Source organism: Triturus cristatus, chromosome 12 (assembly GCF_964204655.1).
Source record: "Triturus cristatus chromosome 12, aTriCri1.1, whole genome shotgun sequence".
Classification (NCBI taxonomy): Eukaryota; Metazoa; Chordata; class Amphibia; order Caudata; family Salamandridae; genus Triturus; species Triturus cristatus.
In genome coordinates, this window is record NC_140595.1 from 459,029,908 (window position 1) to 459,101,996 (window position 72,089).

A 72,089-nucleotide genomic window follows, 5' to 3' on the forward strand; every position below is an offset into this window, starting at 1 on the left:
ATAAGGGACCATTTCTGTGCATGAGCATTAAGTTTGTCCAATAATTCACTGATATTTGCTGTAAGAGTGTTTCGAAGTGCATTACAATACCAAATACCTAATACTTAAGTCTTGGAAAAGTTCAACACCAGTCCAGTGTAATCAAATGTACCCTTTACACAATATTTCTTGCGGAGTAGTATCTCTGATTTATTAATCTTAGGTTTATACTCAGAGACTTGAGAGTAGATTGCAGGTCCTCAAAAACAGCCAGGAGTGAAAATTCTGGGGAAAGAACAATATATTGTCTGCATAAGCAGTACATTTAAAAGGTTGATCATTGATGTGGAATCTAGAGAAGGATGGAGAGAACTTAAGTTGACATGAAAAAGGATCTAAGGATAAAATGCAAAGAGGAGGTGATAACAGGCGCTGTTGTCTAGTATCTCATTTTAGAAGGAAATAAGAGTATTGAGCACCATTAGCATTTATGGAGGGTTTAGGGGCAGAATACAATAAAAACACTATATCTATAAATTTGGAACCAAATCTATGCAATTGAAAGACTTTTTTCAGACATGGCCTATTAACTCTATTAAATGCTTTGTCAGAGTCCAAAGAAAAGGCAGCCAAGGAGTGTGGCAGTTTAGTGGATTTATTAATAATGTTAAGAAAAGTGCAAGAATTATCTGTGATATTGCGTCCTTTAATAAAACCCGTTTGTTCTGACCCAATAATGTTTGGTAGGACTGTTTCTATTTGGAGAGCAAGAGCTTTAGCAAAAGTGTTGCAATCTAAGTTTATGAGAGAAAGTGGGCTATAAGTCTGACACAACATAGGATTGTTTCCTTTGTTTTAAATAATATAAATCATGGCCTCCATAAAGGATCCTTGAGAGGAATTAGAAGAGGAAAAAGATGTTATAAGTCTTTATAGAAGGTGAAGCAACACATTAGAGAACTGTAGCTAAGTATGACTTGGACAAAAAATGTAAAATCTCTGCATTTTTGTAAACTGTAGATCCCTGTGAATTAAGAATAGATTTGACATTTGTCTTCTCTTTTTTAAATTTTAGGTTGCTCGCCAGAGGAATACCAGATCTGTTCCTGCCTCTCTAGTACAGAACATCAACTTTCAATAGATAACCTGAAGCCCTGTTTCTGGAATATTTGGTAAGTTGTATCTTAGCCTTAATAAGTTTTATTTATCATGCTTTTTCAAGTGGAATTTGTGTTCAAGTGTTTTTATTTTGTGCAAAAGTCCCAAAGATTCCATCTCTGATTCTTTTTTTTTTTTTTACAGAAATATAGTTAATATTAAATCCCCTATTTACTGTTTTATGAGCATTCCAAACTGTTTGCATAACAATATTATTGTTCATATTAAAGGTGATAAATGTATTAATAAACTGTTGATATTGTGATAAAAAAAGGTGGGTCACCTAATAAAGTGTTGTTAAATCTCCATCGTGAGGATTTTGATTTATTATGCAGCAAGTCAAAATCTGACCAAACCAGGGCATGGTACAACATTACTATAGACCCAATCTCTGAATTAAGTAAAGCCTGGAGACCGCAACTGAGGAGGCAGAACTTTGTACGTGTCCCTGGGCATTTCCAAGCACAACACTTTACCCCCGGCCCCTGGAGGGGCTTGAAAGCATCGGCGGCGGTCCTGCGACGTGGGAGACCGCAACTGAGGAGGCAGAACTTTGTATGTGTCCCTGGGCATTTCCAAGCACAGCACTTTACCCTTAGCCCCTTGAGAGGCTTAACAGCATTGGCGGCGTTCCCACAACGAGGGAGACCGCAACTGAGGAGGCAGAACTTTGTACGTGTCCCTGGGCATTTCCAAGCACAGCACTTTACCCTCGGCCCCGGGCGAAGACCGGGCCAAGAAGGACCTGTCTTAGCCCGTCATAGCTTGACAGAGACCGGGCTGGGCCACAACTCTTTCATCTATCAAATTTAAGGTGCTGTGTTTTGAAGTAAAGATTTATAATTCGGTCCGTGAAGATGTATGATCAATGACATTGTAGACACTTGAGCTTACACGTCCCCCTTGCAGGAAATACTGTGTGGAGTGCAAAGAGCAAAGTGTACTGAACTATTCACATATTTAACATCTTAATCTCTGGATATTGGATATCGGATAAAATCACTGGTGCTGTAATTTACTCACTCAAGCACATTTTATCTACCTTCCAAAATTTCTAATATGGGGAAGAGAAAAATGGTGAGAACCCAGAACAAAAAGCTAGTTAAATCCGGGGAGCACCCTCGCCAGTCCTTACTAAATTACTTAACTGGTGCTATGGGTGCCATTGAGCGGCATATCATAACTGTCGAAGAGGCCTTAAACCCAGGTACGGATGGGGGCGCTTTAGTGGGAACAAGCTCTACCAATCCGGTAGAAGCACATAGAAGTATTTTGGGCGTCAATGGTTGTTTGGTAAATATCTCTGATCATATTTCTGGTAGCGAACATGAGCATGAACTTGATACACAACCACCGACTAAGCGCGTCAGGAACCCTGATACCTGCTCCCCTATCTTTGAGGTCCCAGGCTCAATGACTAGGAAGACCCCACTCAATGTTTGCAAAAAGGTCCCAAAAAGGCCAAGCCCTTATTGACACATAAATCTGAAAATTGGGAAAAATCAATAGTTAGCACTAATATGCGGACACAAAACGAGGTGGGAAAATTAAAAGTGAAGATGGAAGCCTTGGATATGTATATTCGAGAAAGTCTAAACAGCTTAACATCTAGAATTGGTGCAATGGAGACAAATTTGGCTAAATGTTTGGATAAACTTCAGCCGCCAGTGCAGGAGTGTGTGTGAATGAAAATTAGAAGGAATAGCATATAACACATCTGGACTTACCGCCAGCTGCCACTCCGCACATAGTGGTGTTGGCTAACGTTCCTAAATTAGAAAATGGGACGGATGAAGCATGGGAGATTTTAAGGAACACGTCTCTACATTGGATTGGCTTCAGGACGGGCCTTACTGGTGAGCTATTTGATGAGTTTAAGATGGTAAGGAGAGTGGGATCGATAGGAAGAGGAAGATGAATTAAAAATCTCCCAGGGGACTGTGTAGTGCTGACATTTTAAACCCCTTGTTTAGTAAAATTGATTTTTAATAGAGCAGGAAACCTTACTATGTTAGGACAAGGCCTCAACGTAGTTCCATTAGGTTATTTTTATCAACCTACACATAGCAATAATGCTAGGACAAATTGGGAACCTTATTCTTCTAATGAGGGGATACTGACAATACGAGCAAGTAATGAAATAGTTAACACCCATGTTGAAGTAATAGAGGAAAATGTAAAGGCAACTAACAACATAGCCCCAGACATCGCGGCTACCCAATCCCAACTTCAATGCCACAAATTGGACTTACAACTTCACAAGTGGTAGAAGGTAGGGGAAGGAATAGTTGCACAGATAGGAAAGACAAATGGCAGTTTCTGTTTTGGAACGTGGCTGGTCTAAAATCAAAGGTGACTAATAATCTGTGGGTTGACTTTGTGAGTAACTACGAGATCTTTAGCCTGCAAGAAACATGGGCAGAGGACCCAATCCACATTAATGGGTACAAAACGTTACACACCTCAGCAGTAGGATCGTCTCATGGCAGAGCTAAAGGAGGTCTTTGTACCTACATTACTAATCACCTAAATTTGAGAAAAGTTGAATTAACTGTTAACAATCGGTATTACCAAATTATAAGCCTACATGTAGACCAGGGATCTTGCATGGTTCTACTACATTATTACAATAATGCTCCATTGGAAATGTTAGAGGGGTTGTTGAGAAATTTAAAGTGTGACCTAAATAATTTACAGTCTCACCCAACCAAAGAAGTCTTTGTTATATGGGGCAGAGATTTTAATTCTCCTACATGCCAAAGGGGAACAAGGGGCTCTGTGGATTAACATACGAAAAAGGTACCAGTCTCCCCCACTTCCCACATACATTGTATGGTGATCTTTTGAACGACATCATGTTTTCATATGATATGAGTTTTGCAAACAATTTATGTACTCCTGTGGTCTCTTTTCGCCCAACGTTTAATGGACGAGGCATTTTTTCAATTATTGACTTTATATTGATAACGTGTAGACATTCCTCACGCGTTGAGGATTTTACCACCCATGATATTGCTTTAAGTGATCATTTTCCCATAAGCATTGATGTAATGATGTACAAACAAGATTTTAACACAAGAGGTAATTCCACCCAGCTTCTGAAGAATATCACTTTGAGCAGGCAAAATGGGTACGCATTAAGATGGGCAAAATTGGACCCAGAGGAATTTGTCACAAAAATAGTATAAAAGTGTAAGGATATGTTTTACTCTTGTCTAGACAAGACGTCATCTCACCAAGTAATTATAGAGAGCTTTTTAGCTATCTCTAACCAAATCAAAGAAACGTTGTGTGTAAAGGCAAATAGGAATAATGTCCAAAGCGAAGGGTCGTTTGACTCTCAATGCACTAAGGCCCACACTAAGCTTAAACACGCATTAAACGCTAGAGTGAAAGATCAGGTCTATATTAGGGAAGCCAGAAGAAATTATAAGAGGGCATTAAAAGAAAGGAAGATGATGTTGAAAGAAGAAGCCTGGAGAGCCTTACATGAGGCCTCAATTAACTGAGAATCCATTGATTTTTGGAAGGCGGTTAATGCGCCGTTTCTGGTTGGGAGCGATAAAGCAACTATAGAAATCGCCATAACTGAGTTGGAGTGGATATCACACTACTCAAAGCTGTATAGCAATCCACTAGCAGACGAACAGGGAATCTTGACGAACAGGGCTGATTCTGAGTTTTCTCACACTTTCCAAAACCTATCATTGGACTTCTCCTTGACTGAGGTCAACGCGGCCATATATGCAAGTTTGGGTGGTAAGGCCCCGGGGCCGGACGGCATTCCAGTTGACCTATTTAAATCCAACCTGGCACTGTGGGGCCCACTTTTAACTGAGGTTTTTAATGCATGTTGCACAACTGGATTTTTAGTGACTTGGTATGATTCTATAATTGTCCCCATTTTTAAAAAGGGAGACAGAGCGAACCCAGCTTGCTATCGTCCAATTTCAGATTATAGGGCGAGTGATCCTAGCAATATTGCTGGCCTGGGCGGGGGAACAAGCATTATAAGTGACTTACAATATGGCTTCTGTAAGGGCCTGGGCACAACTGACCAGGGACTAAACCTGCACATTTTACTTGATAAATATACGAAATCGAAAAGGGGAAGGCTGTTTTTAACTTTCATCGATTTAACGGCAGCTTTTGACAGTGTCATTCATGAGAAACTATGGCTGGTCCTAGAGGGGCTGGGGGTAGATATTTTATTAATCTCCTTTTTAAGGCAGCTCTATTCAGGGGCAAGGGCGAGGGAGCGCTTTGGGCTGGGTGGGGACTGCACTAAGAATTTTAGAGTGATGAGAGGCATAAGGCAAGGCTGTGTCCTAGCCCCATTCTTATTTACACTGTATATAAATGACCTAGAAAATACTCTGGTTAAGGAGTGCAGGGATCTACCATTAGCAGCGACGCGCCCTATCCCTGCACTCCAGTATGTAGACGATGCGGTCCTTATGGCTCGCACGTCGCTTGCTCTTCAGAAGGTGGTTAATTCTTTTACAAATTTTATGTCTAACTTGGGTCTTACAATTAACTGTTCGAAAACGTTTGTAATGAACTGTGGGAATGGATCCAACAAAAAGAGTAACACCATTTCTTTTAACCCCAAGGCAATAGAGTGCACTAAAACGTTTTCCTATCTAGGGATCTTATTTGATCATTCAGGAACTTGGACTCAGACAGTTAAAACCAGAAGGCTTTTGTTCAGCAAATCATTGATGGCATTATCTAATTTTAGTAGAAAACTAGGAAAACGCTCACCGGGGATATTGTTACAAATTTACAGGGCGAAATGTGTTGCGATTGCTACCTACGGAGCTGGAATCTGGGGATTTGCCAATGTAAACTCACTTCAGATGGCAGAAAACATGTTTATCAGGTTCCTTTTGGCAGTACCGGACAGCACGTCAGACTTTATCTGCCATGCTGAACTTGGTATGCCATATCTGGAGGACGTGATCAAGATTCAGCCCGTACTCCTCTGGCACAGGGTATGGACTACAGATGAGACTGCTTTTAATCGACACATATTGAAGGATGCTATGGGGATGGATGGGGCCAAACACATAAGATGGTTAGAATATGTTAAAACATTTGTAACTCAATTAGGCCACCAAGAATACTATAACGACCCCTACACTATGTGTAATGTGTCCAGAAAGGATCTTAAAAGCAGCCGTATGCACTTTTTGAGCGAGATCAGATCCATGACGGAAATGAAAAAAACAACGGTCCAAGTTCACAACCTCACCTTGGCCTATGTAACCACACAACCATATACTTTATGACATAAAATTGCTACTCCAGCCTTGTTACCTGAAGCTGGAGAATAAAACACATCTCCAACCCACTGTGTCCGAAGTTTACATGTGTCATTATCCAATGGTTGGGTTTCTTGCATTAAGACCAATTGACATTTCAGCCTTTACAGATAAGTCAATACTTTTTGTCTCTTAATGGGATTCTTTAGGCCTTTAACGTTCTAAGTAATAAATCTAAGGGTCATTTTATACATTTATAAATATAGCAGTAACAATCACTGTCTAGTGTATATAATATGAACACAAAAAAGGAGAAGGAAAAGAAATGATAGGTTAAGAAAAGAGAGATGAGAAAGTAAAGTAGAAGGCGAAGAACTCATAAAGAGACATGAGAAATTATACTGATCTTAAAGAATAAACATGGAAGATGACGTTTAAAAATATCACATATTGAATCATTTCAAACATTGAGGAATACACCATAAAAGGTGTAGGGGAGTTGGGACACCTAAAAGAAGACATGCAGATCCCAGCTCCATATTCGCACGAAACAAGAACAACAAAATCACAAACAGTAAGAGGAAATTCGAAGGAAACTAATGAAACAGGCAATAAGAAGGATATTTTGTACAAAAGAGATTAACTGACACTTACCTACACAAAGAACAAGTGTTCCGGATGGGAAAAAGACAACACACTACAACTTGAACCCACCGAACAAGGGTACATATCACAAAAACAATCACAGAGATTCAGTGATGAGTCTTTAAGAGTAGAAATATGTGGGATTACTATGAACAATCAAATAGGAATGCTGAGGAGACAAAAAACAATATGTTCAAACGTTCAACAACAACAGAGAAGAATTAACCAATAGCATAGCCCCAATATCCATATCTTCCATACAATATTGTTGTAGGAAATACTTTAAAACAGCAGGGTTAGTGTAAGTGGTGGTCTTATCTCTGTAGGTAACTTTAAAGAAACAAGGGTGTACCAGCCCATATCTGGCATTCATAGCCCAAAGTTGAGGTTTTCAATCGAGGATTTGTTTCTGCCTGCTAGCAGTTGCATTGGAGACATTCTGAAACAAAATGCGGTATTTCCTGACCATTAAAGAGATTTTTGTAATTTTGATGCTCTTTAGCAATCTTCATCAGGTCGGTATATTGAAAGAATAACATAACAATAGCTCTATGTTTTGCTCTAGAGGTTGATGTGATTGTTGGCCCCAAATGATGAGCTCTCTGTATACTTAAAGGAGTTTTGAGATTGCAACAAACAATCTTTGTAATATTAACTGTAGAAAAGCAATCATGTCTGTACTCTCTGCTCCCTCCGAAATACCATAAAATCTAATATTGTTCTCCAGTTTCTGTTCTCCACGTCTTCAGTGACTTTTTTAGGCATATAGATATCTTTGGTAATTTGTGAGGCATTAGGCAATGAGCCCTTCACATCGCTGAGATGTTGCTCTATGGTAGAGATCCTTTCATGCAGCGTAAACCCCCATTATTCCAGTCGCTGCCGAGTAACAATAGTTTCAATAACAAATGGCTGCCAGGTCTTTAGCTCATCTATCAAGTCATCTAATGTCAATGGCAAAGGAGATTTAGGAGGAGAGTCTACATCTTTTTTTGGCCTCTTAACTGAAGCAACAGTCATTTTAGCAAAGGTCCCAGAACCCTGAGAAGGAGTCTCAATCTCCTGACTGTTTATAGAAGGACATTCCTTGTCTTTCATCAGCTTTAGACTTGGGAAGAGATTAAAAATGTATGAATTTGGACATGGAGGACTCAGATCAAGTGTGGACTTTTTTTAATGTTTGCCAATAAAACAGTATAATATATCATAATTGAATGAGAACTCCTAAAATGGAAACATGCGGGAACTATGACAGTATGTGAAATACCTCAATGTTCAACAGGCTATCAGCCAGGTAACTTGTATAAATCTAATTACTACTTAAGCGGAAAAGCAAAAACATTGCATGAAAACATCTTCTCAGTTGAAAGAGCAAGACATAAGAGTATGCAATCTTTGGGACCTGAGGCATAAACAGGCAGATCACTTCCTTCAAATCTATACAAAATGGTGGCCAGAGCATGTCAAGTCCACAAACTGTTAATTTATTCCACCTAAAACTGCAGAAAAAATCTCCAAGACCAACATTTAATGTGCTATGGCAAAGTGGCAAATGCAGCTTGGGCACTCCACGTCTAGCGAAGAAAACAAATGTAAGACAAGATTCCCTTCATGTCAGAAATCAAAAAAATGGAAAGTCGTGAAATAACTGTTTCCTCAAAAGAAAAAGAAAAAAGATGCCAAAGCCAGTCGCTAGCATGACTACACAGAGAGTCACTTGCGGGATTCCATTTGAACATTTTTTGCTGTGTATTCCTTCCTGCGAGACTGAGAAGCTGCAGAGCTTCACTGGGATGCGGCCACTTTTGTCAGCGTCCACACCACACCCCGCGAATGCAAATATTGAGCAACTAATCCTCCAACTTCAAGTCCAATGTGCACATGTCTTACTTTAATACTATGCACTAGTCCAGTAAACATGTCACAAGTCACCCTTACCATGTTGTTCCTGCAAGCTGCTGGACACTAAATTCCGCATACCATATTCTTGCAAGAAAAAAGAAAAGGATTTCTAAATGCGGTTCAATTTTATTCAGTTCTATTTGGCTGCGGGTACCGGGAGTCTCAAACCTTTTGGTGTTTTGGTGTGTGCCTGTCTCTGAAGGTGTAACATAAAATTAAATATTGTTTGACATAGAGGTTTCAATAAACTAAAAAGGAGTCATAAATTCAAAGGAGCTCCAAACAGAGGGCCCCAAAATATATCTTGCCCAGCGTCCCACCAATCCTTAAGATGTCACTGAGCTGAACACACTGAGTGGCATAGTTGATCAGTGTGGCTTCTTATTATACAAGCTTTTTTTATTTAGGTCTCACCTCGAGGGATACAGCCGAGAACGGTTGATTCAGCCATACTTCCAAAGCATGTGATGTATCTTTAGCTATTTTTATGACATTAACTTTGGCGGATAAGAATGATATGTCTAGTACAAATTGGCTGTCAGAATTCTTCATGAGGTGTATGTGCATTGAATTAAAAAGTAGTTTAGGAGAGAAAATGCTATTCAGGAATAGATGTGTTTATAGTTTCCATGAATTGCTTAAGGTTTATTATATTTTGCACTGCGCCGAATTAAAAAGTACAGGGTCTGTAACCTTATTCTTAATATAATATGGATTTTTATTCATAAAGGAGAAGTTAAAGGAACCTTATCTTCCATTTCCTAAATTCTACCACAATCTTTACACAAGTATTTTTTAATGTTACAAATGCATATATTTGTCTTTTAGTTTTTAATGAGCTTTCTTATTTCACATGGATACATTTTGCTTCCCTGTGAATCTCTTTGCATGGAAAAAACCAGGGGGCATATTCTCAAGTACGTGTGTTAATTATCGCAAAATTAGCTTAACGCAACTTCTCACACGCAGTCTATCACGGGAAAATAACACCGTGTTAATGGTGTATTCTCAACCCGGCGGCACCGTGTGATAGTCTCACGATAACGCGCCAAATGAACGCATTAAAATTAACACGATGCTGAAAAAATGCGAAAAAAGAGGCAATGTCCCAAATCGCGATAGAAAAATCAGCAATAACCAGCGACAGGCCTGCAATTCCCACGCGTCATGTGGGAAAATGCACTATAAAAGCAGTTTAAAAAAAAAAAAAAAAAAAAACTGCGTAGCACCATGAATGCATCCGGACCGAGTGCAGAGGACAACGCGAACCCCACATGCCCACTGACGACCAGCAAGGAACCTCGGGGTCGGGGAAGGCCAAGGAGAAGAGGAAGAGGAAGACACGGGTCAGTCTGCAGGAAAACAGGATCATCGTCATGGAGGTGATAGAACACTACCAACAACTGTTCGTCACCTCCAAGGTGTCATTGGCAACAAAGACGCAAATATGGCAGACCATCTTGGACTATGTGAATGCAGTTGCAGCGTTGAGGAGGACTATGAAGAGGTCAAGAGGCGGTGGAATGATGTGAAGGGCAAACCCAAGAAGAAACTCGATATCAACATGAAAGCAGCAATACAGATTTGAGGTGGGGGTCCAGCGGCACACCAGGAGCTGAATGACATGGAGAAAATGGTGGCCACAGTCATCAGTCGGGACATGGTGCCAGAAGTTGGGGATCCCGACACTGCTCAACATGACCTGACACAACATCAACAGGGTGAGTACCGACCAGGGACTGGGGAGACGGGGGGAGATGGGCCCAATGGCACACATGCACAATTAAGCAGAGCACACTGCACACCCACAATGACTCTGGATCATGTCCCTGATCCCTGTGCCACACTGCAGCACACATACAAACACCAAGTAGGGCCCCATCCACCATGTGCTCAAAGGGGTCCCACCCCACACGTCACCAATATCACAACCAACGCATGCACACGTGCTAAACCCAGCAAAGATGCATATATGGGACCCGCACTGACAATGCAAGTGACAGTACATGACGATTAGCATGGCTGCAGTACAATCACCATGACATTGTGCAGGCCACGACACTGAGGTGGCAGAGTGTGGACCACATCCGAAAAGGAGCAGGTCACACTCTGACACATCTACGTACACAAACAACCCCTGACTTCAACAACACATCTGCGGACAAACAATGCCCAAGAGGCACAACTCGACCAAGAGCCCAAATTACCCAAGTCTGCAACATCTCAGCACTGTAGAAGCACAGAAGTCAAAGGCACACCGCCTGAAAGTGATAAGGGGCAGCCAAATTCAGAGCTGCACGGGCGACTCAGCCACAATGCAGCACACACACATAAGATTCTGAGCACCTCAACATTGACAACAATGTGGTACAAACTGCAACACTTCCACAACAGAACACAGGACACAACTGGTGCCGCATGTGTGTACAAAATAAACAATCACATCTGGCATAGCTGTAAACTGTGAGATTACGATGTACGAGTACAACCTCACATCCGTGATGTAGCACTAATGTCCACTGTCCCGCATCAAATAGGCATCTACTCACAAACAGTCAAAAAGTACATTGTCATGCAGTCTGTATGTAAACTTCGCCAATGCATCAACATACATGGGACACACTGTGAAACTTCATCTCCCCTTTACATTGCAGAGGGACAATCAACACCTCCTGCAGAGCAGACCCTACATCACGTCAGTGATTATGGAGACGAGCACCAGGACATCGACTTCGACTAACTCCAACGGTTCATGGAGAACCTCCGCACCCCACCTCCAGTAGCAGGGCAGAAAAGCACCATCGAGCAGGAATCACCCACCACCACATCTGGCTCCCAGCACCTCCCTGAAGAACACATGGCGTTCCAACGCTGTGTGTTAGACTGCCAGAAAGAGCTGGTTGAACAGGTGTGGCTGGGGTTCGCCCTCATGGTAGCCAAACTGGATGCCATACGTGGGTGTCTAAGTCCCATCAGGGACCACTTACACTCCCTAACGGACACCCACAGTCCGCCCCATGCCCTCCAATAATCCATGTCTGGCGTTGCTGGAGACATGACTCGGAGACAACAACAACTGTCTAGTCAGAGTGCCTACAGCAATGTCATCCGTGATTTGGGAAACATGAGGAGGGTCATGGAGAACATGGAGCGGATGCAGGCGTAAAGAATGGCTACCACGGCTGTACACGAGCAAGCTGCAGATGGGATCTTCCATGCCCTGCAGATCCTCATCATGGGAGTGATGCCACAAGACATTGAGCAGATGAATGCTGCTGCAACTTCTACATCCACATCTCCGGCCCCTGATGTGTTAGTGTCACACAGTGCTGCAGACCAAACACCACCACTCACATGTGAGGCACATGAAACGTCAGAGGACAAAGATGAGGATGAATCTGCCTCAGTGAGAAGAAGGAAGCAGTCATATGGCTTGTTACTTCTTGGTTCTGCCCTCTGCATCATGCCCTGGAATTACACCTTCCACTGTCCCCCGATACACTCTGCGACAATAACCTTGGACCTCGACATGCAGTGCCATATTTTGTGTGCTCAACAATGACACAGCAATCTGACTGCGGAATGGACACTTCCTCTTACGAGTAACTTGACAATCCCTAAAGGACTCTGGCTGGCCCTCCACGGGGCCACATTGTAAAGTGTTGTTTGCATGGCCCAGTACTAAGACAGCTTCAACACTCCACTGAACGTGAACAATACATTCTGAAACACACAGATGTGTCATGTCTATGATTAATCACGTATGAAAGCATGGACGAATGTAGGGCCAAAGATTCCCCCCTACGTCCATGTTGTGGGACTTGAGTCATAGGGTGCATCCCTGCATCATGGTGGCACATATCTGACCCTAAAAGAAGCCCTGTTGTCAATTGTAGGCCACAAATGACAGCCTCTATGTAATGATTTGGGACACATGTGATACGCTGATGAGTGGGATTCCATACTATCTGTGACACACAGAAATGGCATTTCGAATACGTGACACGCTAAACAGCCTCTCTGTAAAGAGGTGACACAGCCACCATCCATTTTCCATTTCAGAGATTGTTAGCACTACATGTTGCACTCACACTTGTCAGAGTGATGTGCTTGTACAGAGGAGTGACATGCACTCAAGGGATGTGTGTTGTAATGAATTTATTTTCACGTGCTCTGCCTGTGGTCATTTTGTACTGTCCCATGATTGCTAAGGACTGTCACAATGTGATGTCCTCATGTGAAGAAATTGTCAATGATGTTGTTCCTACGGGCTATTCCTGCTGCAGCTGCAGTGGGGTGTGGTCCACCTGCCTCATCTTCCTTCATCATCGTCTGGTGCATCTGGCACTTGTATCCATGGGCCATTGGTGGATACAGATATGTTGTGCAACACACAACATGCAACGATCATCTTGTTGCACACGATGTCTGGGCTGTACAGGAGCCTTCCACCTGTGATGTCCATGCACCTGAAACGTAACTTTAACACGCCAAATGTGTGTTCCATGATACCCCTGGTGCGTTTGTGGGCCCAATTGTACTGCGCATATCCACAAGCCTGTCAACGACACTGTGATGTTGTACGTTGTAGGTGGGTGGCCATGTGTGTAAAGGCCCATGGTAAGGATAGGGCAGACACAGATGTGGAGTTCATGGCTGGATGAACTCGCGATGCAGTTTAGGCTATGCCTTTGGTTTATGCTGCGGTAATAGCGATACACACACAACAGTTGGCAGGTATGATCCCGGACCCCGAGCTGGCTTGCACTCCTTCATTTATCCCTTCGGCCGAGCCCGCACTCAGGGGGCATGCTACATTGTAACATTGTCCATTGCGGGACGGGTGGTGCCAACACTGCAACAGAGACAGACGCATAAGTTACTTCCTTGGCAATCCCAAAACCTAACCACACCCAGAGCCACGGGGTGATTATCCACACCCCTACGCTGGACTGTCGTATGACAGCCCACTCCGCCTACGCTTACAGAGGGGTTTGACACACCTACATGTCCCAGGTCTTCACCACTGCCTGAGGTGACATGGTTGCGTTCACTGTCCAGTACACTCCAAACACCAGCAGTTTATGTCGACATGTAAATGTCTGTGGTCTGCATACTCAAGTCTGTCCAGCACATCCACACCACACTTGGCATTGTGTACATTCACATTCATGGGTCACTTGCCCCCTTCACACATGCCTGGTTCCCACTTCTCCCCACATTCTGCTATTGTGTGGCTGAGGTGCCATGCCGTTGATGGCTTGTGTACATGGCTAACCCAGGTTGCCACAGTAAGTTGTGGTGTGTGGGCATGTTGGTTGTCATGTTGTATGTGATTTTGTAACGTGTGCATTCCCAGAGTTGTGAGTTGTATGTTGGTGGGGTTGAGGTGTGTTGTGTGTTCAGTTGTTACTTACCGAAGAGCAGTGCACATCCATAGGTGCCAGCCTCAAAGCGCTGGTTGATGATGGACTGTCGGAAGATGAAGGAATCATGCACACTGCCTGGGTAGTTGGCACCGACATTGGTGAAGAGTCCCTGGTGGTCCACTATTGCGTGCACATTGATGGAATGCGTGTGCTTCCTGTTACTGTAATTGCAGAACGATGCACCAGTTACAGCTTGTGGTGAGCGAGTACCACCTCTCTGAGCCCATTGTATCTATATGTATAGTTTTGTATTAATAATTAGTAATTAAAAACTCGGCATGCAGAACAGCTAAAAGTGTCTAGTGCCAAACCTAACAAGCATTTGCAATGCAATCGGTCTCGCCTTTGGGACCTTATATGGATTTAGCTATGCAGCACATTAGCCTGGGTGCTGAAACATCTACTGTTCTATAACATGGAGGGAAAGTAAGCACCAAACTGCGTGACACGCCAGGTATGGGAACACTTGGAGAGAAATATTGCCTTTCAGCGGGAAATGGTATAGTCCAAACCTCTGTTTTTAATATAAAATCATGGCCTTCGGTGGTCATATCACTAAAAATACAAGAGTTGAAAAAAATATTATTGTCTACGGGTGCTCATAGAAGAGAATTTCTATGGACTGGAATCTAGAGAATGCTAAAGTGATTCTGGTATTTGACTGACCTCTGCTGGTCATTTTCTATCAAGAAAGTTAAATAGAGGTAGTTGCCAGAAGAAAAAAAAGAAAGTCCCTCAGCAGAAAGCAATTCTGGTATTTTACTGACCTCTACTGGTTGTTTTCTATCAAGAAATTTAAATGGAGGCAGTTGAACAAGCAGAAAGCAATCCTGATATGTTACTGACCTCTACTGGTCGTTTTCTATCAAGACAGTTAAATAGAGGCAGTTGAACAGGAAAAAAGTCGCTAAGCAGAAGCAGACAAGTCCTAGGGCTGATCTCCAGAGTCCACAATGTACATACACATATAAGTATATACTAAAGTATATGCAAGAGATCTCGAAAGCTCGACCTAAAAATGAATTAGGTGGGTCTCACTCCCAAAGCAGTGTGCACATGTAAGGAAAAGCAAATTCTTTCGTGTAAAATCGCTTCTGTAATTCGCAAGAGTAACTTGCTCATTTGTGAAATGATGAACTCACACAAAAGTTTCATTGTGGTTAAATTGCTTCCTGGAGGTCTACAGGGCCGGATTGCCTTGGAAGTTTGAGAACACTCACAAACATACACATTTGTGGTGGTACAGAAAACTTTTCCCGTAACCACACACCAAGGAAAAGATCAGAGATTTACTCCAATGAATCCCTTTTCAGGGTGAGAATCAGAAGCAAACATGTCCCCAAGTGGGTGGAGGTGAGGGGAAGGAGTTTTTCCAAACAGAAAGACATTTTCCCAATGGATAAAAAAACTACGAAATTCTTTTGCATGTTCTAACATGCAGAGGCAATTTCACAAACAAAAATATACACAATTGTTTGTGAAAAAGAAATTCACAAAACCTGTTCAGGATTAGCCTGGAAAGCTGTGACTGGCTCAGATTTTCAGGCCTTACCTGTGCGAAGCCAAATGGAAATTAGTCTGGAAACCAGAGAAAGTACGAACACAGTTTAATAGCAAAGGCACCACACCAGCAACATGATTCACATAGACGTACCAGGGCGCTGCCGGAAAAGCAATTGTTGGAGCACATGCGCTAATAAGTCTAACTTTCACACTGCTTTTTTAGGTTTTCGCTACATTGGAGTGAATGGATGCAAAGGCGATACAATTATGTGATTCTCTGGTACAAAGTAGCTCTTTCTCCTGCTGTGTGTCCTTGAGATATTTTAATACATGCAAGCGCTGGTTTCAGCTAGATAATAAGGTACCGCTGAAGCCAGTCAAGTTTGAGAACAGGGCCGTGCTTCTGAACAGTGAGGCCCATTGAGCAGCACAAAAACATGGAAGATGAACCAGCGTGCGCCATTTTGGATGTGTGTGAACTGCACACTAGAATGCACGTTTATGGCACATTAGTGGACTTTTACACTTGGAAAGGTTTTGTAAATTCCAAATAGTTCGAAATCTGCAAACGTACGAGGTCAGAAACCTGAGGATGCAGATTTCTGACTATTTTTAAGAGTCACGAACAGCACAATACCTTCTAATTAATTGCTAATGATGCATGAAGAATCCCCAAAAGAGTTTTGATTACCCTGGAGGTATAGAAAATACTCTGAAATGCATTAACTAACATACTCATCGTTCTTTAGTATTCTCTCACAGACAGCATTGTATGTGAGCATCACAGCGCTGCAGTGTTTGTTGAATGATGGTTACTTCCGGGCAGATGTTGGCAGTGTAGTTTTGCAGTTGAGTTTCTTTGTCACATGCAAATAGGACAAAACGTTCGTTAGTTGAGAAAGTCACCGCCTGGCATTACATCTAAAAGTGACAGATTGTTATGCCCACTTTTACTATAAGCCTTATCTCCTGGACCTGGCCCTCGTGGCCGAAACCCTGCCGCGCTGACCACATCCTTTGAAGATCATGTTTATTCTCTGACTGCGCCATTTTCAGGGAATGAAACCTAACCTGAAGATGCAATTTGTCTATTCCTCACACCGTGAGCAGTGGTGGCTCCTCTGCAATGGCGGAGGAGCAACGCCTCACTGCCTGGCCCAGGGCCAGCAAAGGAAAAATAAAACGATGCTCTAGCATTGTTTTATTTTTCGTTTGCCAGCTTGTGCTTGGAGGGGCAGGGCATGGGAGGGGGAGGAGGAGTGCTTGTGCACTCTCTAGTCCCTAAGTGCTCATGTGTGTTCGGCCGGCCGTCTCAGGCCGACGAAAACACACATGCGCACTTAGGTTTCTCCAGCCCGCCTGCATTTAGCAGCCAAGCTAAAGAAATCTCCACACACTCCATGGTCTGAGCAGGGCGTCTTTTCAACCCTGCTCTGCAGCACAGGGATTGGCTGGGAGTCTGTCCCAGGGGCTGCTGGGACCCAGGAAATGGCCAGCAGGAGCAACGCGACACGGGAGGCAGCCAGCGGCATCAGGTACGTTTTTAAAAACGATTATTAATCCTCCTTTCCCCCCCAACCTGCACTGGCTCCCCCCCACCCCCCGGGCTTCCCACACCCGCCCACCACCCTTTGTTACTGGTGGCAGCCACTCACCATGAGATGCCAATTCAGAAGTTCACACCACACACATAAAAAAATGTTGCTTGGGTGTGAACATCCTTACAAACAAATATGCCTATATATCAGAGCTGTGCAATCGTTTTAAGTGGGGGCTGGCAGGTTACAAAGTTTTTGCTAGCTTATGTTCCACACAAGCAAGCAAGGAATGGAGGAAGGAAAGTCAGATCTTCCTGTTCCTTGGAATGAGGAGATTATCTCTCTAGGAAAAAATTAAAATAATGAGATCAAATAGTTAATTTTCCGGTCTAAGTAGCCAATAATTTACCACAAAGACACAGGTTTTAGTTACTCTCATTTCTGAAGGAGCACTCTGGAACTGAGAGCAGAAGTGCTTTACGAGACCCCATTCTTATCTCATTATTGGGATACCAGTGCATTATAGAATTCAGACATGAAGGGACATTGTTACATGTTAGAGCCTCTCAGTCTTGGTTAATAATTGAAAATGTCAGTTAAAACATGCCGTTTTAAAATAAAAAAGCACTTATTTTTACGTCAAGTAATTATAACTCATGCCGTAAAGTAACTATATCTCGTGCCCCGCAATGCACAGTGTTTTCATGACTGATGTAATTTCAGATGTTACAGTGATGTTATCAATGATGTCATAGACCATGTCACATGTAATATGAGAGGTAATTAGCAGTGCATGGCAAGGGTGTGAGTTATAGTTACTTTAGGGCACGAGTTATAGTTCTGTGAGATAAATATAACTGTTGAGTTTCAGTACTTTTTTTGTTTAAAATGGTATGTTTTATTTGACATTTTCATGTAACTATAATGTCACCTTAACCTTTTGTCTTTTTTCTGTGATTTTCCATGATTTTTTTAATGTATAGTAACATATTATTCGAATTCCTAACTATAACGTCACTTTAACCTTCGTTTTTCAGTGAATTTTAATTTTTTTAACTGAAAGTAAGATGTCCATCGTCGCGCATGGTGTGTTAGTGTCCTGCCTACCATTTTGCACAGTCTTCGGCTGCAGGCCAGGCCCTGCGTCCAACCCCCTGCGAGTACCCTACCTACCGCAGCATGTGGTTGGACGCAGGGTTTGGCCTGTGGCCAGGCCCTGCGCCAAACCCCCACAGGCTAACTAAGAATGTTACAATATAAAATGTGTTTCTTTAAACTTACTGACTTTGTCAAAGGGTCAGAACACCAAAAACTAAAAAGTGGGCCTATTGGCCTTATTAAGGGGTGAGCATGTCAACATATATAAAGCAGATCTATCATCTTTTTGCAAAAATCACAAACAACTGTAATCAAATATATATTTCACTAATCCGCACAATGCATTGTTTAGTAAAAGTTATTGTTGTAAAACAAATCAACATGTCTCTGAGACTTTTTTTGAAAAAATGTCACCCAACAAAATGCAATCATAAAACCAGCCACAATAGGGCCTTGCGCCCAAGGTGAAGAGCATGGAGCTCCATCTACGATTGCTTTAGAAAAATATGGTAAGCTCAGCTGGGGTCATGGATTCAATGACGAGGAGACTTACTGTTTTTTTTTTAAATGTTGCTAGAGGAAATGCTGCACTTCTTAAAGCCTCCCCAAACATAATAAAAATGTTTGGTGTTGCCCTGTATCTTCTAGGTGCACAACCAGCAAGACAATATTTAGTAAGCATAAATTCTAGGGCATTATGGGGAGTTCCTTGCTAGAGCCCTGAGTAATAAATGAGTGGCTCTGGCCCCTCATATATTTCTTCACTTTTTCTTTTTTTTAAACATTTTTGTGGGTGTCCCGGTCTCCACCCAGAACACACATACATCTTTAGCTTTGGTTGGGGGCCCAAAAGGGGAGCCCAAGGGACCCCCACTGCCCCAGCCAGCTCCCCAGCCAGCACCCATTGTGTATGCCTGCGGGAGCTGGCATTTTTACTCAATTGGGCCCCTTGGTGCCCACCTGTGGGAACAGCTCCATTTTTGAAGGTGTTGTGGGGAGCCCTAGGGCACCCGAAGACCTAATTGGCTGATCAAAACAAAGATTCATGACCTTTTCTGAAACAGCGTCTTCTGAATCATCAGTGGAACAAAACACAGGTGAGGGAACCTCAACATCATTTTGTAGGAAAAAGCCGGTCCAAAACAAGATAACAATGATGGACATGAGAACACGTTGATGGTTTTAAAAGAAGTGACAAGTCCAATTCACAACATATCTCATACCCAATTATCTGATTAAGAAATAACAGGCCAATCCAAGAGGGCTTTCGTTTGTTCCATCTGTCCTAACCAAGTTTGTTAAACTTAAGATTGAGGCCAGTTGGAGAAAAAAATCAAAACATTTTAAACCTAATATCTCTTCTGCTGCCTTCAAGGCTTGGATGAAGCTCAAAGACAACGAAAATTTGGTGATTAAACCAGCCGGTAAAGGCGGGGTATAGTGGTTCACAGCAAAAATGACAGCATTTCCAAAGGCATAAAGCAGGTCCTCAATAAGAATTATTACCGCAAGTTAGAAAAAGATCTTACTCAGGAGCATAAGCATATTATTGGCCATATATATATATATATATATATATATATATATATATATATATATATATATATATATATATATATATATATATATATATATATATATATATATATATATATATATATATATATATATATATATATATATATATATATATATATATATATATATAAAGGAATGACTCCCCACATGGCCCCGGGAAGCAAAAGGCGGCACACTCCAACTGGGAACAATCATCTTTAATGTGCAATGGCAACACGGACAAGTCTGCCTCCCCAACGCGTTTCAGCGTACTGCCTTGTTCACGGGTTCCAGCGGCAAATATGGCTACTTGGACAGTCACAGGTGAGTATGCTTTATAGCCATCCAATGATGTTCGCAATGGAAACACAATGCATCCTGGGCCAAGTAGTTGTCCAAATCAATCAAAGCCTAAATAGGCATAATATAAGAAGTCCGTGTATCAACAATCATGCCCAATGAAAGTAAGGTCCAGTTGGTCCCGCCATGGACCTACAATCCAATGGTCCAGACAGGCCCTCAGAACGCGGAAATCCGTGATGACACGAACCGCCAGTTTAGATTCTGCTGGTGATCCGACGTCGTTTTTCGAGGTGACGCCGCCAATCTACCGGCACTGGGCTGTGCCGCGAATAAATCAAGGAATGACTCCCCACATGGCCCCGGGAAGCAAAAGGCGGCACACTCCAACTGGGAACAATCATCTTTAATGTGCAATGGCAACACGGACAAGTCTGCCTCCCCAACGCGTTTCAGTGTACTGCCTTGTTCACGGGTTCCAGCGGCAAATATGGCTACTTGGACAGTCACAGGTGAGTATGCTTTATAGTCATCCAATGATGTTCGCAATGGAAACACAATGCATCCTGGGCCAAGTAGTTGTCCAAATCAATCAAAGCCTAAATAGGCATAATATAAGAAGTCCGTGTATCAACAATCATGCCCAATGAAAGTAAGGTCCAGTTGGTCCCGCCATAGACCTACAATCCAATGGTCCAGACAGGCCCTCAGAACGCTGAAACGCGTTGGGGAGGCAGACTTGTCCGTGTTGCCATTGCACATTAAAGATGATTGTTCCCAGTTGGAGTGTGCCGCCTTTTGCTTCCCGGGGCCTTGTGGGGAGTCATTCCTTGATTTATTCGCGGCACAGCCCAGTGCCGGTAGATTGGCAGCGTCACCTCGAGAAACGACGTCGGATCGCCAGCAGAATCTAAACTGGCGGTTCGTGTCATCGCGGATTTCCGCGTTCTGAGGGCCTGTCTGGACCATTGGATTGTAGGTCCATGGCGGGACCAACTGGACCTTACTTTCATTGGGCATGATTGTTGATACACGGACTTCTTATATTATGCCTATTTAGGCTTTGATTGATTTGGACAACTACTTGGCCCAGGATGCATTGTGTTTCCATTGCGAACATCATTGGATGACTATAAAACATACTCACCTGTGACTGTCCAAGTAGCCATATTTGCCGCTGGAACCCGTGAACAAGGCAGTAACTATAACTTATCCTACAGCTTTGGTTTTTTCATTGATTTTCTTTTTTTTAAATGTGTTTCAAATTCTAGAGAGGAATGTGGTTGAGTGGCACGTGCTCAAGAAGAGTGTCGTAGAGTGCCATACATTGAAGTAGAGTGTTGTAGAGTGGAGTGTTATCAAGTAGAGTGGAGAAGAGAAGAGTGTCGTAGAGAGTAGTGTCGTGGAGTGTAACGTCATAGAGTGGAGTATTGTAGAGTGGAGTGTCATAGAGTATCGTAGAGTGGCTTGGCCTAGAGTGGAGTAGGGTTTTGTAGAGTGGAGTGTCCATAGAGTGGACTAGAGTGTCGTAGAGTGCAGAAAAGTGGAGTTGCATAGGGTGTAGTGGAGTGGAGTGGCACAGGGTCGTGTAGAGTGCTGTGAGGTAGAGTGAAGTAGTGTGTCAGAGTAGAGTGGAGTAAAGTGGTGTGGAGTGGCATAGAGGAAGTTGTGAAGAGTGGAGTAGAGTGGCGTAGAGTAAAGGATCATAGAGTGTCATAGTGTGGAGTAGAGTGTTGTAGAATATAATGGCTTAGAGTGCTGTAGAGTGGAGAGGAGTAGAGTATCAAAGAGTGGAGTAGAGTATCGTACAGTGGAGTAGAGTGTAGAGGCATAGAGTGGCGTGGAGTGTCGTGGAGTAGAGTGTTGTGGCATAGAGTGAAGTGGCGTAGAGTGGAGTGGCATATCGTAGAGTAGAATGGAGAGGCATAGAGTGGAAAGGTGTGTTATAGAATAGAGTGGAGTGGAAGGGCATAGAGTGGAGTGTTGTAGAGTGGAGTTGTGTGTCGTAGAGTGGAGTGGTGTGGTGTGTTGTAGAATGGAGAGTCATGAAGTGGATTAGTACATTGTAGAGTGGATTGGTGTGTCGCTGAGTAGAGTTAGTGGCATATCATACAGTGGCATGTCAAAGAGTGTCTTAGAGTGGAGGTGTGTAGAGTGGAGTGGCATAGAATGGTGTGATGTAGAGTGAGTGGCTTGTAGTAGAGTGGAGTGGGATAGAGTAAAGTGCCATGTCATAAAGTGGAGTGGGATAGAGTGTTGTAGAGTGGAGTGTCATAGAGTGGAGTGCTGTTGAGTGGAGTGTCGTTGAGTAGAGTGTCATAAAATGGCATAGAGTACAGTAGAGTGGAGTGTCGTCCAATGGGTTATCAAAGAGTAGAGTGGAAGAGAGTGCAGGGGGGAGTTTCATAGAGTGTGGTAAGTGGAGTGGCAGACAGTGTTGTAGAGAGAGCGTGATAGAGTGGAGTGGCAGACAGTGTCGTAGAGAGGAGTGGCGTAGAGTGGAGTAAGGAAGTAGAGTCGAGCAGTGTGTCATAAATCAAAGTGGAGTAAAGTGGCATGGAGATGGCATAGAGTGAGGTAGAGTGGCCTATAGTGGAGAAGAGTGTTGTAGAAGGGAGTGACATAGAGTGGAGTAAAGTATCATAGAGTTGAGGGGGGTAGAGTGAGGTACAGTGGAGTACAGTGCGATGAAGTGGAGTAGAGTGGAGTGGAATAGAGTGGAGTGGTGTAGAGTGAAGTGGTGTAGAGTGTCGTGGCATAGAGAGGAGTGGCATATAGTGGAGTAGCTTGTCATAAAGTATCGTCTGTCAAATGTATATATGTATATTTATATTTTTTTTATTAGTTCAATAGGTATCGCAGTACTTTCTTGATAGTTTTGTGAAAGTAACGCAGTACTCCATAATCTTAAAAAACTATATATAAGTCAATAAAAAGACTTTTCCCTACCTCTACACTGTTTCCTAAGCTGCCTCGTTTCTTCTTGTCATAAAAACAACAGTAGTAACATATATTTCATATTAAAACACAGAACAAAGGCAAAGTATGGTCTAAACAGCATGGCTGCCTTTTCATTTTGCAAGAATTTTGATAAACCAATTATATTGTGTATCATCATCACCAGGTACCGCTGTATGCCATGAAGGCACGGTTATACTACGGCCCAATATATTACTAAGTTCTTGTCCTTTATTTCTTCATTATCCTTTATTACTACTGAACCAATTTGAATTAAATAACAAAAAGGACCCTATAATCAATATTCCTGCCAAATTTCATGAAAATAGGTTCAGCCATTTTGCTGCTTTATCTGTTTAATAAGTCTATGGAAAATGCATTGATGGAAAAATTAGTGTGGGACCCCCTTTTTTTGATTGCAGCCCATTCACTAATAACCACAAAACTTTATATAATTGGCCAAGGTAGAAAAAGAATAGGTCTGCAAACAGTGGTAAAGTTATTAGCAATCAAAAATCTGATGAATTCCTATCTCGGAATCCTAACTATAACCACAGCTTGGCTACCGCCACTCTGTAATTAATATATATATTAATTACAGAGTGGCGGTAATATATATATTACCTACTGGTGATTGCCAGAATTCTGTTAAGGTTAGGACCAAGTTTCCATATGTGAGAAATGGGGGTGCGCTTACACCCCCCAGGTCCCGGAGACCACCACCTCCCCAAGGCCATACTCTAAAAATAAATCAGGGGGCCTCGAGGAGCCTCCGTGCCTGGGGACCACCACCTCCCAGGGCTTGATTAATTAGAAATGGGGGCCCTCTCAGACCCCTTGGCCCAAAGAACCACCACCTCCCCGGGGCCACAAACATGTTTTAGTGCGGGGGTTCAGGGGCCCCCTGGGCCCCAGGGGCCACCACCTACCTGGGCGCATCTACTTTTAAATCAATTGGGAGAGGGGCCATACAGACCCCCTCTGGGCCATTCTCAGCCCCACGGACTGCCACCTCCCCAGGGCAGGTCCTACAATAAGAGAGGAGTGGGGCCGCGCAACTCCCCTCCAGGATCCAAAGATGGCCCTGGCGACTGTCATCCCCCAGGACTGGCTCCTGGTATGTCCCGGAGTGACATACCCTGCCAATGCTCCCACCAAGCCATGGCAAACTTAATCGCCCAACTAGTAGTGCACCAGGAGGTGCGTTTGTAGAGTGGTGGAGAAAGGAAGTGGTGCCTCCGACCATCTGACTGCAATCCCAATGTGTAGGATTTACTGCAGGTAACAGAAGTGATACCGAAGGGCCCTCAGCATCCAAGAGGACTGCATCCCCCACCCAGCAGTGTGCCAGAAGGTGCATTTGCACAGTGGCGGAGAAAGGGGGCATGGCCTTCGAAGTCCTCTCAGCAATCCCACAGTTTGAGACTTACTGGAGGTAACAGAGGGGCTTCTTGGCCCCCAAGGACCCTCCGCAGCCAAGAGGAGTTCATCCCCCAACCAGTTGTGCTTCAAGAGGGTGTTAGCAGAGTGGTGGTGAAAGGGGGCAGGGCCTTCGGTGACTTGCCAGTTGTTTTTTCCATACTTCTTTTTTATTTACATGGGCAGGGCGGCTTTGTGCCCCCCTTCCCTTGGCATTTTTCGGCCCTGGGGACCCCATCCCCCAAGGCCAGGCATTTCTTTTTTCTTAAATTAAAGGAAGGAGGGACGAGTTGTCCTCTTCCGGGCTGATTTCGGTCACAGGGACCCTATCCCCCGGGGTCTAGCTTTTTTGTTTTTTTACCTTAAATTAAAGAGAGGGGCAGTTGCAGAGTTGTGGTGAAAGGGGGCAGGGCCTTCGGTGACTTGCCAGTCGTTTTCTTCCATACTTCTTTTTTATTTATATGGGCAGGGGGGCTTTGTGCCCCCCCCTTCCCTTGGCCTTTTACAGCCCTGGGGACCCCATCCCGCCAAGGCCAGGCATTTCTTTTTTCTTTAATTAAAGGAAGAGGGACCCGGGCTGATTTTGGTCCCAGGGACCCTATCGCCCAGGGTATAGTCTTTTTGTTTTCTTACCTTAAATTAAAGAGTGGGGGCCCCCCTTCCAGGCATATTTCAGCCCCGGGGACCCCATCCACCGGGGCTTGGCATTTATTGTGGGTCTACTTAGAAGTGTTGGGCACTGTGGGGGGCCCCAAGGCTCCTGCGGTCCCTACCGGCACCCCACCTCCTGCGGGTGCCCGCAGTGCTTTGACAGAGAGGCAGCTGCTAACATGCAGCTCTCTCTTTGTCAAAGCAATTGTGATAGCTTTCAGCAAGCAAGAGCATTTTCAATACTCTCGCTTGCTGAAAGCGAACACAGTTTGCTATGGCTGGTGGGAGCGTTAAAGCTACCGCCAGCCATGGCAGGAGCCAGCCCTCGGAGTTCAGTCGCGGTCTTTGGAAATGCAATCCACCCAACTCGTAATACAGCGGTCGAACCGCTGATGTTCACCACTGTTGGACCGCCACCGACAGTACGGCGGTCCATGGACTGCCAAACTTCTAATAAGGCCTTTCGTATGTAGTGTTAGACAACTCAGTTGCTGTTGCTTATTGCTACATTTCTCTGTCTCCAGTGACAAAGCTTGTGTCCCATTCTTGAAAAGACATTTCTTACCTGTGAACTTAGGGGAATAACAAGTAGGAGGGGAGCCAAAGAGCCTTATGCCTGAAGCCTTTGCTATCTTTCACTTCAGCGGGCATCCAAACCAAAGAAGCCCTGTTTGGAAATTGGTCTTCTGAGAAAACCCAGGAAACAGTAAGGTGAGCTTAAAATGCACCAAGGCATCCTGCAACATTTAGGGCCACACCTGTGTTTCCACTGAAGGCACAGGGATCTACACCAGTCTGGTCAGGTCCTCGCCAGGGAGGTGGAGGCCATAGCTTCTGGTGGCCCGGTGGGCTGGGGACTTTCTGCACAGCTCTAAATGAGCGAATTGGTCTATGTAAGCCACCAAATTTGACTACTGCCCTTTGTTAATAAGAACGTGTGTTTTTTCTACATCATTTCTCATCCAAATGTTTCCTTTTGCTACAAAATAAATGAACAAATGTGTGACGTAAAATGTTGACGAAAGTAAAACGTTTGTCAATTGTCCGATTTGTATTATTTAGCACAGCAAGTTCTTCACTAATGTTTGTATTGAATGAAGGTGCAATGAATATTACAGTTATGCATGAAATTCACACAAGTAAACTCCTCACCTTCTAAAAAAGGACTCTGTTAGCCCGCCTCGTGGCAAGGATGGAAACTCCTCCTGGATGTAACAAAATTTGAAAGAAATATAGAGAACTCCGAGTTTTTAGGTTCCTATAGGGTACACACATTGACGAAACACCTCGATACCCTACAAAAAAAATATGCATGTAAATTCAAAACACAGTCAGACCTAAATTAACTTTAGTCAATTTCTGTCACCTGCCACTTCGGAGATAAACATTTGAAAACACACGCCACGTTTCCTGCTACAGGGAGTGCAAGTGAAAGTATTGCCGGCGGGTAATACATGCGTCTTCTCATTTGCATAACTATTTTACATCACACAGAAAATATGTGCATACTTCTTAAGGAGAGTGACCGCTGTGCTGCTCTTGTTTGTTATGTGATGGTATATGAATTCAAGTTTTGATATTAAACTGAAGAGTGACAAGTGGTCACCACCGCCTATGGCTTAAATCATTGCTTCTGATGCCCCCCAGACTACGCCCTGCCCATAGCTGACCACATCCCTATAAACTGCACCAAACTCACTCACCAGGCACTTTACACACCTTATCACTCTATTACCCTGCCATTTTACAGAAGTTCACACTTCACCTAAAGATGCCATTTGGGAGGAGTTCTCATCACGGCCATTGGTGAAACGAAAGGAAAATGATATTTAGGGAGCCAGGAAATAAATCCTCTTTTTTTTCTGGAACGTTTAGTCAAATTAATTGCTCCATATATATAGCCTTGATTATGTGGGTTTGTACGCAAGTACCTATAGGATGTTCAGCATTATTTTCCAGGTCTCTTGATTCTGTGGCTTCTATAGAGGAGATACTTCAAGAGGAGAAAGTCTAAGGAAGTAATGATTACTCAAGTGAGGAGTCCATGGCCTCTATACTGACATGATGGAATGAAAGGTCAGGTAGTGAACCTTTCCGAAGTCACTCTCCACAAGTCAACCTGTTCTGAAAATCCCCTCAGTGCTGAACCTTGTTCAGACAAGTTCAGTGCAAGATTTCTGCCTTATGACACTATTAGGTTTAACTTCCCCTTAGCTGTCAAAGAGACTGGTGAGCTTTTTCATGTATAGTGTCAAGAAGACCTGCTTGGTAGAGCAACCATATGAATTCAACAAGCCGCCTAACCCCCTACCTTTTATGACTTTTTATTTTAACACGCAATTTCCAATAACCAAACACAGCAGCTATGGCCATGTTCCCTGCACAGCATTATTAACTACTTCAGTGCAAAATAGCGATACAATTCATGCAAAATTTGTGACCCAGCTGTTTGAAGATCTCTATGCCTGACCATCCACCAATGGACCACAAATGAATTGTTCCAATTGAATGCTAATCATCTACAGATTGTGTTGCACATGTAACAGAAACTTTATGGAAACTCTTCGTAAAGGTAAATCTACATGTGTAGATTTACTACAAGTGAATTTATTCTTACACTTTTGAGTAACTTTGCTACTTTTGGCTATTCGCACAGACACCATGCATCCGATGCTGCTGCTCCCCTGGAGGACGCTCCTTCTCCTACCCCGCTGCCAAAGCCTAGAAAACCCTCCCCCCTCCGCCTCTGCTCCACACTCTCGCTGACCCACTTCAGAAAGGAACTCAAGACCTGGCTCTTTGACTGATACCCACAGTGCCTGGATACCCTCTCGGGTGATAAGTTGCGTTATACAAATACAAATTGATTGATTGATGGATATTCACCAATAACACGTGTTAAGTTAATCAAAAGTGTAAACGTACTTGCCCCACCCTCTGAAATACTACTAGTAGTCACTTTAAAACTGATGTTTTGCACACTTGGCAGAGACTTCACAATCGGGGTGAAGATCTTCCTACTGGTAAAAGTGTATAAAACTTTAAAAAAAATAGAATTGTTTTTTATTTTAAATGTTAATGTTAAATAATTGTATATATTTATTTAAATGGAAAACAATATACAAAATGTTTCAGCTTAATGATTTAATTTTAAATAATTTGTTTAAAATATTTAGATGATATGAAATTGAAACAAAAAAAATCTGAAGGTTAACTTAAAATAAATGCACCTAAATTAAAAAAAATACATATTTTTATTATGTATTCAAAATTATTAAAAGTGATGTGTAAAATTAATGGCTAGTAATGTCATTATTTTTTTATTAAATGTAATGGTACATTATTTTAAAAAATATATATGAACTGTTATTAAAATATTGGAAAATAAAATAATAAATACGTTTTATTTATAGATCATACTTATTAACACTAAATTAAATTCATTTATGTTTTGAAATATTTAAGATAATGTAATTTAATTTTACATTAGTTTCTATGGAGCTTTATTTTATGTCCCAAACGTTATTATTTTCTGTAGGAGGGTGTTGCAGTACCAGTGCTTGACCATGTGTGGTTCTAGACTTACTCCAGCTTTCAGCTGGAGTACATTTACTACTGTTGTGGTCTTCTAGGCAGTAGTAACTATAGAAGTGCAGTTTGCGAATAGGAATGGGGTTACCATTTTTTGGGCAAAGCCCCCAATCCTGCCTAAACCACTTCCTTTTCCTCCTTTAACACTTCCCCTTTAGTCATAAATATTCCCTATTTCCAGTCACTCCCCTTTGTCCCTCCCACGTTTACTACTACAACATATAATTATATGTGTGAACATCTCCGCAGTCAGGTTGGAGATCTATGCACATAAAGGATACATGTAGGTATATGAATACCAATTTGTAGTACATTCGTAGTGTGAGTGTAGTACTGCTAAATGTACTACAAAATGTAGTCTGTGAACAGGCTCCTATATTTTCTAGTTTCTTCTTCAAGTTTATGTAGCAATACAGGTATTACCTGAATCAAATTCCAAAACAATTTGTGTCGACGGATTCTTATTTAATGAATTTAGACAAGAGTCAGCTAACTTATTTCATTCCTACAACAATAGAACTTCTGGTTATATAAGATAATTGTACAGAGGAACCTTGGTTAGTGTGATGTGTTTGGCAGCTGCACATTATTCTTAGTAGTGACATGGGCTTGGATTCCTGGGACGATATTTGTGGCAAAGAATGGGTTTACAATGGGTAAACAATTGCTTATATCAACCCACAAGTGGGTTGAGGAAGTCAAATGGTTAGCGTTCAGTGATCAAAAAAGTTTGCCCTTTACATTTCAAGGTATGTAAATCCCCATGGACATTGATTAGTCTCAATTACCATTATTCGCAATGAAATTCAATATGGATTCCACTTCTAAGGTAAGCAAAAAGAAACTGGTCAGCGGATAAGTTGAATGCACAATAACTACATTCCAGACATTCGACTAATGCTCTAACAAATAACCAATCTCCAGAACCCCAGGAAGCTATGTTCTATGGGAAACTTTGGTGGTTTACAAAACATCATTTCTGAAACAATCTCCGAACAGATACATTTGGCACGACTCAGAGATGCCCCTAGAGACCCTAGTTTGTCTAGCAGTATACAAACACCCTTTACTACAGTCCACACCTTCTGTGGTTAACCTCCAAACCAGTGCCTGAGCTACTGCTGTGTCTTACACGTTTTTTAGTAACCAAAACATGCCAGTTAACCAAACATAGAAGATCCCCAGGAAACCTGGAGAACGTTTCAAGCCTCTTAAGATCTAGACCTTACCAGTCCTGGATCATAGCTCAGTACATTGGTGCTGTCAAGGGATGCTGGACCTAACAAGCCCACAAATATGTGCACTTTGATGGAGATGTTACAATGTCAGTGACTGCAGGCATATGTAAGCTACAAGAAAACCTGATAGTCATAGCCATATCCCTCTACAAACCAGAATAGGGATAGAGAAGTTGGGTGTTGAAGCTCCAAGCCTTCTTTGTAAGATGTTCCCATGCAAAGGCACAAGATAATTACAGTTGCTAACATAGCTCTCAACACTTATGACTCAGATCATTAAACATAACCAAAAAAGAGGGCTACGTCATTCAAACATTTACTTAGAACACATTAGTAGTGTTTGTAAAAGGCATTGGCTCAGATTTATCATAGGATTGAGTGACATAAGGGCAATGTGAGGTCAACGCAATCCTTGAGTCAGATTTACCAAGCCACGCAAGGCAGCCTTCCTTGGCCCTGCGTTGTTTGGTAAATATGGAGTCACTCAAAGCAGCGCAAGTCGCTGCCTTGCGGTACTCTGCACAGCGAGGGCTTGATATGGGTTGAGAGTGGGTGTTCCCACGCATCCACCCATGTATTTTGGTGCCTTCCCAGATTTGCCAAGACACCTAAACCTAAGAATGCGTCAAAATCATGTGCCTTCATGGTAGAGCCATAACAAGGAGAAATATCTTTATTTCTCCTTGTTTTTTCCTCTTTCTGAATGTGCTGCATTCTGAGTATCTCATAAAGATACAATATGAAGGCCACCCTTACATGTTGTTTTTTTATGGTTCCAAAATGGCCATTATGATGTAGGAATGCAAAGTCACAGTCATCTTGAAAATATTAAAGTATAAAACTCCAAGATGCCTGGATGACATTATTGGCTTTTACAATTCATCTGACATAATTCAACAAGCACTGGCAAAGCCAAAATCATTAGTACTTAGAGTTATGGGCAGGCAGCAGAGGATAGTGGTGGGGCCACAATCTGCATTGAGGGAAAAGAGACAGCTCAGAATAATCTGGGGAACAGGAGAACCACAGGGGACTACATAAATCCCCCATCACAAAAGTCAGTGGGAAGAATAATGGCAAAAGCCATATATCCGTCCTCGAAATGCCACAGCTTTGAGGAGAGCCCACCTAATCAATTGCAAGTGTTAAAAAATGCGAACAGGCAATAGCTGAAGAGAACTGATCAAAAGCCAACTCTCTGTGTACTATATTTTGTAAGTTGATTGCAGGAGATAGGTGCAGTGTAATCTCTAAAAGTGATGCACATGACTAGGTATTTTTGAATACATGATCCTTCTTCTGGGTCATCAGGGTAAAGTCGCTGTCCAGTCTTGTCTCTATAAGTGATTTTTTGCTTGGAAAACGGCAAGGTTGTCCTCAATGGTACTTTGTTCAATAGAGGTTAAAGCATGGGTCAGCGGCACCTGCCCGCCCATTGCGCCCTCACACCATCCTACACACACCTACCTAGGAGGGCCATGAATAAAGTTTCACTTCCAAAATGTGAGTCACAATGCTATGAATCAATGGTTTACAACCGCAATTGCGACACCTCAAAGGACACCTTCCCCTATGTGAATCCTGCTGGGTGACTTCAGGTAGCTGACCAGTGGACTACTACCTGCACCTCTCAGTGTGTTCCCAAATGTGGAACGTGGGCTGTTTTTAAAAAGTTTCAAGTTTGGAAATACAAACATAGGGATGGTGATCTTCTATTCTTTGCAGGCCACTATCCTTATGTTTATAGGTAACGAAGGGGGCCGCAAATAACCAGATGCCAAATTAATAATCAATAGGTAGGTCCTTCTGCAATCCCCCGTTACAGAAGATTTTGTGACAAGACTTATTGGAACATAGATTACATTGAAAATTCAGCAACAAAAAGTCAGTGAGCAATTTGTGACCACTGTTTGCAAACTCTCTCATTGTACATTAGGCACTTAGGGCCAGATGTATCAAAAATAGATTGCATTTCTTAATGGACCGAATCGCAATTTCAGTCCAGTAAGAAATGCAATACTCCCTTTCAATATGTACAAAGGCCTAAACGTTGTCACAAAATGTGATTTCTACCTAATAGAAATCACATTTTGCTATTCCCTAAATGGAAAACGCCAATAGGGATTTCCTATTTGCAATTTCCTAATCACATGTACAAAGCATTTCCTAAATGTGAAATGGGCATTTAGGAAATGCTATTGACTCCAAGTCAGTGGTAACCATGTGCAAGTTTAAAAACTGAACCTAAAATGCCTTTATTTAAGTGCCAAGTAATGCGTATTTGTGCACTTTACATGTGCACCACTTTTTTGGGGGTGCATCAAGGGGGGCTTCAAGCCCATAGGCACCCTTGGTTTTGCATTTCCTAATTTGCGATTACCTATTGGGAAATCACAAATTTGGAATGTAAAACCTTTCGTACCTATGGGCCTTTAAGCCCATTGGAACAAATTGTTCAGCATTTCCTAAATAGCAATTTCCTAACAGCGATTCCTACTCTATAGGATTCGCTATTAGGAGATCTCTATTTTTGTACATTCCATTTTGCATTTCCGAAAAAGCGATTTCTTAGGATTCGCTATTTAGGAAATGCAATCTAGAAGCTTCGTACATATGGCCCTTTGTTTTTTATTTTGAAGCCTAGTAGTTGTCGTTCTGCATAGCTAATGGTTAAAAGCAAAACTAATATCAGAGTGAAAGGGGAAAGCACTTCCACCAGATATGGAATATCTAGTTAATTGTTGCTTTTGCAGGACACTCAGGAGGCTGCTTTGGAGCACTAATAAAAACACAACAAGCACACACCTCTGGGATCCCTGCAAATGAAATGGCATTCATGACTCATGGAAGATATTCTATAATGTAATAATTATACTAACTTGATGAGGTACAAGTACAAAGGAGAACTACATTTGTATTCCTTACTTTACGTGGCATTCCCCGGCAGGTATGATCAAATCTTTATAGCACTGTCAAATGTAAGCACGTTTTGCCTGAAATAATCAATGCTTTGCAGTGTAAGGTAGGCGCAGCTGCACATTACTATGCAGCTTATAAATATATATAAAAAAAACGTAACTTTGAAATCATTTATTTACATTGGGGTTGAGGACCAGCAATATTTTACCAACATGGTAGGTATTTTTAGTTGAAGGCCGGTAATAAAATAGGGAAGGTTGGTATCTACACCCCTGTGAGAAAGAAAATGAAAACAGCAAATGCTAGAAGAAAGGTCTTCACAGTATCCAGAGCTTTAAAAAATGTTTCGAAACGATTTTTCTGGAGAGGCAGAAGTACCATGCTGAATAAAATAAAGGGCTGTACATTAATTACAAGTATTCCCATGCCCTTGAGGTGAGCGGGCCACTGAAGCCTCGATCCATACATTGACTCCTACCTCGCAGCCAAAGCCTGGAATACCCTTCCCCTCCACCTCTGGCAATCTTCCACATTTCCCCAGTCCAGGAAGGACCTCAAGACCTGGCTTTTCGGATGACCCTAGCACTCAATAAAGCCGCTTCCCCTCTCCTCAGCGCCTTCAGACCCTCACGTGTGAGTAGGTGCGCTTTACTAACCCTGATTGATTGATTGGCTCTGGCACAGCCTCGGGTATTTGTGGATTCTCGAGCCAGAAGCAAGCCAAGCTTTCATGAGCAGCCTGTCTGTCTCCGCCACTCTCACCCCTTTATCAAAGCCCGACCTGCCTGCTCAACACGAAGCAGCAGAGAATTGCACCACTGTATCTTTACATTTTTTAATCACCCCTGGATGGGAGAGGGGATGTTCAGATGGGCTGAGAGTGAAGATGTCATGAAGTGCTTTCAAAGTGCTCAGAGAGGGATGTTCTGCTATTGACTTTCCAACAGCAGGTGATCAGACAATTTGATAAACCATCATCATTACGTCCCTCACAGAATACTTTCACAGCGATCCACAGCAGCTTCCTAATCAGTCCATCTGAATCATAGCCCCCCTTCTGAAAAGGCTAACCAAAAAAGCAAATAAAAGCCCCCCATCACATGAGTGACTCACTGCAGACCTGTAAACTCTCTGGGATCTCTGAAATGCCTTTGTTGTACTAATAAATCCAATTGACTTAACTAAGGTATTGAGCCTTTCCTGAATTCAGCTTCTTTGTAAGTCATGGTAAGTTATTGATATCAGTAGTGAAATTAAATGCCCTCCCCACCCTTAATTTTGCACTTTTTTCTTTAAAGATTTCTTGTCTCAGCTTGGTTTGACTTGTGACACCTCATATATTTATTACTTTAGCTCCTCAAATAATTAAACACAAAGCATTGTCCCTTGGTGTCAAATGGGGAAAGAAGGAGATACTGTTCCTGTGGATGAATTGCCCAATTTATAATCAAGAAACCAGGTTTAAGCGGCATATCAAGCATCCAGATCAATTGGAAGAAATCCACATTGTTCCCACTGACTGACAACACCAGACCATTTGAACTCGACTATCCGCTCCAATCGGTGGAAGGCCCGGTTAAATATTTGGGGATCTGTTTGAGCAGGGACACCCAAGAACTATGGAACATGAACATTGGTTGCGCCATAACCTGGCTTGAGGAGAAAATCAAAGTCTGGTCCAAACTGCCACTGATCTTAGCGGGCAGAATAGCGATTGCTAAAATTATAGTCCTTCCCAAGTGCCTTCACATCTTTGTAAACATTCCACTTACACTCACTCAAGCATTCTTCAACATTATGCGCTCACTCATGATTTCATTAGTGTGGGCAGGAGGACAGGACAGAGTTGCTTGGGAAACACTGACGCTTTCACAAAATCATATAGGACTGGGTGCGCCTGGTTTCCCTCTCTACGCCTACTGCGCACAAGCTCAATTTCTACACTTTTGGGTACACCCGATCCCATTCCAGCCCCATGTGGCGGGCAAGCTTGACATAGCTGCACCCACGCCCTTAGTAGTGGCACTGTACCGGCCATGCAAACGTGCCGCAACGTCATCGATACCAGAGAAACGTTGAGATGGGCTTGGGACAGGTTACGTGGCAGAGCCAAAACAGAGGTACTATTTGCCCTCTCAATACCCCTGGCTAAAAATCTGCAAATGCCCCTGCTAGAAGACCAGGGTGCTATAACATGAGCACGGAATCTAGGTATCACCAGTTATGCAGATCTGTACCCAGTGGAAGTGTTTATTGAACCACCATCTCCGACCGATACGCCGCCTCCCAATTTTTCTGACATACTGCTGTACCACCATATACGCGCCACCTACCACCAGATGCACAGCACATTTCCTACCCCCCCCCCAGTCTTACAGGCCTTTGAACACATACTTACCACTCCTTCAACGCACAAGCTAATTGCATGACTCTATTCGTCCATGCAAAAACATTGCCCAGTAACAGCACCAAAACACAGAGAACAGCGGAACACTGAGATACATCCACAGATTACAGAAGAGCAATGGCAATTTTGCAGTGCGCAACGCAAGCAAGTATCCCCTAATTACAAACTTAGACTAATCCATTTAAAATTTATATACCAATACTAAAGAACACCTGTACACTTGCACCGCATGGGCAGTCGGCCCAACGCGGAGTGCTGGAGATGTCACACAGATCAGGCAACCTTTTTGCATTTGGCCTGGGACTGCCCCCAGATTGCTGCATACTGGAAAGAGATTTTTTTAAAAATAAGCAAAATACTCATGACATGAATAGGGCATGGTGTGGCTACGGGGGTACGTCAAGGATGCCCCGGTGGAAGTCCGCAGGCTCCTGGCTATGGTGCTTCTATTAGCAAAACGCAGAGTCGCTATGAAGTGGGGCAGATCAAACCCCCCTCTACTTAAGGATTAGATCCTTGATGTTACATTTTGTCAAGGACAACTCACAGCCTTCTGAGAGTTAATGCCCATCGCGTCTAGACCTAAAGACATATGGGGTCCCTTCCTCACATGGTTGAGGTCGTATGAACGGAATGAACCAGACCCAGTCATATCGCCCAAAGCTCATTCGTCAAATAACCACCGGATTGATTAAAAACAATATCTCATAAAATACCTCACCTTCATATCTCGCATGTCAGTCCTCCACACCCAAGAACTTGTAATGCCTACTGTGATTGTAATTCAAGGTTAACTTTGATGCACCCACTACATAGAATACGAAATTGCTATGTCTTTGGTCTGCTATCAGTACATGCATCAATCTACCACATGTTGAATACGTGCCTTTGAATCAAACTAATGTAAACATGTATGATTATAAAAATGGGAATAAAAAAAATTAAAATACTAAAATAAAAAAAATCTGGTTTCAATCCTAGCTTCTGATCTTGACCAAAATGTGTGATCCTGGGCAAATAATTTACTTTGCTGTGACTCCTTAACCTTGATCATCACATTTGAGAGCACCTTGAAATAATCTGTACCTCTATAAAAACTGTTCTTGTATATGTTATACTAGATTTTGCAAACCACCTCTTCGCTGGAAGACTTCAGGAAAAAGCTCAAGGCATGACTGTTCGATCAAGGCTCACAGAACCCCAGTGCCTGGAGACCCCCTGGACTGACAAGTTGCGCTATACAAGAACTGATTGAGTGATTGATTGATTCCAAGTGTAGAAGGAATATACACTTTTTGAACATTGAAGAGTCTGTGTCATATTTTTAAATACTTTTTGTTGCAACGCATATGCCAAATTTTTCAATGGAGTGGCTCCTGCACTGGCTCTGAGGGTCAAGCCAGACAGGTCAACTTTAGCTGAGCTCTTCCTATTCATTTGCTGGCTTGCCCATCTCTAAAGTGCTAGTCCAGAATCTAAGCAAAACATGAAGAAATAGCCCATGCATTACACTGGCAGCGGCAACCAATAACATTCGGCAGCATCCCAAAGTATATACTTTATACATTGAAAAACCTTCTGTTATGACACATGTACAATGATTAATTAATAACCTCATATTTTAGGAATGAGAGGAGGTGGCCACAGAGAATGCCTGGAACCGCCAATCCAGGCATTTATCATGGCTGATCTATTGGTGCTGGGAGTGGAGGCGAAAATCACCTTGTTAGTGGTAGGCAAGATGCAGGGCATGCACAAAGTGAGTTCTGGGAAGCCGCTTTCCAGAATTCCATTGCCATGTGCCGGCCTCTGTTCATCCATACCCAGCATTTAACTGCTGAGCGGCAACATGTTTTAAATTGCAGGGAGTCACTGGCGTGTTTAACAGCATAGGTTACAGCAGTCAGTAGACTGTAACCCATGCTGTGAAATATGGGCCACTCCAGCAGTTTGCTGTCCTCCTCCTTGACTTGTCCTCCATTAGCAAAATGGTGGCGAAATGGTGCGGACCGTGGCGCAAATCCTTGCCACACCCTACTAAAGGCTTTATTTACATCAAACACACAAAAGCTGATGGGAGGATGCATGCAATATGTCTAACCATTGGCAATCACTTGCAATAGCTTTCCAACCCATTGTTCTTTTGTCCACCATACCACCTCAGATTAGACCCAGCCAGATGAAAATCAATCTGGACCCTGCTCCAATAGGAACAGTCTAGCTCAAATTGCCAAGCCTGGTTCTCTCTGAACTGGAACACAAGCACCCAGGACCGGCTTCACCCTGACCAGGGCTCTTCAGTCAGGTGTACCTTGGTTCCAGTGGCACAGTGAACAAGGGACCCACGTCTGGGCATACTCTTAGACACTTAGAGCAGTACATTAAACACACAAAAGGTGATGAGAGAATGCTTGTAATAAGCCTAATGACTGGCAATCGCTTGGGATAGAATTCCCAAAACTAGGTCTAATCTGAGGTGGCATGGAGGGCAAAAGAACGATGGGGTGGAACGTGCCCCAAGCGATTGGCATTGGTCAGTTTTGTTGCAAGCATCCTCTCATCACCTTTTGTATGTTTAATTTATATACATTGTGGTGGGGCAGACGGGGGGTTGGACAATTGCAGCTGGGTCACCAACCCCACCTGCCCCTGCCATTAACCGTGCCACGGTGATGCTCTCATCTACTTACTTTCAGTGTGAACCAAATACAATGTTTTATATTCCAACGTTAAGTATCTGCCAAGTTAAAATGAGCGTGGAAAGCTTGACCACCTGTTTAATAAAGATAAAATAAAATATTCCCCATGCTCGACCAAACTTTGGTTGTGGCGCTTTTGTGTTCAGTTCTTGTCCCAGAAAGTAGCAGGTGTGTCTTTACATTTCCTCTCAGACTACATCATTTTGTACTAAATGTAATTTATTTTCAAGATGAAGCGAAACTCTCTTCAGAGCAATAAAACCCAAAAGCAGAGAACAAATAAAACTCATCTGACACATTGGGCATTTCGTTTAGCCATTTAATTTATGGAATACTTTCAATTTAGCCGTTTAATTTATGGAATCGTTTCCATTTTATTTGAAATGAAAAGGATATTGCAATGCTTGCATGCTGAAATGGGCTTTTTATTTACTGGTCTTTCCAGCTTTTTTATGACTGTGTGGTTTCCGACATGGTGGGTCTGCCATAAATAATATATCATCCTGCTAAGTGATGTTTTATTTTAGAGTTAGGGAAATGGAGAGAAAAAAGTCAGAGGCTCTTAGCAATGCTCATCCAGGGCTTCCCACCCCAATTCAAAGAGCAATATCAGTTTGCACATAGCTCCATGTCTACACTCAGGGCACAATCCACAAAAGTAAACTTAGAACTGAAGTCTAAATTTAGACCTAAAGTCTGACTTTTGACCTGAATTGTGAGTTTAGACCTGAAGTCTAACTTTTGTCCTGAAGTGTGAGTTTAAACCTGAAGTCTAACTTTTGTCCTGAAGTGTGAGTTTAGACCTGAAGTCTAACTTTCAACCTGAAGTGTGAGTTTAGACCTGAAGTCTAAGATTTGACCTGAAGTCTAACTTTAGACCTGAATTCTTACTTTTGACCTGAAGTCTAACTTTCAACCTGAAGTCTAACGTTAGACCTGAAGTCTAACTTTAGACCTGAAGATTACACTTAGACTTCAGGTCTAAACTTGAACTTTAGGTTTAAACTTAGACTTCTGGTCCAAAGTTAGATTTCAGGTCCAAAGTAAGGCTTCAGGTCTAGGGTTACCTTCGTGAATCAGGCCCCTTAGTTATCAGCTAACCATTGACTCAATAGATTCATGCATGGTTGTGTGTCATGATAAATATAAGAATACATAGGAAAGTATATATTTACTATTCTCAACCCCACATCTGCATCCATTAAAGATGCATGTGTCATCAAGGTGCATAGATATGCACTTAAGAATGCTAAATCTATATTTAACCTTTAAATACTTAGCTTGACAATATGGAAGGTGTTTTCAAAATCTTGATTCTGACTAGAGGGTTGGGTCTACTCACCAACTGAAGGAGGAAGTTGATACAATTTTAAAGACTGTGGGTATGCTCCATAATCTGCACATCTATTTATATCAGTGTTCAGTTTATCTAGCACCGCAACCTTGTAACCACAGTATTTACAGGGTGCTCACGTGGTGTTACAATACCCACCCACCATGGTATAAATCCACTAGTACTGAAACCAGCCTAGAACAATCTACAACAAAAAATACCCAAGCACACCAAACGGTTGTAACTATCATCCAATTTCAATAATCTGTGGTTCAATCAATCAGAATAAATGTCCTTTGGAAAAGTTCCACAATAATTGTTGAGTCAGGTCCCTTTGTTTGATATATTCCATTTCATAACATATAGAATTCCGCAGCAGCCAACATACGTTTCGCCCACCTGGGCTTTCTCAAGCCTGCAAAAACATATGTACAAACCGTTTGTATGCTGTATTAAATTATATCGTTTTTCATACAGAATAAACAAATGCCCTTATTATTGTATTTTATACACAACAAAGGAAGAACGAAAAAATGAAAAAATGGAAGAAAAGAGAGATAGAGAGAGAGAGAGACAGAAATGTGCATTAGAATTGGCCAAGAACCAAAGATCAGACTTGTCGTGGACAACAACATATTTACTCACAATGGGGAGTGGTATCGTCAGATAATAGGATTGGCAATGGGGGCCAAATTTTCACCCTAGTTTGCCAACCTCTATATGGGTCTGTTTGAGCACATACATTTGTGGAGTAAAGGACCAAGTTATTTGTTGGAGAATGTTCTATACTGGGGGCGATTTATTGATGATATTATTCTTTTCTGGGCAGGGACAAGTGAGGCCCTAGAACAATTCTTCGCATACATCAATAATAATGATTTTACAAGGTACTGAGCAGATAACTTTTTTGCATATCACCATCCAAGTGGATGGAAACAAACTTAAAGCTGTGCCATATAGAAAAACCACTGCATGCAATGCCACACTACATGCAAGTAGTGCACACCCTCCATCACAGATCAATGCCATCCCTATGGGGAAAATGTTGCGGATTAAACGAAACTGGAGTGATGAAACCATATTAGATAGAAAATTGGCAATTGTAGAAAATCGCTTCCAGGCCAGAGGTTACTCACAGACTGTGATTGCAGATGCAAGAAGAAAGGTCAACAAAGTAAAACGAACTTGCCTTTTGACAAATAACAAGAAAACAATCAAAAAGAATAGGAATAAATTGGCCTTCATCACTCCCTATACCACCATAAGCACTGACTTGTAAAATATTTTAAGGAAACATTGGCACTTACTAACACATGACACCTCTTTACAAGATGTAAGTGGTCCTAAACCCACAATTGTGCATGAAAGAGGTCGAACATTAAGACAATATTTGTGTCCGCTTTCATACCACCTTTGACAAATGCAACTTGGCTACCTTCAGCTCCTAATGGCTTTCACAGGTGCAGTTCCTGTAGCATATGCGGTTTTGGAATACATAAAATTAACAAATTCCAGTATAACACTGAGAGAATTTATACAATAAGGAGCTTCATAAACAGCAACACCAAATTTGTGATTTATTGTATTAAGTGTATCTGTGAAAAAATCTACATCGGTAGCACCATAAGACCGTTGAAAGAGAGAATTCAAGAGCATATTAGCAGTCCACTTTTATACAACACACAAGTCACATGAATTGATGAAACTGAGCTTTCATGGCATTAATGTAGCCACACCTGGATTGAAGGGTGGAAATAGAGTGTCACAACTATTTAGAATGGAAAGCAGATGGATAATCAAATTAAGGGCGGTGGAATGTAGTTTGAACATCGATAAGGAGTTGTATGAATTTCTGTAAAAAACAATGTTGACAGTAACTATTGACTTGAACTGTAACTGAGCTCTCTTTATTGCCTTGATTTTTTTTTTTTTTATACCGTTTTTATTGCAGAACAAAAGATAAGCAGCTTACATACATAATGACCCTGCACCGCAAATGCCAGTGCCTTTTCCTTTTTTGGCCATGAGGCTTCCGTACACAGCTTGTGAGCCCACATCCCAGAGACCGGGCAGCGATAACATGTAGGTCATTAGACTTAACCATATTTCAACCTGTACATTTGTTTATATCATTATAGGATGTCTGCGTTCCGCTTTTAAGTTTTCTCCCCCCTTCCCCCCCCCCACCCAGTCACTCCCCCTCCCCAGTCCCTATCCCCCTATCCCCCTCCCTCTCCACCCTCCAGTGCCCTCGCCTACGACTGGACTCGGCCTTAATATGTATTCTTGGGTACTTATCAGAAGTAAATGACTACTGTGTATGTGTGGTTGGGACGTTCCGGGGATCATCATCAGTATCAGAGGGCTCCTCTTCCTCCTCAACCTCGCTGTTGCGCAGGGCCTGCATCAACATCTCCCACTCTGTGGCTGCCTCTAGTGCCCTATCGTCTGACCTACGACTCGCCAGTTGGTACCTAAGTGTACTTTCACTCATCGCCCATTTCTGTAGTTCATTAATCCACCTCCTATGTGTGGGGCCCACCTTCGACTTCCAGAGCCTCGTCACTTCCCTCTTTGCCAAGAGGAGGCCCATGTCTATAAATTTACTTGTGGTCTTGTTCTTGGGCGTGTGAGGAAACCAGTGCAGGACACAGACAGCCTTGTTAAATTGTAATTCCCTGTCCGTTACCGCAGCCAGCGTCTCGCCCACTTCCCTCCAGTATGCGCGCAGGTGAGGGCAGTCCCATAGCATATGACCTAGCTCTGCTCCTACTGCGCCGCATCTAGGGCACGCCGCATCCTCCACTCCGAAATATTTCCCAATTTTACCTGGTGTTAGGTCTCTTTTTATTGCCTTGATGACTATTTCTTGACCAATCTTTCTCTCTTCTCTGTGGTACATCATCATCTATATAATTATAATGGACATGGGTCTTTACCTTCTTGGTGGATCTCTCCTCACTATGTACTAACATTAATTAGAATATGGAAATCTTCCAACATGTCTTTGACATTTTTATATATCTTTTACATTTCTCATTTTTCATTTCCTTTTTTTCAAGTTGGACTCGAGATAGAATTACGGCCTCTAATCTACACGTAATGATCCTCCTGTCATGATTTGCCTATTAGTATATCCAATTGGGAAATCAAGATATGTAGGTTATTGGAAAGGAACATTGTTTGAAATTGGATAACATTTGAAAAACGTGACTGAAGTCAAAACATCGGCATTCAAACCATATGATATAATTATGGTAGTGATCAGCAAGTTGAAGTACTGGGTATTTTAGACCCAGCGGTGCAGGGGCACACACCCTATGACTTCTGGGTTTCACCCTGTTCCGGACCTACAGAAACACAGAGTCTTCTGGGTGAAGTCAAAGAATCGTTTATTGGCTGCAGACCAATGACAGGTATCCTAGAAGTACAACAGCGTGTATGTTCTCAGGAGACTGCTGAAAATCATAGGAACGGACTTCTCCTTAAGTACAAAATATCATGCTCCAGGCACACATTCCTTGGTTTACGATATGGTCATATAAAGGCATACATTACAAACGAAAAAGCAGAGTCATGATGACCATCCCACATTCCAGTTCGGCCAGCCCACAATGATTTACACAGTAAGGTTCAGATCCCATGTTTGAAGTAAATAGACCCCCCAATAAACATGAGCATCTCCTGTTTTGGGAAACAAGTCATAAAGCAAGAACAAGCAGGTGTGGAAGAGATTAGCCGGGGGATTGTGTAGAATGAAAGGATTTTATGACGGGTCAAACCCTGATGCTAATCACAGGTGGACGGAGGAAGGGGAGCTCGTGAGACCGGTTTGACCCGGGGCAGCAGAGCCAGCTGCCCAGGTCACAGAGAAGTCAGAGGGAAAGCCCATGTACTATGAGGCCCGTATCAACTCCATCATAGCCTATGTGAGGGCAATGACAAGATGGCCACTGCTTCCAAAATGGAACCCGCGTAGTTGAGCAGAATAACGTGTACACAGTGCATTCATAGCTAGAATGATATATAAAGCACTCGTACATGCCGCATTTACCATTTGCGGTTCGCTAATACCAACATAGACAGGGGTAGGGCCCTGTCCCCTACGCGGTCCCGAATATTAAAGTACGACAAAGTGCTGAACATCCTGATAGCATATGATTCAATAGGAATTCTTTGAATTTCATTATTTATTAAAACAAAATATTTTCCAACTGCATAAGTAATAACTTAATGTTCATTATTATTATATTCTATTGTTTATTAGTGGTTTATTGTTTAACTGCGTTCTCTAACAGATACATGGTTTGATTAGACATTAAAATCCCACTAGTAACATGGCCACGACGACATTCTAATAGGTTTGTGAAAGGCTGGAAACGTAGTCCGTTTTCTATTTTCATTCCACTCCTTGGTTCCCGTTTTTGGCATTAACACAGATTCACACTGAGTTTTTTAAATTGGATTTTTAATGTCTCGACACAGAGATGGACTCTCAGAGGCTCATAAATATTTGAAGCTATTAAAGATAAGTATTAACGTATTCAATAAGCTGTTAGATCGCAGTTATTGAACCATTTGTATTTGACCAAATCATGATTTATTTGATTTGATTTGAGTTGTTATTTGTAGAGCGCGCGAATGCCGTGGCGTCTTGGCGCTAAACTGTGAAACATGGATATGAGCCCCCTAGATGTGTGTTTAATTTTTGCCAAAAAGCCAAGTTTTTAGATCCTTCCTGAATCGCATCCGATTCGGTTGACCGCGCAGAGGGTATGGCATCTGGTTCCATAATTTTGCCGCACAGAAGGATAATGTACGTCCTCCCCATCTAACCTTCCGTGTTTTTGGGACACAGACAAGTCCTTCCGTGGATGATCTGAGCGTTCCAGCAGGGAGGTATCTTGTAAAAAGTTTCCTAATTTCCCCGGAGACACCCCCATGGAGGGCCTTGTGTACCAGACATAGGGCTTTAAAGTTAGCCCTCTGACGGACTGGAAGCCAGTGTAGAGTTTTAATGGCCTCTGAGGTAGGATGGCCCTTAGGAATGTTCATAAGCAGTCTAGCCGCCATGTTCTGAAGTGACTGAAGCTTCCTTTCCTGTGCTTTATCAATTCCCACAAAATGAGCATTGCAGTAATCTAATTTAGATAGAAGAAGTGCAACTACAACAGTTTTTTGAAGTTCGGTTGCTATAAATGGGAATATTTTCCTCAGAGTTTTTAAGAGAAAGAAACAGGAGGAAGTTAGTTGATTGATGTGGGCAGATAGATTTAGTTGGTTATCTAGTGTCACCCCTAGATTTTTAGCCTTAACAACGGGGGTGGGGCATACTCCAGCCTCCGTAGGCGACCAGCTAGTGTTCCATACCGATGGTCCTTTACCAAATTCGAGGACCTCGGTTTTATCAGTGTTTATTTTTAAAATATATATATATGGCACTTATCTATTTTTGTTTTCACATTGAATGAAAATATAGTTGAAACATTTATACTTAAATGATAAGGATTCGTATACAATCGAAAGAGAGAGTTGGAAAGATGGCGCCTTCGAGTCAAACGCGTGCTGCTGCCGGTCATGAGGTCTATGGATTGAAGATACAAGGTATTTAAATTAGGCAGAAGAGGTCGGATAGAAATGGCCTGCTGTGTGGTTATGTGCAAATCTTGATGTGTTGACAACATGTCTATGAGGACGACTTGTTAATGAAAACTTCGGGACTTATTTTTGTTGTGTTTGTAGAGAGGACGTATCAAGGTCCCACATGCATGGAGGAATATTATTGCCTACACGGTTCACAACGTAATTACTGCGATTGACAAGGGGGATAGATTTGACTGTCAGTCAGCCGTTTTTCACATCATTTATTGGTAAGCTTGAGTATGGGTGATGACATGGAGCAATTTTATAGGGCTTTGCTCGGGTTTCTGGTCTGGCTGTCAAGTATTAGTGAATCGTCAGGGGGTTTCACTTGGGTCTTGCTCTACGGCTCCCTCGCATGGTATTATTAAGTGTGCTCTCCTTTTGTTTATATCTAGGAATAATCATGATCTTATGCACATAATTGGAATACTGCAATCTGAAACGTGCAAATGCACTCAGTATATTGAATCTAAGGTGATGTTTTACACATCTGGTCTGCTTTCTAATAAAATTGCTGGGTACGTGAGGATATATATCTTTTCCTCTGTAGCCATTTATATATGGATAAAACCACAAAAATCTTTTTAAACTTAGCTATTTCCTTATGTGCATCGGTTTTTAACTCACTTGGAGTGAACTTCCACATAGGGTGTATTCCTTTCGCTTTATAATAAAACAGACACCATGTTTACGTGGAGTTTGGAATAATCTGGAAGTTATTTCGCTATTACAATGATCTGGGGCATCATTAGGTGTGAATCTCTTCACTGATCTTTGGTTCTTGGCTAATTCCAATGCACATATCTGTCTCTCTCTCTCTTTTCTTCCATTTTTTCATTTTTTCGTTCTTACTTTGTTGTGTATAAAACACAATAACAAAGGCATTTGTTTATTCTGCATGAAAAACTGTATAATTTAATACAGCATACAAACAGTTTGTACATATGTTTTTGCAGCCTTGAGAAAGCCCAGGGGGGCGAAACGTACATCGGCTGCTGCGGAATTCTATGTTATGAAATGGAATAAATCAAACAAAGGGACCTGACTCAACAATTATTGTGGAACTTTTCCAAAGAACATTTATTCTGATTGATTGAACCACAGTTTATTGAAATTGGATGATAGTTACAACCGTTTGGTGCGCTTTGGTATTTTGTTGTTGCATGAAGGAGGAAGTTGATCCTAGTCATGCTTCTAAGGGTCCGCTTCCTCGACTTGGTCTCTCACCATTTGGGAAGGTGTTCTGTTCTACAGGTTGGGCTAGGATCTGTTGGGCTTCTAGGCTTGGCTGTGTTAGGGTAGTTTGTGTCCACTGCCTCACACATTTCATGACTGTCTGTGGTTGGTGGGGCTATTTAATCACAATTCTTTGAAGCGCTGCTCCTACATGCCGGTTGGGGTTTTCTGCGTGGAACGCTGAGCCAGGTTCAAACAGACCTTTTCACTATATTGGTTAGACAACGCTGTAGTTAGTTCAGACTCTGTTCTATGTGAATCCATAACCTATCTGTTGAGTTTACTTATGATCTACGCCAGATTTTCTATTGGTAAGTTTACTTATTTTAGGGTCTATTTCTATTGTTATCTTCGAAAATCCATTATGGTGAGATATTACTTTCTTTTCTTTCTCTCTGTCATGTTCCAGGTTAATTATATATGAATATAAAAGGGAACTGCTTAATCTCCTTGATGTGTTGCAACTGCACTCTCGACTCGTTGCTGGCTCCTGAAATCTGTTTTTTCCACACTTCTGCTATGAGAATTCTGAATGCTGCTCCTGATCTGCCTGTATTATAGGAGGTTTTTTGCTACTGCTTTTTTTCCTTTAAAAGCTGAAGTTTTCTTCAGTCTGACACCAGATCCACTCTTCATCCAGCTACTATTCTGCATTCAGGAGGAGTGGAAATAGGGGGCAGCCGGCCTTTCCTTCTAACTAAAATGCATCAAGAAGAATGTTTAAGAAGGCCTGCACTTAAGAGGTAGTCAGTATTCTGGACACAATATTGTGGGAGGTCAATACTAAACTCTCACTGTTCTGGTAGTACATCAAACACATAAAAGGTGAAGGAAGCAATGCTTGCAATAAGTCTAACCACTAGCAGTCACATGGAGCAGTATCCCAACCCTTATTTATTTTCCCCACCATCCCGCCTCAGATGAGACCCAGCCATATGCAAATCAGTCTTGGCCCTGCTCCAATAGGAACTGTCTAGCCGGAGCTGCTAGGCCAGGCACTTCCTGATTAGAACACAAACAGCCCAAGACTGTTTTCACCCTGATTGGGGCTCGTCAGTCAGGTGTAGTTTGAGTCCAGTGGCCCAGTGAATATGACACTCATGTCGGGGTATATCTATCGCACATAGGGCATCACACTGAAGTATACAAAAATGTGATGAATCGAATGCTTGAATTAATCTCAGCCACTGATAATACCCGGGCTGTGTACCAGTCCATACCACTTTCTTTTGTACTTTAGAAAAAAAAATTCAGGCATTGTTCCAAAACCAGCACCAAAGGATGTTTTGCATTACCCAGAGCTCTGGGTAGCCTGATACCTCCTTTATTCCATCAAATATTTAATTTAGTTTTAGTTCCTGAATTCTGGAGGAAGGCCGTAACTATACCAATTTACATGAAGGATGATAAATGTTCACTGGGAACTACAAGCCAGGTTCCCTTGTGGATGTACTTATTCAATTATTTGGGCAAGTCTTATGTGATAGGTTCTCAAATGGTTTGGAGCAAGCAGGAGCTCTAAATGTTTTACAACTGGGTTTTAGACAAGGTCTTCACACCGTTCAGTAAGTATCTGCTGATCATGGAAACTGTTTTGATATGGAGATGCAGAGGTTTCTTGCTCTTTGAGCTCCTCAAGTGACCTTCAACAGTGTTCATAAATTGCTTCTCTAGGTTGCGATGTCTAAGCTGTCTGTCGCAGAATTACTTACTGAAGAAGAATATAACAAAAAACGTTTGCAGATTTAGTAATGGGCAGTCTCTTCATGGCATGCTGTAATTATAATATGGGCTTCAAGCACTGTCCATCTTTTTGATCGGTTCCTCTTACTTTCTTTCGTAAATTCCAGCTTTTGATTGGGGAATACGCTTACTAGTCCCTCCTTGTTGACTTTTGTAACTTCCCATGAGGGCTGCCCCTGTAAAGTGTGCTCTTACTCTTACTGGTATTTATGATACTCTGCGAGCACTCTTTTTTTGTTTTTGTGGCTTGCCAGCTGCTAGATAACGATGCACTTATTCTGTCTTGTATTTATGGGTTTTTTTAGACACCAGAAGGGAGTTCATCCATTGCTGGCTCCCGTCCCTAATTTTACGATCACATTCACTTTGCAAATATCTTGTTTATAAGACACTCCGGATTCCCTACATGGTCCTCGCGGACCACTTGGAAGGTGAAAGTAGCACAGTTCTGCTCTTCCACCGCCAAGGACAACTAGCAGGGTTTGGCTAAGTTCCTGGAGTGCAGCTAGCAGGTGCATCTCAGCACAGAACCATCTCAACTGAACAGTTTTTCAAACTGGAACGGTCAACACTGTGCACCATGTTCATGCACGTCTAGTGCTACCTTGGGTCGCATGTGAGTCCCTTTTTATCTTCCGGTTCATTCAAATCCAAGAAGGCTCTATGCTCCCCGCCCTGTACATGCACAGAGTCTGCCCCATAGATTCTCTCATCCAGTGCCTACACAAAGCCCTTGTAACCTATTGCTAACATACACTTCCTTTTAACCTAACGCTAACACACAACTCTTCCCACCCAGTGGAAACACACACCTTTTGTCTTCCATACATCGCTAGCAAGGAGCTCTTGTTGTCCTACATCAATACACAGCTACTGTAGGCCTGCACCTGCACCCAACTCCTGTTAAGCGGGTTCAAGACACACCTCTTGTCATCATTTGCCATCCCAACATAGCTTCTGTGCATGCATACACCTACTGTAGCCCAGCACAAATACCACCTACTCCTGTTACTCAGGGCCAAAACACAACTATTGTTGCACGGAGTCAATACAGAGCACTCGTCTTCTAGTACCAATCCACAGCTCCTGTTGACAATGTCTTCCAAGTTGCTGCACATAGCTCCTGTCACCCAGTTCATTGTATCACACACCTCCTACTCACAGGACCATCCAATACCTTGCAACCACTCATTCTCCATGCAGACAAGTGCTTCTGCAGCCCACATTGGGGTAGTAAGCGCTATATACATGTTACAATATGACACAATGCACTACCTGAAACAAGCCCAGCCATGCACCTCCTGATCCTGTCCTGTAGCTCATAACTCTTCATTTGATGCCTAGATTCCTGTCCTACTGTTTGTGTCCTGCATATATTTGCCCATCGATGTTGTCACATGGCTCCTACCAGACTGTTCCTGTCCCACAGCACCTGCACACATCTCATGCCACTCAACTTCTGCTGTATATCTTGTTATGCTGGTACCGCCACAATTCTTTACCCCTGATTTGCACTTCTGTGGCCCTTTACCTCGTGCGCTGCACAGTTACAGCCATTCTCCTAGGGCTGGACATCACTACATTGCTGCAGCCTTCTACTTTGCAACACTGCAACACTAATCCCTTTCTGACTTATTAATGCGGACTTTCCTCTGAGACACGATGCAGTTGACTTCGTATAGGCAGATAACATTATTATCCACAGACTGCAAGATCCTGGGCAAGATACTGGCAGACCAAGAGGGCCCAATGCTCCCACCAGAATGGGTTCATGCCAGGCAGGAATACCTTCCTAAACATCCGTAGGCTCTTTCAGGTTAAGGCTGAGGCGCCGAATCGTTACCCAGGGCGACTTGCCTGGTCGTGGACCTGAAAAAGGCATTCAATACCCTAACCTTACCATACCTATTAGAGATACTGCAACGGATGGGGAAGGGCCCCACCTTTAGAGCTCAGGTGCAGATATTATATACGAACCTCACCTCTAGGGTGCGTCTGGGCAAGCATATATCACCTCCCCTCCAGATAGGGAGAGGCACCCGATAGGGCTGCCCCCTCTCCCCTCTGTTATTCACTATTGCCATGGAGTGGTATTCACTAGGGGGTAGCAGTTCCGTAAGATAGAGAAGAGTCACAACCTATTCTGGTTGGAGAAGAAGTATGAAAGAGGTCAATCTCAATACAGTTGGGTTATTTAAAGTAATGGGGGGATCCCTCCTTTTTAGATATAGTGCCCTCACACACCCTTGCAAGTGTCATGCTTCATCATCGGGCGTTGCTCCTCGTGGGGGTGGCACTGCTGTCTTCCATGGACCCCACAAGAGGGCTCTTTATCGGAGATCTTTTGAGGAGACGCCGCAGTTGTGCATGTGGGTATGTGGGCCTAAGCTGGTAAGTGAGTGAGTGAGTTAAAATTACCAAATGGTACCTAGAAACTAATTTTATTCGGGGGTCCGTATTGTAAGGTTAAAAATGTGTTAGAAACTGGAGCTTCCTCTGTGGACCAAATTTTGAGAGGGGATGAATGTCTTCCCCCTGCTCTCAGAATCTGTGTAAGTGTGTATTCAAGAAATAATTGATCAGCATATTTCGCGCTTTATGTAGGTCCATAAGGGATCCAAGGGCGCTTCGTCAGGAACGTGAGGAGTGTAAACAGGGGAAAGTGATGAGGAATCAGGGGGGAGAGAAAGCCCTGTAAACCTGTAGTACTCCTAGTCGGGTATAGATGCGTCTTCGCGCTGGAAGAAACGTGTAGTACAGGTTCCTAAACCCAACCCCCGAATTCCAGAAGGTGAGCCACGTCAACGCTCACTAAGGTAATGAGGCTGAGTATAGTAGCTCGCCCCTTAGACGTCCGGAAACCTACCCATCCATCTGTGAGTCGCCGCAAAACCCCACAATACGACTGCGTCAGGAGGGAGAGGAGTGGGGCATCCCGATAGTGGGTACCACACATACATGGCCCTGCAAGGCTTGATAAATCTGGACTATCGCAAGGCCGCGCAAATCACTGCCTTGCATTATTTTGCCCCAGGGAGGCACTCCATGGGTGGAGCATGTGTGTTCCCACGCATCCACCCATGGATTTTGGTGCATTCACAGATTTACCATTAGTTGTAGACCTGGAAATGCATAAAAATGCTAAGCCTCCCAGGGGATGTGTAACAAGAAGAAATATCTTTATTTCTCTCCATTGTTTCCTCTTACTACATGTGCTGCATTCTGCAGCACACGCAGAAAGACGAAAATGGTTCTCACGATTGTTGTTGTGCAGGAAGCTGTCTCTTCCTTCTCAAAAACTATCCTGCCTACAATGAAGGCAGCCTTGCAACATGACGCAAGGGTGCCTGCATTGGGACTAAGCAGTAAAAAGTACATCAGCGCTAGGAAAGGACAGGAATGCGTCGTATAATGTTAAGTACTGTGAATTTCTGCCCTTTCTCTTTCATGCAGTGCAGCAAGGAGTCTTGCTGTGTTGTGCTGCGTGAAAGATTGATAAATATGCCCCTAAATTCAACAGCAAGTACACATCAAACAACTTTATAATCAATACATTAATGCTTTACACTATTAAAAACCAAATACGTTTGTCAGTGCTTGTTATTCTAGTGTAAACATAGTTTTGTGAAGGCACAGCGAGCAGAGAAGACTTTTACATGCACCAGACATAACCAGAATGAATGCAGAACTCCATTTTGTCTTTAAAAGTTACAGGATAGATGTAGATGCAATGGATTATAAATTGGTTAGAAATATACATTTTAGTAAGATAGTGCTGACTGGAGCATGATTTAATGGTATTTCAGTTTTAATAGCTGGCCACCTTTATCTTCAATACACTCTCCCATGAACTAAGTTATTACAAGGTGCATTTTGAAGTAGGGTCGTGGGCTAAGCATAGACATTTTTTTTTGTCAGATGCACACTTGGTGCTAAATCTAATCCTATCAGTGGCGGCTCCTCTGTTATGGCAGAGGAACGTCGCCCCCGTGCTGAGAGCCAGCAGCAGAGAAATGTGAAAAATTAAATATTAACCAAAAACATGTTATTATTATTTTTTTTTTCTTACGGTTCTAGAGTCTAGGGTGGGGCGGGGCCATGATGACAGCGGGGGGAGGAGGAGTAGTGCGCATTGTAAGTGCGCATGTTGGTTTGGCTGGCTGTCTAAGGACGGCCAAACCAACGTGTGCACTTAGATCTCTCCACCCAAGCTGTGCTGCACATCCGGGTGGAGAAGAGGAACAGGCTCCCAGGCCCTGAGCGAGCATTAATCCAGCCTGCTCAGGCCAATCACAGTGCTGTTCTCATGCTGGTAAATAGTATTACCAGCATCAGAGCAGTGTCTTGATTGGCATTTGGAGCCCGCGCAGTGAGCACCTGCCAGTGTGGAATTGGGAGTCAGGACCAGAGCAGAAGAACACTGAGACAGCGGCCGGTATCGGCAGGTAAGTACTTTTTTATTTCTTGTTTTTATTTACCCCCCCCACTCATCCCCCACCCACCAACCCATCATTTGTCATTGATAGTAGCCACCACTGAATCCCACCAATCAGAAGGTAGGTGAATACTTTTTTATTTATTGTTTTTATTTACCCCCCCACTCATCCCCCACCCACCAACCCATCATTTGTCATTGATAGTAGCCACCACTGAATCCCACCAATCAGAAAGACACAAGTCGGTGGACAAAGAGAGCCAACAGAAAGGCCTTTTTTCCAGCTATACCTAAATGTATCAGAACACGCAAAATCTATGAACAGAGGTAGACATGGTAAGGACATTTTTTAATTAAAACAGGATATACCGTGTTTGCAATGGGAAACGAGTAGGAAGATTCGATACTGTGAACTTTTAAATTTGAGTCTTAAAACAGATTGACTCCTTGGCAATAGATGTCAAGATGCCAGAGAGTGGATATTAGAATTCAGCAAAGGGATCCGATCCCTCCTTGCTGCATTCAGCATTGTTCATTCATAAAATATAGTGAAGCTGCAACCGAAAAGGGGCTTTTCTTTTCAAGCCGGTTGCTTGCTGAGCATTAGTATTCATCGACAGTACTTCAAGGCCCGCGGTTTTTCAGCAGAAATGCCATTATGTTGTGTATCTCGCACTCTGTAGAAGTGCAACGTGAAAAGAGAGGCTCATAGAATGGAACGAGCTACGTACATCCACTTCCTAACACGCATAATTGACGTAATTGCGTACAACGAACAATTCAGCACGTGGTCCTGCCCTGTGTGATGCAAACATTGTATGACTGCGGGTAGGACATTATTTATTTTCAATTGGGCATTGGTTTGTACTGGAAGGGCTGTTTCAAGGTATCATGAAGGTCTGTTTAACCCCTTCCATGCGGGGCGGATTCCCCCGCTGTGCTGAGCGCTGCTTGCGCGGGCGTGGTCATGACGGAACGGTTCCGTCATGAGCACAGCTCAACCGACGCTCATGACGGAACCGTTCCGTCATGAGCGTCGAAGGGGTTAAAATGTGAATCCTACATACATACCACTGTTTTCTTATGTTGTGAAGGCCGAGCTGGCCTTTGCTCAGAAAGACCCCGGGTAAAACAAAATTAGGCACACCCCCCTCACTTGTCATCTCTATTTGTCAGGGTTTGGGACAATGGGAGGGGCAGGTGGAGGGGGAGCAACAGGAAGGAGAAAAGCAGACTTCAGAAAGGGGTTTACTACACTTTTCTTTTAAGCCAGCTTGCAGGAAGATTGCTGCCGGCTGCTGCTACGTGGCTCTGAAGGTCGTTGCCCCAGGCATGGGCAAACTGCTAACGGCCAGTGAAGGTGATTACGGGGAAGTACCACAGGACCATCTGGTTTCCAGCAGTTTAATACAAAATAATCCAAGTACAGGGAAACACGATCAACCAGGCAGAATAACAGCTGCGACTGCCGGTCTGCTCTAAACATTCTAAGCACAGTAATACATCTTCCCCCTTATACTTATATCAGAAACTAAACTGAAAAGAAAGAAAGAAAAGGGACAAATATATAAATAAATACATAGAAGAATATATACATAAAAACTAACAGAAAAATGATAAACATTACCATTGGTTATATAATAACAGATTACTCTTAGTCCTGATATAATGTTGGAGGATCTTGTGTGAGGTTTTGTAATAACAGGTTACACATAGTCCTGAAATCTTGTGGGAGGTCTCCTCACACAGGACAGCTTCAACACATGTGCACTACCAGCACACACAACACCACCGCCATCCCCGTTCACACGCACATTTCCACCCCACTGAGGTGATCGCCTCTCCTTGTTCCACCATTTGTCATCCTTCAACATGACCACAGGATCCTTGATTCTAATTACTTTCTTCGGTTGAGAAAATCTGGATCGACCCTTCACCTCGATACCTGGGAGCCAAACTCTAATCATGAGCCTTTTCTAGCTTCACACTATCAGCATACGTCCTCTGAGAAATCTCATGTCTAGGTTCTTCTACTTTAAACAACCCCTCATCTAAGGACCAGCCAACTTGGTCACTGGTTCACAACCCTTGAAGAGAGTGAAAGGAGACACTCCAGTGATCGCACTAGGAGTGGTGCGAATTGCCCACAGTAAATCCTTAATTTCCTTGCCTAAATCCAACCCACTGGGGATAGATAACTGAATGTTGTCCTTAATGACACTGTTACACCTCTCAACATGGCCATTACTGTGATGGTGGTGCAAAGACGTTTTGGTGCGCTTAAGCCCCCAATATGACAAAAATTGTTCAAACTCTCCAGGTGTAAATTGAACTCCATTGTCTGTCACAACCTCATCGAGCGCACCTTCTCTAATGAATACCGTTTGCAAGAATCCAACATCCTCAGAAAAATTGGCTGACCTCACAAATTCTACCTCAGGCCACAGTAAGAAATAATCAATAAGAATGATTCCATACCTACAGCTATCCTTCACCACATTAATGGGTCCAATAATGTTGATCCTGAATTTTGACCATGCTATGTTAGCAATGGGTACAGCCTCCACTGGACTAGGCACAGTGACTTGTGACTTGTCACTGATGACACATGTCATTAATTTCCTCACACAATGCTTCACCTCTTTGTCCAAACTCGGCCACCAAAATCTGTGTCTAATCCTTCTTTTTATTGCTCTCCTCCCTACATGGCCTACATGTGCTAGCTCCAGATCCTTACCATGTTACCCACTGGGCACAATCAGATTATCACCTTTACTAGGAAACCCATCCAAAACATTTAATTCAGAAGAAACATGCTTGTGAGCATCAACGTGCACAAAAGACTTGTCCTTGGGCTAGTCTTAACCAGCAAGATTTCTGAAATTCAGCAAATCTTTGTCACTCTCCAGAGCAGATCTCCACTCACCCTCTGAAATGTACCCATCGGTAATACTAGTTATTGCACCCTTCATACCAAAATTAGTAAAATCAGTGTCAACATCTTCCTTCTCATCACTCAAGGGCAAACGGGACTGACAGTATTAAAAGATGTTCCTCTCCCCAGGAATGTACTCCAACCGGTACTGAAATTCTGAAAGCCTAAATTGCCATTTGGTCATGCATGTTGTGGCGTGGGATTACAAACGCTTTTGGTAGTAAAAAAGTTCATTAAGGGCTTATGGACCACGCTGATAGTGAATTCCACACCTCATACGTAATTCTTGAAGTGGTTGACCCCCACCAACAGAGTATTTACTTTCGGCTCCTCTCAAAGCACGAGATGTGAAAGCCAGCACTTCATCTTTCTCCTCATGCATTTGCAACAAAACAGGCCCTAATCCATATTGACTGACGTCATTAACAATGATCGAGGAATCTTGTGTGTGAAGAGGCTTAATGGGAATAGCTTTGGCAACTTCCTTTTTGATTACCTCAAATTCAGATTTACTTCCTTACTACACATAAACTTCGAATTTCTCTTGAGCAAATGTGCAGAGAGGTTCTCTCTACACATTTGGGTATGAAACGGGAACAGAATTCCAACATGCCGAAAAATGATTGCCACTGATCCTTAATAGTGGGAGCTAGTAATTCAGAAATTGCCCTCACTAAACTCTCCTTTAGTTCCACCCTTTTTCCAGAAATTGTGTACCCCAAATAGTCAACAATCTCAACTGCAAATCTACACTTATCTGCTCTCAACGTCATGCCTTTATCTTTCAAGGTTGATAAAACCATCGCCAATGACTTGTCATGGCAGAACATATCTTGACCGAAAATCAGGATGTCATCTTGAATACACTCTCTGAAAAACAGAGGAGGCTGAAAAAAAAACAAGTGGCATTTGTTTAAATCTGAATGTACCTTCTGACGTGATAAATGATGTTAGATAGATGCCTTGACTTATGTTTCAGCGCAATCTGGTAATAAGCGACTGTCATATCTAAAGTTGTGAATACCTTAGCACCTTTCAGAGAGGCCAACATATCAGTTATATTTGGCAGGGAATGCTTATCTACCCAAATTCTATTATTGAGTTCCCTTAAGTTGCTGCACATCCTCAACCACCCATTGGCCTTCCTTGCTAGCACAACTGGGGATAACCATTCTGAACTTTCAATGGCCTCAATAATTCCCTATTCCCACAGACTGTTTAGTTCCTTTCTGAGGTCCTCCTTCATGGTTAATGGCACACGGCTCACTTTGTACACCACTGCAACAGCGTCAGACTTTAATATAATTTGATGAGAGAATCCCTTAAGTTTTCCCAGTTCCTCTTGAAAGATTTTGGGAAATGCTTTCATCCACAGGCACTCACTCACAGCTGCCACACACGCTTCTTTCAACAACACCTGCTCCGAACTATTGGGATCAAGGATTATACCCAATTTCTTTTGCTCCAGTCACCCCAAAAGGCATGACCCATCTTTGGCCACATTTACAGTGGCCTGCGCTTTGTTACCTTTGAAATCCAACACCGTATCACATTCTCCCATGACCTCTGCAGACTTTCCTCCATACACAACTAGTTGCATGTTTAATTTTTTAAACTGGTGTTTTTAAATCTTTCCAAGTCTGTTGTGCCAATTAGAGTGAAAAAAGATCTAGAGTTCACCATTGTTTTGACAGAAACATCTGCAACATTCACTAGACAAAACGGTTTTTTTTGACATTCTCGGTTCCAATCTGCACCTCCTTATTGTCCAGACCACCATCCACTTTTTACCCTGCTCTTGTACACAAAACACTACATTCCCATCATCACATTCAGAGGTGTTTCCCTTGTTGGCAGTGTTTTTAACCACATTAATCTGTTTGGGAACACTCTTCTCGTTACCAGATTTACACACCTTAGCGAACTGCCCTTTTTTCTTGCACTTTGCTTAATTTTTATCTACGGCAGGAGAAACAGGAGAATTGCTTAAATAATTCCTATTTCCACACATGTAGCCTTTGTGACTCTTTTCTGTTTCCAATTTCTTTTTTTTTATGATTCACAGAGTTCCCTCCCTGCATAGCATGTACATGTGAACCAAGAGACATTTGTTCCATGTAAATCATAGTAGCTTCTATACAACTAGAAATCTCAATAACTTTGTCCAAGGAAAGGGCATCTGTGGTCAGCAAATTTTCTGGAATCTTTTTATAAGAGTTTTTTCACAATTTGATCCCTGATCATCTCTTCCTCCACCATCCCATAACTACAGGTAGAAGCTAAGATTCTCAACGCTCTAATATAGGATTCAATGGATTCACCAGACAGCTGTTTACTGGCATTAAATGTATGCCTTTCCATAAATATATTTTTATTTTTCATGAACCGGGCATCCAAAGTCTTGATGGGCGTTGCAAATTCATCCAAAACATTCCCCTCCCCCAGCACACCAACACTAGGTAGATGTTTTATCACTTTCCTGCTTTCAGTATTCAAGGAATGCCTTAAAATAGCAAATTATTTCTCCTGCGTAAAAACTACCCCTTCTATGTGCTCCAAATAAGTCTCAAAACCGTCCTCCCACTGTTCCCATTCAATTTAGGGAGAAACTGGGGCTGCCAAAAAAGAAGGAGGAGGGAATATGTTATGCTGCATGTTGCCGCGAATACTACTAATGCATGAAATACCTACACAACACATATATATATATATATTATCTACTGGCGGTCGCCAGTAGATAGTTATAGTTAGGACCGTGTTTCCATAGGAAATCTCAAAATTCTATTTTGAATAACTTTGGCGCCGGTTGACGAATCCTCGCGAAATTTTCAAAACTAATGGGGCGCTCCGCTCAGCTCCTACCCTGAAAGTCTCGGGGTGATTCGTCAAGCGGGGGCTGAGAAAAAAGGGGGGTCCCAAAACGCGTTTTTCCACATGCATTTTCCCATAGGACATTTAGTCGAAGGTACAGCCCGAACGGCTGAACAGAATTACTTGAAATTTGGCAAAGAGGTAGTCCTCAGGTCAGGCATGTGCCTTTTGCATATATGGTGTCAATCTGTTCAGTAGTTCCTGAGAAAATTACAGTTAAAAGCACATAAATATCTATATGCGCGCACCTTAACGTGCGCGAGCGTAATTCTGATTGGTGGTTACATGTCAGTCAACGTTCGAATCTGTCGAAATCAGGAAGTGTCGGCCGCCATTTTGTGTGTTGTGTGTGTGACAGGGAAAAAGAAAGGTGGAGAACGTGAAAAGGGGTCAGGGTAGAGCGTTCCTGATTCCCTAGCCTTTGTCAGGGGGTCCCTGAAGGACCCCGAAGGGTGAAAAAAACATTTAATTATTTTTTCAAAAAATCGCACGGTGAAAAACCTAAAAAAAAAAAACACATTTTAAACGAGTGTAAAATAAATATATAATAAAACATACATAACTTAGCACATTTAAAAAACCTTACAAATTCACTTAAAAAACCATAGGTTTCACACACGTTATAGTTAGGAATTAGCATTTAAAAAACCTTGCAAATTCACTTAAAAAACCATAGGTGGAGGAGGAGCCTAGCGCGCATCCAAGATGGCCGCGTGAGCACAGGGCTCCCCGGACCCTCTCTGCTCCTCGGAATTTATCCTGAGAATATCCTGACGTGGCTTATGGAATCTGGGAGATAAAGACCAGCTGAGCGTATATCTCTTTTCAAAACTCAAATCGGACCTGGGAATCCTGAGTTGTCGTCGTCGGAACTTTTGGGACCCACCCGACGGAGGTGACCGGGGTGAAGGTGACCCGAGGGACCGGGCTGCAATTGAACAACAGCGGCTTCAGCGCGGTGCCAGCTGCCGATCCACCACTTTCGGTTTCGGTTTTGCACTTCAGGAGACCGGCAGGGGGGTGCGCTCGGGGTGGAGAGGTGCTTCCTGGGCCTCTGCATGAGGTTTTCTTTCAGCTGCCACTAGAGCGCCTATCGCCTCGGACCCCCTATACCGACATTTTGTGGTCTTCTTGCTGGTGCCTTACACCTCTTGATTGGAGGTCCCCTCGGGTGACCGTGTTCACATGGGGGGCAAAGGGGGTCCCGAGGGCCGCAAGACCAAGGCTTCCCTCCGCGGGGGGGCAGTCCAGAGCAATAACATGGACCGCTACACCCAGGGCAGGGGGCCCTCTGGCGCTGCTGGCCTCCCCTCGGATACTGCGGAAGGAGGCGCGACCGCCACGACGGAACTATCCTTGCAGGACATTATGGGCGCCATTGATGGCATCAGGGAAACCATCGCGACGCAATATGAGGCCCTGGCCCGTAAGATTGACACTGTCGCGATCGATGTCACCCTGATCCGGGCCGACCTCTCCAAAACTAACGAGAAGGTCCAGGCTCTCGACGCACGGACCTCCACCCTCGGTGCGGATGTGTCGGATCTGCGGGCCGCGCTTGGAGACATCAGGGTGGTTAACGACCATATGGCCCGGCGGCTTGAGGACTTCGAGGGACGGGCCCGACGCAATAACATCCGCGTCATAGGTGTACCGGAGTCCTCTGACGGCCGCCCGGTTGACCTCGTGGTCGAGGAACTTATCCTGAAACAGTTGTCCTCGGCTGGCCTAAGTAAGTTCTTTGCCGTGGAGCGGGCCCATCGAGTTCCGGGCGGTCGGCCACGGCCGGGGGCCCCCCCGAGGCCTATCGTGGCCAAACTGTTCTACTACAGGGACCGCAACGCTATTCTGCAGGCCTCACGGACCCACGGCCCGGTTCGTCATGAGAACTCGACCATCAATTTTTACCCGGACTTCACGCAACTGGTCCAGAAACAACGGATGGGATTCCAAGGGGTGAAGCGTCGTCTCCGTGAGCTGGGCCTAAAGTATTCGATGCTCTACCCTGCAAAACTCCGAGTGGAACATGGGGATCGGACAGCCTTTTTTGACTCTCCTGTGGCTGCAAGTGACTGGCTGGACTCTCTGCCGGACGGAGGTGGCCGTCCCGGACCCTCTGCGGGCACCGCAGGTGATGGGTCCCCTTTAGAATGACTTTTGGTCCTTGATTTTGCCCTTTTTTTGCACTGTACAGTCGGGTCTTATTTCATTTGCATATTGTGTTTTACCAGGACCAGTGAGGGGGGCGGGCGGGGACGGGTCCCTTACCTCCTCTGGGTTCTTTTCGTAGAATGGGGTTAGTGGGGCGACAGGCACACTGCAAGTTGGGGGGGTTTTTTGGCCCGCAGGGGTGCAGGGTGGGGGGAGTTGGTCCTGGGGTGGGGTTGGGGGGGAGGAGGGTTTGTTTTGCTGTGTGTTTTTTGTTTACAGGGCGAGGTACTGATTTTTGTCCTCATTTGGGAACTGTGCTGCAGGCTGGGGGACCCTTGATCTATTGGGGGGGATGGGGGGGGACGGGTTGAGGCTTATGTCATGGAACGTCAATGGGTTGGGGGACCGTATCAAGCGGGGTGTAGTACTGCAATATTTGCGTCGTTTGACTCCTGATGTGGTGTTTCTCCAGGAGACGCATCTGGTGGGCAATGTTTGTCATGCAATGAACAGGGGAGGATACCGCCTCGTGGCCCATTCTGGTTTCACAACTGGTTCCAGGGGGGTGGGCATTCTGCTGCGAACCTCACTTCCGGTGGAGATCACTAAGATAGTCTCGGATGACAGAGGGCGCTATGTGTGTTTGATTGGGAGGTGGGAGGGGCAGCCCCTTGCCCTGGTTTCAGTTTACGTCCCCCCGGGCCTCCAGAACTCCACCTTCACCGACTTGGGTCGAATGCTGCTTGACCTTCCGGACAGCCTCCTGCTCATGGGCGGGGACTTTAATTCTGTGGTTTCGGGTGAACTGGATCGTCACCCACCAAGGACCCTCCCCGCTGCCCAGGCATGGCTGGGTGGGATGCTGGAGACCTTCGGCCTGGTGGATAGTTGGAGATTAATGCATCCGACCCAATGTCAATTCACCTTTCACTCGGGGGCGCATGGGAGTCTCTCTAGGTTAGACTACTTCCTTATGCCCGCGGCGCAGACTGGTCGGATTCGAGAGGTTAGGCACCTGGCGCGGGGTATCTCCGACCATTCTCCGCTGTGGCTTGTTTTTGACACCGGGCCGCGGTCTGCAGGGCGGATCGCTCCCATTAACCCATGGTACCTGCGAGACCCTACGACTCGTGACAGCCTGGTTAAGGCTATGGACCAATACTTCCTGGATAACGAGAGGTCGGTGTCTTCTGCAATGTCCCTGTGGGAAGCCTTTAAAACCGTGATCCGCGGACACGCCCTTTCCCAGATAGTGGTGGCTAAGAGGGTCAAGAGTGAGGCAGTGGTGAGGCTGGAGACTGACATCTTGGGGCTGGAGTCGGCCTTGGAGGCGAATGTTACTCCGGACGGGCTCCATGCCCTCAGCCTGAAACAGTGTGAATATAGGTCCCTGGTCACTGACGCGGCCAAAACTATGTATAGGGAGCAGCAGGGTCGACTGTACGATGCCGGGGACAAGGCGGGAAAGTTGATCGCATGGCTGGACAGGAAGGAGAGAGTGAATCGTGTGGTCCCGGAGTTGCGTGCTGCGGATGGTGTGTGTGTGACGGAGCCTGACGAGATTGTGGAATGTTTTGCCGACCACCTCCGGGCTGTGTACTCCCCAGTGACTGACAGGGATGAGGACGACTCTCGCCTTCTACTGAGGGATATCGCCGTGCCCTGCCTGTCCGTTGAGGACCGTGAGCGGCTGGACGCCCCCTTGTCGGTGGATGAAATAGCGACCGCGATCCGCTCCCTTCGCTCGGGCAAGGCTATGGGTCCCAACGGTCTGCCCATTGAGCTATATAAATTGCGCCCTGACAAGCTTGCGCCCTTCCTCAGTCGCATGTTCCGTGAGTCTCTGGCGGCGGGTTCCCTCCCGGCCGATCAGCGTTTGGCCACGATAGTCGTTATCCCCAAGGAGGACAAGCCGCGAGATCGCTGTACTTCTTACCGGCCTATTTCACTGCTAAATGCGGAGCCTAAGATCCTGGTGAAAGTCCTTGCTAATCGTCTGTTGAGCGTAGTGTGCGATCTGATTCATCCGGACCAATGCGGATTCATCCCGCATCGTAACACCGCTCTTAACTTGCGGCGTCTCCATGGCGCCCTTGCCAGGGCGGAGCTCCTCTCCGAACCGGCCGTGCTGGTTTCTTTGGATGCCACGATGGCTTTTGACACCATCGAGTGGCCATTCCTCTGGGCTGTCTTGGCTAAATTTGGCTTTGGGGAAGGATTTATTGGCTGGGTGAAGCTTCTGTATACGGGACCCATGGCTCAGGTGGTGGTGAACGGGCGGGTCTCTCGGCCCTTTGCCCTCGGCAGGGGCACGAGGCAGGGATGCCCGTTGTCCCCTTTGCTCTTCGCTCTCGCCCTGGAGCCACTCGCGGCTTGGCTCCGCTGGGAGCCCTCGCTTCGAGGGATCCGGTGGGCCCCGGGCTTTGAAGATCGGGTTTCGCTGTATGCGGACGATATTCTCCTATATCTCACCTCACCGCGGCAGTCGCTCAACGTCCTCTTTGACGTTCTGACTTCCTTTGGGAGTAATTCGGGTCTCACGATCAATTGGTCTAAATCCTGCGTCTATCCGATCTCCGGTGGTCCTCCACTCCTACCGCCTCGGCTTCCGATCCAGGTATCACTGAGCGGCTTTAAGTACCTGGGGATGTACGTTTCGCTGGACCCGGTGGCTCGCTATGAGCTGAATCTCCTGCGTCCGCTTCGGCGATTGCGAGAGGATACGGCCCGGTGGTGCAGGCTGCCCCTGTCCCCGCTGGGTCGGGCCGCGCTGTTCAAAATGATGTCCCTTCCCAGGTTCCTCTATGCACTCCAGAATTCCTTCGACGTCATCCCAGTGGCCTACTTTCGGGAGGTAGAGAGCCTGCAGAGGAGACTGGTGTGGGACGGGCGGGCGCGTATTGCTCTTGCTAAGCTTACTCTCCCCTGGTATGACGGGGGCATCGCGCTTCCCGACATTCGCAGGTATTATTGGGCCGCGCAGCTTTCGGCCATCAACCATGCCACGTATGCGCCTGGCCTGAACCCGGCGTATGAGATGGACAAGTTCCTGCTTCCCGGCGGGGACTATAACAGGGCGCTGTACTCCCGCTCGGCTGGCCGGACCCTTACGGGTCCTACTAAGATCGCTGTGCGGACCTGGAGGGCCGCCACTGCAGCCACGGGCTGGGGTGAGCGACTGACATGTGCTACTCCTTTGTTTGCCTCCGATCGCCTGGGGAGCCTCTGGACTACGAAGGGGTTTGACCAGTGGGACACGATTGGTATCAGCAAAGTGGGAGACCTGTGGCATAAGGGCGCGGTTAAGACTTTCGCGGCTCTTCAGGCCGAATATGAGCTTACGGACAGGGAGTTCTTCCGCTATGCCCAGGTTCGACACGCCCTGCTCTCGGTCTTTGGAGAGGGGACCACGATCCCGGTTTCCTCGCCCCTCGAGGACCGCATACTTGACGGACATGTCCCGGACAGCACTATTTCTTTAATTTATAAGAAACTGATTAATCATCGGGCTGACCTCTTGGTGCGCCTTCGGGAGGCTTGGACGGGGGATGGGGTGGAATTGGACGACGAGGACTGGCAGTCTGCACTGTCGTCCCCCAAAGAGGTCGCCATTCCAGCCCGTCTCCGGTTGGTACAGCTTAAGATTCTTCACCGGGTGTATGTGACGGGTCCTCGCTTGGTCTCGATGGGATATTCCGACGATGGGCTCTGTAAGCGGGGTTGTGGGCTCAGTGCCACCTTTCTCCATATCCTGTGGGAGTGCCGCGAGGTGGCGGACTACTGGCGCCGGGTACATACGGTTATGGGACAGGTCACTGGGGTTGTGCTGCTGCCGGAGGTGCGTCGCTGTGTCCTGAATGTGTGGGAGCCCAATGATTATAGCGCGGCTCAGACTCGGTGGGCGGCCCTGGGGAACATGATTGCCAAGAGAGATATAGCGCAGCTTTGGGGTGCCCAGCGGCCGCCCACCGTGTCAGTATGGAAGGAGAATATGGACTGGTGTATGTTCAGGGAGAAGACTGTGTATGTTGCCCGTGGTAAGCCGGGGGCATGGGGCAGAATCTGGGGGCAATGGAATGCTTATCGCGGGGGTATCTGTACGCCCCCCCTGGTGGACACCGATATCGCCATGTCCCCCTGACCCTTGACGGTTCCGGGCACCTTTTGGAATGACTACATATGGACGTTCAGTTCCCTTGGCCCCCCCCCCCCCCGTCCCCAGCCTCCCGGTACTCCTTCCTTTCGTGTGCTGCTTAATGGTCTGACCTGGAGTTCCCCGGAGGAAGCCTGACCTGCGCCGTTTGTCTTTATGCCTCGCCTTTTGTTTTTCTTTTAGTTTTCTGTGTTTGTTTGATCTAAGTCTCCTGTGCCTCTAGAACTATCCGGACTCACTACGGGGCCGACCCCCGGGAACCGACTGCAGCTTTGATAAATGTATATTTCATTCTGTACTTAGCGGCCGGCCCTGGTGGTTGTAGGCCCGTGCTTGTAATCGAATTATTGTTCAATAAAAACTTTTAAAAACAAAAAAAAAAAACCATAGGTTTCACACATGTTATAGTTAGCTGGACATTTCACTCGTAAAAAAACAATGAAATTCCCCCGTTATAGTTAGTTCAGATAACTATAACTCGCGCGACCGCCACTCTATCACAAGGATGATGTCATCAGTGATGTCATGAGTGATGCCACTGACCATGTCATGAGTGATGTAATATGTGACGTCATCAGTAGTGGATTGCGGGCGCGCGAGTTATAGTTATCTGAACTAACTATAACGGGGGAATTTCATTGGTTTTTTACGAGTGAAATGTCCAGCTAACTATAACATGTGTGAAACCTATGGTTTTTTAAGTGAATATATATATATATATATATATATATATTTGAACAAAGTATTGACTCCCCCTGCTTCCAGCCGGCGAAGAGAGAGTCAAGGACCCAATATACGTGGCAGAAACAGATCTTTATTTCACGAAAGCCGTATGACGCGTTTCGGGCAACAGAATGCCCTTGATCACATGTCATATGTATATATATATATATATGTGTGTGTGTGTGTACACCTTGAGGTGTGCAAATAACCATGAACTGCAGATAAAAATATGTTAAGTGCCAGCGTCACCAGGTCATGAGGTGTGTGAATAACCATGAGTGTCAAATAAATTAACAGGAAGTACTTAAAAGCTACAATGATAGTTAAATGGTGTGCGGATCACTGCGTTCCGCTGTACAAAGTTACCTTTTTCCTGATGTACAGAGTTACCAATTGCAGTAAATAGTGTGTGGATCACTGCGATACGTGAAATGAAGCCGTATTGCATTGCGCCTCGTTGCCAGAGAAACTATACAGTGTTGCCAATTGCAGTAGATGGCATGCGGATCCCTGTAATCCGCTGAATGAGGCCATACTGCGATGCGCCTCATTACCAGGGAAACCAAAAAGCATGTCATCCTCAGGGAACTGGTTGGCTCTGACTGTGATTGAAGGGTTGTCACACACAGGTCACGCGTCTTGATACGTTGCTGTCGTCAGGGTAATGGTTGCCTCCCGACGTAGTTGAAGGCACGTCACATGCCATCACATGTCGATACGTGCTCACACGTTGCAAGCCACAAACAAACCACGAGAGGCTTACATTTTTGACGAGGCTATGATTGAGCCAATAGCCCTGACAACACCCGGGGGTGTTGCAGCAGTGCCTGCAGCAAAGACGGAGGTGCTCCCCACCTCACAGGATGCTCAGAGCTCCGAGTGGCCAAAATCCCACAATAGCGCCAGCATACACTTCGATTGGAAGTTAGTGCCTCGGTCGGTCGTGGATGCAGGCCTACCCCTTGTCGCCCCAATGGGGAAGTACCACAGGACCACCAGGTACGTTTCTAGCACTTTATTACAAGATAATCAAAGAGCAGAAAAACACAACTTACTGGGCAGAACAACAGTTGCACCTGATGGTCAGTTCTACACAGTGCATTCTAAGAACAGTAATGGATTCTGGTGCCAGAATCCATTCTTAACAGTGATGCATGCCAATCATGAGATTTACTAATGCCCAGAACACTTACCAGTAATCGTCATTACTTTGAGATCAGGACTTCCTCACACTCCTAATAAAGGAAAGTTTCCCTCACTTTGTTAGGACTGGAACGAGGAAGAGCTGTCGAGAGAGTAATCATCCTACTACTTACTGGTAATCTTCATTACCCTGAGTCCAAGTCTGCCTCGCCACAGTGCTGGACTTGCCCCCCCTCCTTGATACTATACTGGTCACGACCAAATGGAGGCGTCTATAATATGTTTCCGGAGGATGCAGGTGCACAGGTGCTTTTTATGGTGGCAGGTAATGGTAGGACCACAGGAATATGAGTGGCCTAGAATAGGATTAGGATTAAGGGAATAATTTATTTTATGGGAGAGGTTAGGCAATCCTGTCTCACGGTTGAGCAAACCTCTCTACGTTATGGCTTGTATGAGGAAGATGATCAATAAGCAATGAACTGCCTTCAGCACCCTACATTTGCAAGTCTGCATCTAAGGACATAGTCGTGGCCAAATGTGGAAAAGCCTCCTCTTTAACAACTGCCTTGATATGAGTAAATATAAACAAAACAGACATTGACAATATAGTCATCTTGTTAATGCCTACGATTCTTCAGATGATGAAATGAACATGAGCCATATCTTGTCCAAATAGCTGAACTTCATAGTGCTCACATAGAGAAAACACACAGCAACCAACCAATGCAAGAAACAGGGACCTGGTTCCTACCAGAGGAACTAACAATCAACCTGTGAACTAAAGGACCTAAGTATAGCATGTGTGGAAATAAGATGGAACAGAAACCTGCCCTGGAAACCACAGGAAATGAATACAAAAGCCTGTGTCTAATACTGGACAAGTGGCTAAAGCAATACGAATAAGCGGAATTGCAACAGAAGGAAAAGAGACTCAGGAAAGGGATATGTTTAATAAAAGTATGGAAAAGCAATACAAAGAAGGCAGAAGATTAAAAGACAAAAGACATTGAGAAAAAGACATTGAAGGCAATCTGAACTGCGAATACTACAGGTTCTGTGAAACAGGGCACTTAAGGCTCTGTGAACTAAGTAATAACTGAAAACACAGTGAGCCTGACTCTGGCAAGAGAACTAAAGCTACTGGGAGCTTAAGTACTGAAAAAACGCACACACTCTCTCCCTCTCTGTTTTGAAAGTCTTCAAAATATTGGTAATTTTACAAAATATTGTATTTTCTTTCTCAGTACTCCTACCAATCCGTATTCCTCTCCCTTTGCATTGCCCCTTAGGCCTGCCTCATGTGCCCTGCTTGTCATATAATGTATTTAAACATTATATGGCAGTCTGATTGTCAGAAAATCTGAAGCTCACACCACCCAATCTAACTGACCAAGCTACGCCCCTGGCAGGCACCCTCGCGCCGGGGTGCAATGCTGCCTGCGTTGTAGGCTATAGGCGGGTTGGTTTTTGTGAACGAATGGCCACCTTCCTGCACAAAAACAATCCTCAGAGGCATTTTCCTCTTTCTAAGTGTGCTGCAGATTGCAGTACACTTAGAAAGAGGAAACAACGAGGAGAAATAAAGATTTTTCTCCTCATTGCGCCTCTCCTAGGAAGGAGTAGCGTTTTGATGCATTCCCACAGTTACCTGTCTTGGTAAATCTGGGAATATGCCAAAATCCATGGGAGGATGAGTGGGAGCTCCCACACTCCACCCATGGAATGCCTTCCCAAGGCAGAGTAACACAAGGCGGCGACTTGCGCTGCCTTGTATTAATCCAGATTCACCATGCCACACAAGGTGGCCTTGCATGGCTTGGTAAATCTCATTCTAGGCTTTGTGTCTCCCTGCGCCACCTTGCGTGGCGCAAGGGGGGAGCAAAACCTTGATGAATTTGGCCCTAAGGCTGCCAAGTTTTTATTCCACCTCATGCCTCTTCCATCCACCACCCTGCACTTCCTGTCTCTTTATCTCTCCTGTGCAGGTTATTTTACATCTCTCTTATCTCCCCAAGTCACTCCTTAGGCCTCAGTCTTGCTCATGGTTGAAGAATTATGATGGAAAATAAGTTCCAATAAACAGAAATGGTGTGCGGCCCCTATAAAGTGACATAGGAGTTGGGCCTATCAAATAGACCAAGAAAAAATACTCCTATTGCTGCTTTTTAAGACACTATATTTACAGTTCAAATAAATCACCCCAATCATCAGACTCAATTATGCAAGCATTTCTATTCAAATCACATAATTATTTCAAAATAGTTCAAGGCACATTGCACAACTGTTTCAATTCTGACCTTTTGCATAACAACATTATATGGAAATTCAAGATCCAGGTGCCCAAGTGAAGAAAGTCACCATGCACAATTCATAAATGTAGTATTTCTTAAAAGACAAAAACAATAACAAAGATAGAAAGCTGACAATGCAGCCCACAGTGTATACCAGTCCACTAATTCTCAAGTCCCCGTGGGATAATGCCTTCGATTTGTAATACCCTTATTGCTTGATTTTGAGGTGTTCTAGGACTCCAGAAGGGACTATAATCCTTTATGTTCTACCTTTTCCTTGGCGACCAACTCCGTGCCCACTGTTCACGCCTTAGAGGGCGGGTATCTTTGAAAGACCAGGGATGGAGAATTCGTTGAGGCACTGTCAACCCTAGCCAATTTTATTTTGAATTGCTTAGTGACAGCAACGTGGAGGTTTTTTTACCTGTTTGGATGATGGTGCCCCAGCTGAGATCATTTTATCCTCTTTTATTGCTATTTGTACAAAGGTGAGGTCTATCCTTATTTCTAATAAATCCTATTACCCAGTTTCTTTCAGGTGGTTTGATCATTCTCGTTCCACTACACACTGAAAACTTATGGAAGCATTGAAGTAGAAGCCCAGGGTTAAACACAGAGTGACGACCTGCCGTCTGGAATATAACCTAGCTGCCAGGAAAAGGTAACTCACGTTCAAGCAGGAAACCTGGGTAGATTTGTTGGACTCCTTTTTTTCTAAAGATTGTTCCACGTTTTGAGAAGTAATTAACTGCCTTTTCTTGGAGTCGTCTGTTGGAAGCTCTATTTCTTTTAATTCCCAGTTTATCACCCCAGAATCCTGACTTGAGAATTTTGTGCATATCTATAATGCCCCTGTTAGTAATATCTCTTCCAATGGCCAGGCTGACATCTTTTTGTCTTCCCCTGTGGTTCCTCCATTACAATTTAGCTGGAAAGAGGTTAGAGATGCCTTTATGGACCCTCCTAATAAAAAAGCCCCTGGTCCGGACTCTATCCTGCTTGATATGTTCAAATCTAATATTGATCTATAGACATCCCTTTTAACACTTTATATCAGCACAGCGATCCGACATCAAATTCGCTCCTCATAGTCCAACTCTGTTATTGTCTCAGTTTTTATAAAGGGTAACTGAGATGACCCATGCTGTGATAGGGTGATAGGTGCACTGTACATGGTGACCAGTGACATGGTGAATAAGCACCACACGTGACATAACCTGTGTTGACAAGATCCAGTGGATCCAATTTTGATATTCATTTTACCGTGATGGTGTGTGAACTTTAACCCCAATGTGTTGGAGTTCAAGTATTGGTAAATCTCCTGCAGTTTTGGTTCTGCCCCTGACCATAGTAAGAGGCAGTCATCGATATAGCATCCCCAATACACAATGTGTTGGTTGAAGGCATTCCCCTAGCGCGACCACGTTTTTTCACCTGCCTACAAGGTAGGATTGCGGACTTGTGCGCCGGCCTTTCTCTGAGCACGTGTTTTACTATAGTCCGACATGGTGCCGTCCACACTTTGGTTCCACCCCAGAGCTACTTCCGGCTGCTCGCTCTTTCCATTTTCTCCCCCACACCCTCTTACTATGAGGGATCTGTCCCATCTTCTCAACCTAACCGCATGAACCATCTCTCCCTCACGCACTTTCCTATCCCCACCTTCTCCCTCTCTCTCTCTTTCGCTCTCTTTCCCCCCGAGTTTTTTTCACCACGATCCCGCACACTGTTGTATGTTCTCGGCACCAGCAAATATTCTGCAGCTGTAATTATGTCACAATACGTAGGTTCACTAGCACCATGGACCAATCCACCAAGGCTCTAGCACATCAAAAGTCGATCCACTGGATCTTGTCAACACAGGTTATGTCATGTAGGGGGCTTATTCACCATGTCACTGGTCGCCATGTACAGTGCACCTATCACCCTGTGGGTTTTACGTGTCTGATTTTGTTGTATTGTACATCCTTTCAGCCCTGAAGAAGTCTTGGGGTATTCCCCAGACGAAAAATGTGTTGGCTGGGCAATCATTCGGAATTAAAAAGAAGAACAAATAATACTCCAGAGTGTTCTTCTTCATGTGTAGTTTACTGTTTAACACTGTATCATCAACCTGTGAGAAGTTTTTATATAGAGAAATTGCTCTGCATATTCCATTGACGTGTGCACAGGCCAATTGTTGTTATGTTGACCTTGTGTCTGTTTTAGGGGTTCAGGGTTAGCCCCCACCTGTTGCACCGTCTCATATTCATTGTAGCTACATATTAACGCACACCCGTTGCAGGCACCATAACCTACTGCATACGTTGAGACCCACTTCTTTTGCAGTTCTCAATTGAGCTATTATATAAGATTGCTTAAGGCTAGGCCGTGCTCAGAACATTGAGTGTCCTAATTATGTCAAGGTTTGCTTCTTAAAATGATGTCACCCTGATTTGTTCCTCCGTCCAGAAACTATAGTCAAGGGTGATATTGTCTGGGTTAAGAATTCATTTCTGTCATCTAGGTACACCGAAAGGGACACTCAAGCTTTGTCCATGCCCTCTGTCAGATCCTATGATTTGGTTCAAACTACCCACTTTTTGTAACCCTATTTAACTTATAGGCTGTCAAATACTCTTCGTTTTTTTGTGAACCTATTTCAGGTTAAATTTAATACATCACTTATTGCGTGTTCCGAATGGTTGGACAACTGAGTAAATCGATACCTCTTGCACATGTGATGGCAGTTCTGTGCAAGATACTATGCACTTTCTTTTTGTGTGTCTCTTTTATTCCTGCATGCAAAGAAGATTCTTAAAGCCACTTTTTGCAGAGCAAACTTTTAGGCATGCTACGCCTGCCCTGTTATATTTACAGATGCTGCCCTATATTCAAACCTGTTTTTACGTTGCATAGTTTTTAAAAAGTGCCATTAGAATGAGAAACTCATTGTTTTTAGAATGATGCAATGTATTTCATGTTGTCTTAGCTTATTGATTGTTTTAACTTTTGCTTGGATTGATTTTATTTCTAGTAAATTATGTACTTGGTTCTTGCCTCATCTAACTATTTATTTTAATTTTATTGTATTGTTTTCCTTTTATGGTTTATTTGTTTTAGTCCGAATAAAGAGTTTTTTGTTTGAGTGATCGAACTGCCAATAGCAAGTCCACCAGTTTATGACCCTCAGCC